The following is a 72089-nucleotide window of genomic DNA, read 5'->3' as shown; positions in this document are numbered from 1 at the left end:
AAAAAAAAGACTTCATACATGAATTCAGAAAATAAGGATCAAACTCTTAGAGATAGTTAATTCATGATGTGGATCTTCCTGCTTAGAGCAGGACACCAGATCATGTTTTTCTCATGCCTCCGGGTAAAATAATTTTTTTAGGATATTTTAAGATATGATACAATTTTACCTAGATTTCTACAGTGACCTATAAAATAGACTCCTAAAACCCTAGAAAAAAAATTGACTACTAAACACTTTTGATTGATTATAGAAGGAGACGACTAAAACTAGGGTTTCCGGATAATATGTTGTATCTCTTCTCTATTTATCAATTAAACATTATATTTGATCTATTCTTCTTGATTTACTATACTACTTATTGTTTCCGTAATATCACGAATAATCTTGCTTTATTTTACCCTAAAAATCATTAATTTTACCTTTTAAATTTTCTAGTCTTGGTATATGTTTTCTTTTTAATAACATGCAGTACACATCTTGTTGACAAAATAAACATGCAGTTGTAAGATAACTTTGCTTTATTTGACCCCAAATCATTTATCACACCTTTTAAATTTTCTAGTCTTGGTATCTAGCTATTTTCTTTTTTAATAACTTGCGGTAAACATCTTTAAATTGTAAGATAACATAACAGAAACACAACCATAGGCCACTACGTCGTGTGCCTTGGTCTTTACTTCGGTTTTATGTGTGAAAATTATAGATTAATTTCTTTTATCAAAAAAAAAAAATTTATAGATTAATCTCTAAAGAAAATTGTCAGTTTCGTAGTTGCTAATTAATATATTATTAATAGTAGTCGACATGGGTATCAGGACAAATGTCATCGGACAAATGTTCTTTGCGGAAAGGCGGAGGAAGAAAAGGAGGGCGAGTACACATGAGCAAAGCCCAATTAACTCCTTGGAAAAACGGGTGGCGTTTCACGGCAGATGCACCCAGAGACGACCCCAAACGTCGGATCGGGTCCTTAGCCAGTAGCTGAGAGATCAGATCCTTGGCCGCGCTTGGAATGGTTGGCTCTTTTGGAAATTCGAGGGCTCTAGCGACGATGTTTGCAAGGGTTAACTCGTGGTCGATCCCTTTGAAAGGCGTCGTACCGTAGAACAGCTCGAACATGAATATCCCCAATGTCCACCAATCCACCGCGCTCCCATGCCCTTCTCCTGCCATTCACATTTTGGATGAGTTAATATGATCTAAACTAACAAAATAATAGATCATAGTGAAGTAAATTTGAAGTATACCTGAAACAATTTCAGGAGCCAAGTACTCATGCGTCCCAACAAAGGACATGGAGCGGACGTCCAGAGGCTCAGCCACAAGCTCAGGACCGTTGTTACGGTGATCAGCTTTCTTCTTACGTCTTCTGATTCTCGGGTGGAAGCAGGAGACAGCTGGGACAATACAGTTTGTGATCATGCAAGAAGACGATGTGGTCTGACGATGGTCCATTGTTTGGTTCTCGTTCTGGTCAGACGAGCCGTTTGGTAGTGCGTTTCGGTTCAGTACAATCTGTGGTGTGGAGGTGGATTCATCACATCTTAAGGAGAGATCGAAATCGGTTAGCATGATGTGACCATCTGATCGAACCAACACATTCTCAGGCTTCAAGTCTCGGTAAACAATCCCCATCATGTGAAGATATTCCATGGCTACGATCACTTCCGATACATAGAATCTAGAAATTACAAGAGATGTGGTTAATTAGTGATGTGAACGCAAAATTGATACAAGGGACAGGAAGAAGAAAACAGGGTAGTGAGAACAAAACGAATAATTGAGCTTTGTAATAATAATTTGGAATCTTTTGTTACATATTTAGCTATTGTGACAAAACATATGTTGGATTTTGGGGACAAGAAGATAATGTTGGGTTTGGTTTACACTATGCATAAGGAACAATAATGGACCTACAAGGTTTGCTAGCTTAACGAACTATTTTGTCTAAGAGAGTTTCTGGTGCAAATACATTACCCAAGATTCCTCTTTTGTCTTCACGGGTCCACAATCAACAAACATACTCCACACAAAACAGTGTATAAAAGTCTGTTTTGGGGTCTTAAGAACAAGTTACAAAAGATAAACCAGAAACTTCGTGATATTTTTTTTTGGGTGGGACAACCTCAAATAACGTAAGGTGCCACTACAATCATGATAAAAAAGATAGGTAGATTTAGTCAGGATACCTATGGTTCTCAATCATTTTAATTTAACAGTAAAGAAGAAACCTAGTAGAACTCAGTTACATGGCCAGAAACAAAAAAAAGAAGAAGGTAAAGCAAATACTCTATATACTCATATACATTAGAATTTAGTTGTAAGTAGTAACTAAAACACAATCAAGTCACAGTAGTTATAAGAAAATGCCTAAACCAGTCATGACCTTTCTTTAATGTGTCAACTACTACTTGTGATCTGACATTAACTCAAGAAAAGAAAACAGTTCTATCATCATGACATCATCTACCAAGAAGAAGTAGATCCGGTTTTCTAGTATATTACGTGGTAAAAGTTGGTCCATAAATGGCAATAAGTGGCTAACTCAACTAATAATAATCACTTCATCTACTATCAACCAAAGGCGGTAAAAGTAAATCTATCAACACCAACTAACCCCGGCAATAAAACTTTTCGACCAACCCAAAACAAAAAGCCTATTATAATAAACAAAAAGCGTACTATAATTTGCATCATCGACTATTTGTTTTTTTTTTTGTGTGGTGTCCATCATCCACTCTGTTCTGTTTGGATCGTCACTTTTTTTTTGATCATACGATCGTCACTTTTATAATTCGTACTACTACCAGATACTGAGTGTCATAAAATTTTAACTAACAAGAAAGGAATTAAAATGCATAGAAAACCCCTAAAATGATTAAAAAAAAATGTACGAAAAATATATTGTTCCCCGTCTCTAAAATTCGGTTAATTTTTTTCTTTTGTAATTTTGAATATTCTTACTAGAGTGGGGCAACCCCAAAATAATAAGATTATTTGAAAAGAAAATTAAAAAATTCATAGTAGCCACCGGTTTCAAGGAAATGGTAAAGTTGTAATGGTTACAAATAACCTGTGTTTGCTGGTATGTGCTTGTACTGAAGCCACATGCGCGCAATTAGAAAAATATTCATTTCCATGACATGCTACGTGATTCAATTAAATCGCACGGTCCCACTACAAATATACACGTGTCCTTAAACGATTTGTTAGAATTCAAAGTCAAACCCCACTCGGTTTGACTTTTTAGGCGGTCCGCACCGATTGCTACTACTTATATTGCGCCCTACGATATACTGCCCACACATGTTACAGAAGCACACACTTTGTTTGTTAATCGTGCGTACTTCTGCCTTTATACAATAAATATATATACATAATATAAATGGCCACAATAAAGTCTTTTTAATTAAACAAGCCGACAAAAATATATTATATTATATTAGAATTAGACTTTCTACACCTTTTTGTGTGGCGAAAACAGACTTGAATATTTATTTTAAAATATCAAGCACATCAATCAATAGAACAAATCTGGAAACAATGCTAAGTTTTGGAACACATCGGACGAGATTACGGAAACCATATGTGCAAACCTTAATGCGGTTTCACTTAACGGGCCTATGAGTTAATGATAATTACCCGTAAAACCGGCAATAATCGTGTTAGATAAACGGTGCAGGAGAAGCACAAAGCCATAAACTCAGTTATGTTTAAAGTGTTAACTACCAGACAAATGACCAGCTGGTGGTCCCACTTCCCTGATTTCATCAACCTTCCTAATATTTTTTAAAATGTTTTTGGAAACTGAATACAAGGAGATAAAAGGAAATTGTTAACGGCGGTTACCTGACGGCGGATTCGTGGAAGCGTTTGTAAGGCTGTTTCTGACGGAGAACGTGGAGATCACCGCCGGGACAAAACTCCGTCAGTAAGCAGAGCCATTTCGAAGAATCTATGGCGGCGTAAAGCGTCGGGAGGAAAGGATGGTCAAGCGTTTCGAGAATCTCTCTCTCCGTCTTCGCTCTACCTTCTTTGCTTCGGCTCGCGAGCTCTTTCTTATCCATAACCTTAGCGGCTAAGAGCGGTAATTCGACGGCCGTTGCGGATTTGAATTCAGCTAAGAAAACCGAACCGATGTCTCCGGCCCCGAGACGGAGACGGAATCGGAGATCGGAGAGGGAGAGAGACGATCTGAGTGAGGGAGGAAGTTTGGCGGAGGAGAAAGATGTCGCCGGAGTGAGAGCTGCGGCGGAGGAGGATGAGCGAGAGCCGGAGCTAGTGCTCCGATTCATGGTGGTTCCGGCGGAGGTAAAGCTCACACTTTGTAAATCGTCAGCCAGATCGTCAACCCATGGCTCCATTTCGGATCCAATCAATGGAGAGAGAGAGGAAGAGAGAACAGAGAAGAGAGAGATGTGGCAATGGAGAAGGAAGAAGTTAGTTGTGAGATTTTGCCGAGAAATAGAATCATTAGAAGATACAAAAACGATGTGTATGGCAATGGCAAAGGCTGTAATTTAGGGGTTAGATATGCCTTGTTGTGTAATTAAATCGTATTTTGGCTTATATTTTAAGCAACTATCGATAGTTAGGATTTAATAAAATTTAAATATTGTAACTAGACAATTATTACGAAATTATTTGGGACGATTTGGCTCTCCATCAGATCTTTCTTCTGTATGTTTCGAAAGAGAGAAGCAAAGAGACATATAACCTAGGCCCCTACAAAAAAAAAAGAAAATAACACACATATTTTGTGTTTTTTTTTTTAATTCTGTTGTACCTATAGTATTTTATTCATATAACAAAAAGGCTAATTACTATCATCACAATATACATGGTCTGAATGATACCTGCGATTTTGGTAAATACAAGCGCTATGAAATTAAAATGCAATACAATTCAACTGCAGTCTATGCGTATCGAATCCAATAATTTTATCTGTAAGAAAAGCCCAATGGGCCGAATTCATTAGAAGAGGAATGATTTACTACGAATTCGAAGAGAAGTGGAGTCGAGATTAACGGAGGAGGTTGAGATTATCTCGGAGGATCACTATAAAGGAAGGAGAAGAAGAGGAAGAATGGATGTTCGAAACCCTAGAGCTTACGCATATTACACACGACCTCGATATCTCATTCTATCTCATTGTCGATACTATGTTCCTAGTTCTTAGTTATTGTAACCCGATCTTTTTGTTATCGTTGTATTAATTGAATCCTTTCAATAAAGTCTATTTTTGTCAACCGAAATATGATAACATCGTTGCGTTCTGAAGATATCGTTGTCCAAGTTATTTTTCCCTAATCTTTTACAAACAATCACTACCAAATACCTAATGTAGGTTTTATGATCCACATTTTGGCACCGTCTGTGGGGAAGAGAAATGAAAAACACCCTTGCTAAGAACCCGATATAAGGTTCATAAGCACGATCATGGATCTGAACCAACCATTCAAAAGAGGAAGCGATAAACAAATCGATACGGACCGACCGCCTAAGAAACGACCTAAGGTCACTGATTTCAAACGATCCGTCATCTCGCAGGAAAACTTAACTCGAGACAAACCCGACAAAGGATCGCGCCTGATACGCCCTAAATTGAAGGATTACTTTAGCTGGATGTTGGACTAATCACCTAAGAAAGAATGTAGTGCATTGGCTAACCACCAAACAACACACAAAGATGAATTGGCTGACAACCAAATCAACAAGCCGGTTCACACCAATGAACTAGCTAAAGAACTCTCTCTCACACTCAGAGAAGAAACAAAAATAAACTCAAAAACTTAGACTGATTTTATTCATTGAATAAGACTACATATTATAGTGTTTGTAGTCAAAGACTAATAAGAAAATACACGGAAAATAATGCATAGAAAATACAAATTTGACCAGATCTGAATTAATGAGTCAAAGACTCAGTCTTCCATGCAGATTGGTCAAAGATGGCCCTTCAGATAATGTCCAGGTTCGTCCGAACCAGATGGATGCACGGGGTAAAGATAAGGACGATTGCGGGACTGTCCGGATGGTCCGTCGGATAAGAATTAATGTCTGTCTTCATTTCTTCACGGCCCAAGCTAAGTTTGGCTCGACCGGGGGTCTTAGAATGTCGAGTTGGTCGGGGAAGACGGGCTATGGTTCAGTCGGTTCGGTCGTCTGGACGTGGTTCCAACCGAAGCTCCAATCGGGACGCACGCAGGACGGCTCGGTCAGTCTGATCGGTACAGTCGGATGAACGAACCTCAGTCAAATTGTTCAGAACGTCCTGATCTCCATGCTGGTTGGCTCCAATGGACTGATCCACGAACCGGGGCACATCAGCGCCAGTCCAAAGGAGTAATCCTGATTAGCGACGAAATCATCTTCTACGAGCACGAAACGCTGAAACTCGACAAACCGCACAACAACGCTCTTATCATTGAGCTAGAGATAGGCAGACCACATTTTCCAAAGAGACTGGTCGACACTAGAAGTTCCAGTAATGTCCTTTCACACAAAGCCTTGACGTCAATGAATGGTCACAATCCCCCGGTGACACACGGAATATCGCCCTTGTCAGCCTCGACGGAGTTATAGTAAAACCATTAGGAGCTGTTTCGCTAACCGTCAAAGCATGTGACCTCCAATATGAAGTTGATTTTGCAATAACAAAACATTATATCCCCTTTGACGCCATCCTCGGGTGACCCTGGCTATGAAAGATGAAAGCTGTATCCTCGATCTACCATCAATGTGTAAAGTTCGTCTCTCCTAATGGAGAAAAGACCATTCGAGGGAGCCAGAAATCTTCGCGAGCTTGTTATATGAATGGTTCCTTAAAAACCCGACCTCTAGAATCAAAGAAACCAGGAACACGCAACCTCTCGATTCGAGATACCGGAAATAATATAGCCAGGTCCATCACACTATACGATAGCACCCCAAGAAATCTGTAAGCATTGATATCCCTCGAGAAGTAAGAGACAGCCTCATGTCCTTCTTGAAACAAAATATCCAGACGTTCTCATGTTCGGCATAAGACATGCCAGGGATAGATATCAAGAGTACCTCACACAATCTAAACGTGACCCGACATTTAAACTAGTAAAACAGAAACAGAGGAAGTGATGTCCCAAGCGAGCTAAAGCAGTCAACGACGAGGTCGATAAACTCCTAAAGATCGGATTTATCAGGGAAGTACAGTACCCCGATCGGCTTGCCAATCCCGTAATAGAAAAGAAGAAAAATGAAAAGTGGAGAGTTTGCATCGACTTCACCGATTGGATTGTGTTACTAACTCCACATGAATGTCATAAAATCATTTTTTGTTTTAATAGAATTCTTCATCTCGATAGGATTCTTCATATGAAATGTGGGATTAAAATCAGTTGAACAAATAAAATTTTAGTTACTAATAGGCTATGATATTAGTTTTAAATTTACATTTATGCAAGCAAAATCATGACATCAAAACCTTCAAGATGTCTGAAGAAGATTTTGATAAGAAGGTAAAGTGATCCAGAATAAATCTTTGAATAATTAAACTCAGCTGGAGTAGAATACATTGATAGTTCAACGGAGATTTAATTATTCTAAATCTCATATTTACATGTTTTGAATATATTGATAGTTGAATTAAAATTTCAAATTTGTTAGTTTTTAATAAGTTCATGGATTATGTGTTGATCCCAAATCTGGAATTTCTGCTAAATTAAGCTTTAATTTTTTTTTGATATATTTTCATTAATATAAATATTAAAATATATTGATTTGCAAATTTTCTCCTCATTTCTGTGGAACTGTATATTTGTGAGTAATTATATGAATGAATATTCTATCAAACCAAATAATCTCAATATATATATATATATTTTTTTATATTTTATGCAATAAAGGTTAACTAGACTGAGATATGCGTTTAGTTCGGTGTAATTTCATTAGTGGGCAAAACTTATGAGTTTTTTACCGACGGGTCTGCCAAAATAATAAAAAAAATAGGTAATAAGCCGCTCCGTGCCTTGTGCATGATGAAAAATCTAAATAATCTATATAATATAAATTTAGAAAGTTTGAACCATTACATAAAAGATGTGAAAATTATAGTAAATAGCTTATCCCCTACTCGAATAAGATATGGAAATTTATATACAGTTTACACACAAGCAAAAAATTCATGTAATTATGAAACAAAATATTTTCTATATTGATTAACATACCCGAGGAAAGGCTATTATGAATACTAGATCAGTATCGCGTCTACATCGGTTGGAGTCTGGTTTGTAGTAGTACCGGTTGATTTCTCCTCGGAAGCTGTTGAGTCCTTCGGACCTGTCTTCGTCGGCTTGGATCGCTCGTGGCTCCTCCGGTGTTTGATCACGAATACTTCTTTCCTCGGGTTGTTATTCTCTTGTATGGTCTCTGCTTCGTTCTTGGGTTTTGATTCTTCTGCTTCGAGTTTCTTCGCATATGATAAAATATCTAACATCATTATTTATTGAGAATAAAACAGAATTTGGAGAAGATGAAGTGCAAGCGTCTGAAAAGAGTCGCGGAAGAGGGAAGTCACGAAGATTGAAGGCGTGGAATCTGATAGGCCAAAAGATAATTTTAAAAGAGCCCATATGAATTTTAAAAGAGCCAATAGAGAAGTCCACTTTGTTTAATTAATGGTGACTTGTCAAAATAAAATGTTCTGATTGGTCTAAATTTCCCATCATACGTGGACAATCTTAGAGCTCTAGAATAAAAGCTTTTAATATAGTATAGATTTGACTTTGGTTTAGACTAAATCAATTTGACTTTGGTTTATGGCTTAGATTATGTAGTTAATGCGTTACAACACAACCCGTTTTGAAAGGATAGATGAAAATTTTAGATGACTTTTTTTAGTAAAACGTAGATGGCTTTTTCTATTGTTTGTAACATGTACAATGAATTTTTCAAAATGATTAATATGGAAAAAAAATTCCTTCATTTGTTATGAACTTTTCAATTATGAAAATTATAAATAAAATGCAATATATGTTCAAAGTATATATATAGTAATGAATGATTCTATAAATATTAAAAGGTCAATATAGTTATCATAAACTATAAATATTGCAGAACATTCAGGTTGATCAGGGATATGATCATTTGTTCACTGTTTGAGTCATTTGGCCAAAGTAGAGGTTTAGCTCTGTTTTTATGTTACATAAAAACAGAAGCTGGTACGTGGAAGCAGAAGCGTATGAAAGCGAAGAAGCGAGATTTAAAAAAAAATAGGAAGCATATACGTGTTGGAAGCGTATCCATATATATAAAAGAATCTTTTTAAAAAATCTAGAACTAAAAAATTTATATGATTTAAATTTAAAATAAAGCATTTATTCATTTATAATAATTTTGAAATGATTTATATTAAAATTGTGAAAATACACATAAATTAAATTTAAAATAAATTATTATATTAATTATTTTTAATACTTTATAATTAATTGACGTAATATATTTGAATATATGATTTATCTTTAATAAAAACCTCAATGCATAAAGATAATTTATAGGATTAGTTTTAATATTTGTATATTTCTATTCTCTCTATTCAATACTATTAAAATTTGGATTTTATATAAATTAAAAACTATACTTTTATATTTTTATTGATATAAGACATTGTTTTTCTTTAAGAATAAAAGCGTGATTCTAAAACGGAATCATAAGCTTCCAACGTGTTTTTAAAGAGAATATTTTAGAAGTGTTTTGGAAGCGAGAATCCGTAAATTTCCACAAGATTCCGATTCCGATTCCGGTTTCGAAGCAGGAAGCGTACGTCCGATGAAGCTTCCGTGCATATTTTGTTCTCAAATAATTGAATGATTGATGTCAATGCAGTCATCGGTAGACTAAAGGTCTTTTTGACATTTGTCTATGGGGACCTTGTTTTGGAACGAAGAGAAAAAATATGGGAATGTCTTACGCGTTTTGTCAATGTGCGATATGGCCTATGGTTGATGGTCGGTGATTTTAATGAGATAACAGGGCACAATGAAAAGGAAGGTGGCAGGGGACGCTTTGATAGCTCGTTCTTGTCGTTTAAACAGATGTTAAGTGACTGTGGGATGTGATATACCTTAGATTTGACTCGTTTTCATCCATGGTATATAAGTGTTTTACTACATATATATCTATGTTTTCTACTCTTCTAGGTAAGTTTTCAGGTTCAGGTGCATTTCGGAGTAAAGCTATGACTTTGGAGCATTTTGGAGCTTAAAGGACGTTTCATCCGAGCTGACCATGTAGAGGTCGACGAGAGGAAGAACAATTGATCGATGCGCATCCAGTGCTGACGATCGATACCAGGAGATGCCTCGACAGATGAAGATTAATATCGATCGATGTACCCAAGTACCATCGATCGATGTCGAGACATCAGACACGCGACATTTTAGATCCAGCGGACTTAAAACCCAAGGCCAAGTCAAATTACGAAAATGCCCTGACGAGTTTTTAACCTAGTAGATTATATATTGCCTAAGTGTTTTGACGACAGAGGAGAGCTTTTTAGTTACAGTTTTATTTTGAGAGAGAAAAGAGAGTTTTGGAGAGAAGATCACTTGTGATTGGAACTCCTTGTTTCCATTTTTTTCATATATTCTATGAATTCCCATTTTTTCATTGTTATGAATTGCTTTGCTATGTCTGAGTAGTTCAATTATTAGATCGAGGGTTCAGATAGGTTTGTGGGATTAGCCCCAAACTATAGATCTGTCTTGTTGTGATATTCATGATAGATTTGTATTCATTGCTTGTTTTAGCCTAGCTAACTAGAACTTGATCATAGGATTGCATACTCAAGCACCCTTGTTATCCCATCCTGACATCTATCTATCATATTAGGACTGCTAGAGAGGGCTTACCGCCAATTTAGTATCTTAATAGGGCATATCATACTCGCGCATAGGCCTGGCTAGAACCCGTAGATCGATGTCCTCAACTGACTGTCGGTCGACGTAGGCAAAGGTGTACCGGTCGATGTCCCAATAGGACCATCGATCGACACTCTTTCGTTGTCAACATACTAACCGTTGAGACACGAGATCTAGCATGTTAACCAGTGAAACATGCGACAGCTGATCACTGAGTTAAGCAATTGAGCTCTAACATATCATGCATGCAACAATTAGGCATCTATAGATATTATAATCTCCAACACCTGAATAGTGGCAATGCATCTAATATCATTTCCAACCAAGTTACATTTACTATTTACTTCGCTTGTTACTATTGCTATTTCATTTAAACATTTACAACTCTTAGAATTAATAAACACTAGATTTAATTGTTTCTTAGCTCCTTGTGGATTCGATCCCTAAGTACTACATCTGAACCTCTTTTGATGAGAGTAACACTCCTTAGGGTAATTTGAGTGGTATCAGGATGCTAGAATTTCCATTTACAAGAAATATGCTCTCTTGGGTATGAAAAAGAGGACGATCGACGGTCCGCTGCTGGTTAGATCGAGCAGTAGGGAACGAAGGCTGGCATGAGAAATTCTCTCATTCATCTGTTCAGTATTTGTGCTTGTTGGGATTGGATCATCATCCGATTCTAACTAACATTTTAGCCAAACCAATCAATGCTAAGAAAAATTCAAATTTGAAAAATGAAAGAGGTATAGAGATACTAGGTTTAAAATAGTAATGGCATATATATTATTAAAACTGGAGTACTTTTTAGATTTAACTCTCTTTTATCCTGATAATTACTACTTATGCCACTAATCGTAACTATTACTTAATCACAAATCAATTACCACTTTTATACCAAAATTCTTGGATTATCAACTTACCAAACTTAACTTCCCCTCCTATGGGTCAAATAATTAATTCGCTAAAATTCAATATGTTTTTTTTTGTTAGGAAACAGATAAAATATAATTTGAATCCTTATCTCCTCTATCGCGCTTTTGCTCTAAGTCATACTTCTTCTTTAATTCCAATCGCAATACTCGCTCCTATCTTTCTGCCCATGTGGCACCCTTTTAGAAGCTCTTAAAATAGTATCTTTTATATAGTAGTGATGAATTGTCTAAAATATTTTATTTTGACCCACATGTCATGGGTTCTAACCTTGTATATGCATCTTTAATCTATAACTAGAGATTGACCCGTGCGGGTATTGGATCATACATTTTTATATATTGATATTTGTTTTTCATAATTAGTGTTATATATTTTAGATGGGTCAAAATAATATAGTGTTATATATTTTTAGATGGGTCAAAATAATATGTATTCAAATGACATGGACCGAATAATATAGTTATTTTTGGTATAAATATTCAAATTTGTTTCAGATACATTTGTTATTTAGATATTTTTAGGTTCCTACACATCAGAACCGAACTCAACTAGATCTAGAAGAACCCAACTCAAAAGCCACAAATAAATTTATAATTAATATTCAAGTGGGGCCTAATTTCAAAACAAAAAGAAACTATACCCAAAAAGAACAACCAATGCCTATATGGATTGCCAATGTTCATGCATAGCTGATTTTATAAACTAATAAAATGACACTTTCTGTGTGTTTGGATAAATTAAGTGAAATAGAAAGAAAATTTTTATTTAGTAAAATAATTATATGGAGTAAAAAATAAAGTGACAATAAATATAATATATTTTTATTATTTTGATTTAAGTTATTATTTTATTCACGAAACATGTCTTTGAATTATGTTTTTGGCTACGTAAATTTCTACCGTTTGAAACTAAAATTAAACAAAATAATTAGTAAAATAAATTATATCGAACATTTAACTATATGCAAAACCCAGTTATTTTACATTTTTGATTTTATAATTGACACAAAGTTAATGTTGATTAACTAATCAATTAAAATCTACACTATTATTATTATGGTAATATAAGTAATGATGTGATGTATTGTTAAGGTAATATAATTAATAAAATTGTTAAACTGATGAAATATAGAAAAATAATTAATATAATTATATTAATGAAATTACAAAAAAAGATACTATACTTCTTTTTTTATACTGCTATATATTTTCCCAAACAATTCTCATTTAAACTTCTATAGATGTTCTCAAACATTACCAAAATGTACTCTAGTTTTAATAATATACACTAGAAATTGATCCGCACACCCGAGCGGATACTTGTTCTAACTTTTTATAAGACATGATTAGTGTAATATATTTTAACATTTATATTATAATTAATTGCATATTATTATATTTCTAAAATAATTATATATTATGAATGTGATAGTTTAATTTATTGTTCCAAAATATTATTTTATACTATTTTCTTGTATATTTATTTTATTAGTTTTGAGATCGAATTCTAGATTGGAAAATTAATTGTAAAATAACATTTTTAATATTATTTTGTATCAAAAATTTATATATTAATAAATTTAGCATTTACAGGTATAATTAAACTTTTAAATTATTAGCAATAGATAATTAATTATGTATAAAATTATTATATTTATTTCCCATTATATTTGAAATAATATGTTTTATCATTAATTAGTTAGAAATGATTAAGGTATGTTACATGCTTATTTTCAATAATGGAAAGATAATTAACCCTAAAATCTAGTAATAATTAATATCTTAGTGGTAGAATCTGTAATTTTTAACTTAAAAGAATAGTTATTTTCAAAATATACTTCAGTTTAAGTAATACTAGGTGGACTGTCCGCACGCATGTGCGGGCATTAACATTAATATTAAATTGATAATTACATATTTACAACTATATAATACTTATGTTACATGTATATGGTTAATATGAAAAATTCGATGTTACATATTGATATTTATACTATGTTCATATGAACAAAGAATACATTAGAACATTTACAAAACGATCACATCTAACACTAATTTTAAAACATTAGAAAAATATAATTGAGAAAAAAAATATTTCACGCATAACCGCAATAAAAAAAAATCAGCCATGAAATATAAAAGAGAGATTTGAATTACCTGAGATTTATTATCATTGGTTTCATTGTAACAACATAGATGATTTATTGTTTCCTTCTCTAAGCCTTGAGTAAGAAAAGAGGTAATTCTAACAAAAATATTTAAAGATGTAAACAATCCCCAAAAGATAACAAATTATATAATTGATAGGACAACGTCAATGAGTTTCAAAGTTTTTAAAAAGCTTTGAGATTACCTTTGGCTCTGAGACATACCAAAAAGGATCACACACAATAAATAAATTACACTTGATTAGCATACACATCTTATATTATATTCTTGATAAGTGATTTAACTTTATAAAAAAAGAAAAATTACCTTTTTCGAAATGGATGATCAGTTCCTGGATAAACAAAGTCGTCTCTTTTTGTTAGTTGAATCACTACTGATGCAAAAATATAGATAGAGATACAACATGGAGAGGAAGAGAACAAAAATAAACGGAAAAGAAGAATCTCCCATAAAATTACCAGTAATGGTGTTTCCGTCTATGAGTTACCTATTGATTATCATACACCTGCGCAAGATCACAAAGTAGAATTTAAATTAGGACGATCAAAAACATATGAAAACTTAAAAGATAGATGCGTAAAACTAGCGGGGTGGCGTGATATTTATATAGCAAATTAGTTTAAGTTTCTAAATGACCTAGTTTTCAAGAGAAACTATGAGATAGAATATCTTCTAACAAATTTTAATTCAGCTATGATATAGAATATCTTCTAATAAATTTTTTAAGATATTCTGGTTATAATATATACATAATTTTAGTAACTCAAATCTTGCTATATATATATATATTTAAATATTAAATGCATGATATTAGGAAAGAAGATATCTCGTCAGTTGATTGCAACTGGTTTTTGATAAAACAAATCCCACTATAAGGATTTAAATAATAAATAATAAGGAAAGAATAATAAAATTTAACGTTAAAACCCCTCAACTAAGTTTGTTTTGGGTAAAAATCACCAAACTAAGTATTTAACGAAAAACCCCCTAAACTAATTTTATTTAATGAATTAAACTCTAACAGTTCATAATTACTATTACTACCAGTAAATCTTTAGTTTAGGGGTTTCTACACTAAGTAAACATAGTTGAAGGATTTTACATTTAAAAATGAAAAAAATCAAAATATTGTAATAGGAAGATAAATTTTCAAAATACATTTTATAAATTAATGTATAAGCTTCTATAAATGACTTAGAACCTCTTATAATAATTTAAAATGTCTGATTTTAATAAATGTATTTCTAATTTTATAAATGATTTTTAAAGAATGCATTGAATTATTAGACACTAATAGTTATTATGATACTTTATATACAAATATAATTCTTTCTATACGAATATAAAATCATTATAACAATTCAAATAAACACTTTTGTTTATTATTTTATGTAATTTATAAATATATAACAACATTGATCGCATTATTACTCTTTTATAGTTTCAACAATTAATTACCATAAATAATTATTTCTAATATTATGTAGATTATTTGGAAAGTGGTAATTGCCATGTGTCGTGATCATGTTAATTAGCAACTTTGAAGAACTAAACTTTATATAATAAGATTACTAAATTTTGATATGTGCTTCAAAAACGTAAATTTTTTTTGGTTATAGAATAAAATTTGATATGCGATAGTGTTTTAATTTTCTTAATATATTATTATATTACATAGTGACATGTGTTAATCTATCTCATAATTAAAAATACATATACTAAGATATTAACAAAAACTAATTTTATTAAAAAGTAATTAAAATATTATTTAATAGTAATTTTTCTTTTTCAGAATCCTAATCAAAAGATAATTGCAAACGATTATTTGATACTAATTTTCTTTCTAATATTGTGACATGTGATTAAATATATAATGATTAAAAATATATATAATAAGATTATAAAAACGAATTTTGAAAATGGCAACTTTAAAATTAAAAAAACTGTAAAAGAATATTTGATAGTTGTTTTCCTTTTTATAAAAAAAAATCCTAAACAAAAAAAATTTGTATCATATTTTTAAGTCCTAACCAAAAGAGAATTGTACAAATTTATTTGATAATATTTTTAAGAGATTATTTAATGCTGAACATGATACTAAAAAGTATTTAATAAACAAAAGAAGTGTAAATTAGTTTTGATACGAATTGTCAAAATAGTAATTTTAAAATTATTTATTAATAACTAAAAATAATTATTTGATAGCAGTTTTATTTTTTATGAAATTTTAAAGAGAAGATAATTGTAATAGGTTATATGACAATAATTTTCCTTTTCTAAAATCTTAAACAAAATTGTAAAAGAGTATTTAATATTATTTTTTATATTTTCCATTTTAAATAAAAAGGAAATTTATAAAATAGAATGTTTTCTTTTTTAACAAAATCCTAGCAAAATAAAAACTTTAAAACTTATTTAATAAAACATTAATTTAGTTCATAAGAACATGTATAATGTTGTCATTGCGATTGGTGTATTTGAATTTCATTTCTTTCTAATTTTCATTCAATTTCTTATTTCGGATTGTGTTCAATTTAAATGTTTAGGTATAGTATTTTCTAATCCGAAGTACAAAGGTTATAACAATTCATCTATGCACCATGATTATAAAATACAAATATTAACTTTAACTTATGTGTGAAAACGAGTTTTAATTATAAAATAAATCTCAAACAACATATGAAAAAAACAAAAATCATAAAACTGTAATAAATGATTTATTATTTTGTGTTTTTTATTAAATTAAAACATAAAAAAAAAACGTTGCAACGCAACGGGCTCATATCTTGTCCTTAATAATAAATAGATCCGTGTAAGTTTTGTTGGGTTTTTACTTGAGTTTTGAATTAGAAATAAATAAAAATAAAATACATTTTAGAGGAGAGTTATATGGGAAGTTTTGTTTGGAAATAGAAGTGTTGTTCATAAAAAAAAAAAGTAGTTGTTCAGAAAAAAAAGAAGTATATGAGAAATGATTCCACTTAATTGCAAAACTGACCCCAGATTCCTTTGGGTATTACGGAGAAAGACTTGAACGCAGAAAACTAGTTTATCCAGAAAACGCAGAAAGACTTGAGCAATGATGACTCCGTCACAGTACAAGCTCACAACTTCTCCAACAATCCCTTCCTATTTACCATTTTGCCACCCATCTCGATTTCTTATTCTGCCTTGCCACAAGAAGCCGAATCTCGTTTCGAGTTTCCGAGAAAAACCCAGATTCGGGTGCTTTGCATCATCTTCTCCAATGGCTACTCCGACACAGAGCAGCGAAACCAAACCTTTCTCTGTCCTTTTCGTCTGTCTGGGTAACATTTGTCGGAGCCCAGCAGCTGAAGGCGTCTTCAGAGATATCGTCAAAAAGAGAGGCCTCGACTCCAAATTCATCATTGATTCCGCCGGAACCATCGATTATCACGAGGTGTGATCAATCACTCTCTCTTCCAGAGAAAAGAACCAAACATGATTTTGATTGTGCTTTTTTTGAAGGGGAATATGGCAGATCCAAGGATGAGAAGTGCTGCGAAACGGCGTGGAGTTGAGATAACATCATTATCTAGACCAATAAAGGCATCTGATTTCAAGGAGTTTGATCTCATTCTCGCCATGGATGAGCAGAACAAAGGTAGACTGATGATTGCTGTTATTTTTCTAGTTGACATTTCATTGATGAAGTTGCTTGTTTGCAGAGGACATATTGAAGGCTTACAATGTGTGGAAAGCCAGAGGCAATTTCCCACCTGATGCTGCTGATAAAAAGGTAAACTTTGCTGTTTGTTGGTTTGCTCACCATTTTCAGGACACACTTTCCTTGGATTTTGCAGGTGAAGCTCATGTGTTCGTATTGCAAGAAACACAATGACAAGGTAGTGCCGGACCCGTATTATGGTGGAGCTCAGGGTTTTGAGAAGGTAACAATAACCCACTTGTACGCTTACTAGTTGCACCTTTAGCAAACTACCGCTCTCTTATTGCTGGGAATACTAACTGTTGGTGCCAGACCTAAATCATCTTCAAAATGGTTCGATTGGTTTATAACATTCCCAAACTAGAAAACTTCAATCTTCTTTCTTTGTTCCACCTATTTCTATGTTAGGTATTGGACTTGCTTGAAGATGCATGTGAGTCGTTGCTGGACAGTATCACGGCGGAAATTTGACATTGCAATGAGTCCACACACAAACTCTATGTGTCTGATTGAAACTGATGTTATTGCATTTATAAGACATCTTCAGTGATGTCAAACAGCATTAGAAATGGTGTGAAGCTCGAATCTTGTTGATGTTTTCTTTAAGAATACCTTGTTAAGCTTACAGGTGATAATCACACTCATTTTTCTAGCATCTCATACCCGACTGAATTGCAAAGTTCTGTACATTAGCAAAATGTTTAACGGGCATTATCTGCAACTAGTGAAATTGACAACAACAAAATATTATAGTTTTATGAATCTATGATACTTCTGTGTAAATTCTTTCACTCTTTTTGTAACATCCGCCTCTCCCAACTCACGACCAAGGATTAACGAGAGTGGAGTTAAATAAACCCCTGTCTACACAACCTGATATTCCAACTTGTCCTGTTGCTAGTCCCAAAATTTACACAAGTATTTTTTTATAACACACTAACCCATCATATTCAATATTTCTACTTACAGACATACAAGGGAATGAAAGAAACACACTCAGTGAAAATACTAGTTGCTCTGTATGAACTTTTATTCTATTAAATCCAGAATGAGAACTAACTAGCCACTGACAATTAAGAATTCAATAACACTTTAATAGCAAACAACGAAAATAACTTAGTCATTATCACATATATTATAATTGGTGTAGTACGATATTCTCAATTTTAGGTATAAAAGGTTGGACTGCATAAATTCTTTTGGCTTTTTTCTCAAAAAACTTACGTATTAATCAGAGTTAAACTTTGTTTTATTCATTAGATATTATTTGTCTAAACTTTTGATGTGAGACTTAGATTGGCATCTCTCGTTTTCCCCATCAAATCAAGGACCACACACCTTGTGTCATTCCTATAGTAAATCATTTCGGCACCTATCTTGTCGCACCACACACCATTAGTCGCAAGGTTACTTTGAGGTGATTTAAGGATGCTCTTCCCACAACTGAACTTCCAAAATCTTCTGAATAGTTTCTGCTATGTATTTTCCATTTCTACTCGAAAGGTATTTTGATCTTCTTACAAATTTTCGTCATCCCACTCTAATATCAATTGTGTGAAATTTGTTGAGCCCATATCCAACTCTTTATTGTTCGTTTTGTATGATATTATCCATTATGAACTTAAAAAACTGTCTTACATGAATTTACTTTTGAGCTTCTTTCCAAAAGCTTCGTACTAATCAGAGTTGAACTTTTTATTATATATAAGACATTATTTATCTAAACTTTCAATGTTAGACTTGGATTGACATCTCTTTAATGGTTTTCCAGCACTGTTAAATCATACCGCAAATCCACAGCTTCCCCCACATTGTTCTATCGTTCTACATTGACGGCTCACATCGCCCTATCTAAATTTTCCAATGTCATAGCGCCTGATATCATAGCACCTCGGTATCATAGTACCTAACGGCCGATGTCATAGCGTCTTGGTGTCTTTTTTTTTTTTCTGTTTAACCATAGCATCTTGGTGTCTAAAGACCTTGGCATTTGGATTAAGGTTGGTATGATGTAGTTATTATTTGATTTTGTTTGGTTATTTTTGTTAATAAAAGAATAACTTAAAATAGAAACATATAATGATTTAGTTTAAGATGATCATAATCCATTTTTAATACATACTAGATTATGACCCCCCCCCCCTTTAAATTTTAATTTTTAAATTTGTGTATATTTTTTGTTTTATAATTTTTTAGAAATGTAATTTTCATATTTGTGTTTTTTAGTCGTATTTGTATTTTTCTTTGTATAAATTTCTCTTAAATGATTAATAAATTTTCTTAATAATTTTATTAAAATAGTTGGACCACACCTACATCAATATGTCATGTTGTTGTTTTAATAGAATATACAAGATATTTTGATCCGCCCTTAAAAGGGCGGGTATATTTTTTGTTTTAATTTTTTTTTAAAAATTTAAATTTGATTTTTTTTTTATTTTTTAATCATATTTATGTTTTTTTATATAATATTTTTTTTTAAATGATTAATAAGAGGTTTTAATAATTGTATTAAAATAGTTAGATCACGTCTATATCAATAGGTCAAAGGGCGGGTATATATTATTTTTGACAAACTTGTTAATCATTATGGATGTTCTCGATCATATTTTTAGATATGGACGTTTGGTATTTGGATCAGTTACAATTTGTATTTATTTAGTTTCTGTTTTAGTTCTGGTTTGATGTCCGCGCGAATATTGTTTATTATTGCTAAGAGCATGATTTTTTGGATAATGTAATTTTGTTGTCGTTTTTATTTGTTAAGAGCATTAAATAGTATGTTATGTAGTAGTAGTAGGTGATATATTAATATATTTTGCGTTTGTTTTTTTAAATAATTTGTTGATGTGTATAGTACTTGTTAGTAGTGAAGTGAACCTATAACGTAAAAGAATATTGAATTTCAATAACTTTGCGTCTACGCATTTGTTGATTCTAAGATTAACGATTTCAGCGTCGAAATTGTATTATTTTTTTTTGAAAATTATAACTATGTTTTTTGCACTCTTCCCATATTTTGATCTTGAGCTGTCACCGTCTATGTATTTCGTTATCTTTCTGGTGTGCGATACTTCTCACCATCACCGGAAAAAGATTCACCTATTTCTCTTGTTTTTCCTTGCCTTCTTCACATGTGAGATTATATGGTATTTGTTGTAGATCATGTTTATGAGTTTACATATTACCCATCAAATAAAAGATAAACAAACACATCCACAACAGGAGATACAAAAGTCAATCCCGACAAACACAAAGGCGCAATAACATCTCCACTTGCGCACTCTTCTTGTTTTATAAAAATAGCTTACATGCCTAATGTCAACAAGCCAATGCTATTGTCTTCTTATGAGAAATACATAAATTCGTTTAAAACTCACTAAAGCCCAAATACTCAGAACTGTCACTCATTTTATAGTTATTTCTACAAGTCTTCATATATTTGTTTTAAAGGTCTGGTAAGAGCACCAAGTTTAAAAATAAAATAAAAACATATAACAAACATAATAAATATAATAAAAATTATTATTTAATACACACAACTTACACAACTAAACTAGAGAAAAAATATCCAGAAACAAAAGGTACTCTCAACAACTTTAATATAATTTATGTACTCTCAACAGTACAAGAAAAAGACAAAAAAAAATAATAAGTCTCAGTGACACAACAAACAACAACACGAACTATACCAATCACATTACTAACACAGTTTAGTCTTTCATAAATGGAGAACAATGCATACACAATTTATCATCACAACTCTAACTATATAACAATAAAAAAACTTGAAAAACAACTCAAAACAACGCAAAATTCACAACTACAATAACTCTAGCAAATATTGAGATGAAACAAGAACTCTGTCCACAACTCCGCGCTTGCGCGGATGCAATGCCCCTAGTCTTAAATAAATAGTAAAGATCTAATTGGCTTTAACTTAGTTATCGATACAAATATAATTAAATGACGAGATTTGTGGTATAGTAGCCAAGCCTGGGACGGATCGGGTATCCGGGCAATTTTAAGGTAACCGGATCCAGATCCTTATCCGGCGGATCCATAATTTTACTATCCTTATCCGGATCTGGGGTTCTCGGATATCCGGGTGTCGGATATCCTTCTAAAAATTATAATATCCGCGGATATCCAGATCCGGATTTGGATCCTTAAAATAAATAAAAATAATAATATTAATATATATAAAAATATTAAACATAATTTAAAAATAAAAAAATATATAATTTTTTTTAATTATTTCTATGTATAATATTACAAAATTTACTTAAAATTTATATATACTATTATAAAAATAAAAATATATTAAATAAAGTTAGTTTTTATATATAGATATTACTATTTCTGAAATAATTATTAATAAAACTTACAGATCCGGATATTCCGATTAAAAAATCAAGATATCCGGATCCGACTTTGACGGATCCAATATTTTACTATCCGGATCCGGATTCGGTCCCTCCGGATATCCAAATTTTTGGATTGGATCCGGATCGAATCTCGGATCAAATCCGGATCTCGGATAAAAATCCCATGCCTAAGAGTAGGTCGTCGTTTTTTTTGTTTTCCTAAACTACCATTAATGAGATTTATGGTCCGACTGGTGACCATTCTGAAAACAAGAGGAACGAATAGGAAATGAATGTAGAGGAATAGAATTGCAGGAACGAAAGGGAATGGTTGTTCTATCTCATATTTGACAAGGAATTAATTTGTTCTTTGTTTCTCTACAAAAAAGGAATGGTAGGGAATGATAAGGAAAAATTATTTCTTATGAATGATGATTTTTTTAAGGAATGTTAGGGAATGCATTTGTTCCTCGTCGTTTCTTGGTCACCATTCAATCCCTTTTTTAAAGCTAATCTGATGGCACAAAAAGTAATATGCCAAAGGAAGAGTAGGGGTAATTTTATAAAAGAGTTCCTCAATTAATAGTGTTGATAATAAAGATATTACAATTTCGATTTGTTCAATTAGATAAGGTTCGGTTACAGAAAAACCAGTTTTGATTTGGTTCTTATGATTTAAAAATAAAAATGCCGCAAATATTCCTTTTCGTTTTGACTATTTCTGTTTAGTTCAATCTCTCCGTTAGGATTGTGCTATTGTCTTGTTATTGGTCCACGTTGGTATGAAAATGAAGAGAATGATATCGCCAACTTAACCATAGTTAGCACTGTCTTAACCGTGATTAGTTTAAAACCTAGGTTTTAGCACCACCTTCCGTGTATAATATAAATATATGAGCCCTACTTGGCAGACCCCGATAATTCACCCTCGCACCAGGAAACCATTTCTTTATCTCGTTGTCTGTTTTATTTGTTTATTTATACAGCATGTTTTTCAGTTTTTAATTCTTTTTTTTTTCTCTAATCGGCAGCACTGATTTTGGCGTTGATGGATTTAACTGATTTCGTATTATATCTAGGACTACTTTTGCTGCAAATGATGAGTTAATCCCATTTGATAAAAAGAAGCTCAAAATCCTTGAGCGGTGTTGGAAATCATAAACTTCCATGACTCTGATGCATATTGATTAGATTCCGTTGCCATCTTTCTATTTCTATTTTATTTTTCTTATATGAATTCAACAGATGAACAGATGAGCTAATTTAAGCGATTCCTGTTCTTAAATCTAAAAGTTTCATTGTTAGGCACAGTGTTCCTTACAAGTCGGATGCGTTTCAGATCAATCTTTTTGGTTAACCCTAGCATCTATAGGCGAATTTGTTCCTTATCAAACATGTAAAAAGTAGATTTATACTTGAAAAAGTTTATTTTCTGCAGATTTATGCGCTTTCACGCCTAAAATTTTAGTTATAGAAATTATTACAGGAGTTAGTGTACACACTGATCAAATTAAATATACTCCCTTCATAAACAAAAAGACCATAGATGAAGAAGCTGGACGAATAATCATCACAATTCCCTCAAACTAAAACTGTTACATATGCTGTCTTTGATTAAATCTTAATTTAGAAATAAATAAACACATATTTTTAGAGAATATGACGTTAATGTTTTAAAAAACCATTTAGAAGTTAATCACACAGTTATCGAGACGAAATAGTACGAGGCATAAGAGCACCCGCAATGGTATTATTTTAAGGGGAGTCCTTAGAAAAAATGTATTTTGATTTTTTAAGTATTATTATTTATTTTTTATTTTTGAGATTAAAAAATAAATATCAACCAATCGCGGGTCACCACATATCGTCGGGACCCGCAAATAGTGCAAGAATTCACTAAAAAAGAGTTTTTATTTAAGAATTTTAAGGATTGAATCCTTAGCTTTTGGTAGAGTCTACCAATTATTTAATTATTTTTTCTCTAAGGACTCCCCCTTAAAGATTCCCAATGCGGGTGCTCTAAGAAAGGAAAGGACTCTTAAAGAAAAGACGAATGATTTAAGAATCATGAGTGGGTTTTGGTGCCCAGACAAATAGAATTTTCAAATAGAATTTTCTACAAGCCGTTAAAATGTTATCATTATAAGTTTATAACAAATCTCCCAAACACAACTTTGGTTTTGTCTAGTCTTCTGCGCTAATAATAATCTTAGGCTACGACGCATCGTTATCCTTGTCACCATCGAAATATTCATCGTCCCTCTGAATCTGCTTATCCCGCGAACGCTCTGAAACAGATCACATTACGTTTCCAATATTCACATCAATTGCTAACTAAAATGATGAAACATATGTGGAGATTTGATTTAATAGTTTGTTTGATGATACTTACGGTCCACACGCACATCTGGATTTCGTTCGTCTTCATCAAAATCCGGTATGTAGAAATCCGGTGGAACCTGCCAGGTTTCATTTTTAAAAAGACAGTGAATCAGTTCAGTTTTTGAACCTGCCAGGTATTCTTTTTTGCTAATGATGATCCGAGTTTACCTCCTGCATCTGCACGCTTGGAGCGTGCTGGATGTATCTCAAATTATCCAAAATCTGTGCTTTTATCGTACTGATATACGATTTCGTATTTAGATTCTCCTATTTTTATAAAAAAAAATATATATTTATTTTGTAAGCAACACACACAAACCATTCTCAATAGATTTTGTATATAACTAAAATAAAGCATACTATAAGAGAGACACTTACAATGTGACCACCAGGAATCTTCAATGAGTAATCCGGCCCAAAATACTTTATATAATCATTATCAGGAATCTCTGTAATAAAAAAAACAAAAAAACTAAACCCTCAGCCAAAAAGATTACTAACATTTCTCCAGATTAAAAAAAAAAAAGAAGAATGAAAGAACTTCACTAACCATTAGGAAGTTCTGTGTCCAAAAGAATGCCAGTCTCAACGGTCCAACACCGAGCTACGTTCTCCTTTGTGTACCCTCCACCTCCAGTCACCTAAATGAACGAAAACTCTAGCTTCATCATAAAGGAACTTAAGATTCTCTCTCTATATATAAGCCAAGCCAAGAAAGGTAAATACCAGCAAAGGAATATTGAATTTCTTGACGAATTTAACACACTCAGCATGTCCTGCATATATATAGAAACCCAAACCCTAGTCGTTTAGAACCAAGTGAAAGAGTCAATGAGATAGAAAAAACAAAAGAGAGGTTTTTGATTACAAGAAGAAAGAGCACCATCAATAGAAAGATTAAAGCATCCTAGTCGATCCCTTGCTAGTGAATCTGCTCCACACTGAAGTACTATTGCACCTGGCTGATATATCTCAACCACCTTCGAAATTATCTTAAAAAAAAAGAAAAAGATCAAAACACACAAAAACATAAGAAGCATTCGAGAACTTCGATTGTTTCCGGCTTAAAGAACTTACAGCCCTGAACAGACGGTTGAAACTGCTGTCATCAATACCATCCCTGAGCGGAACATTTATGGCGTAAAACTTCCCTTCCCTTTCTCCTATTTCCTTTATTAAAAGAAAGATACACAAATGACAATTCATCAAAACATTCCTCAAAAAATTCAAAAATTACCTTAACATCGCCGGTCCCTGGAAAAAACTTATCCCCAAACTTGTGAAAGCTAACAGTCATCACTCTGCCGTAACAAAATCTCGATATCAGTGTAAATGATAAAACAAAATTTCAAAAAAAAGTTGTGGTTATGAGCGAGCGTACCTGTCAGTAAAGTAAAAAGCCTCTTCAACTCCATCACCGTGATGAACATCTATATCAATGTAGAGCACTCGAGGATGGTGTTTCAACAGCTCGAGGATTCCTAGCACGAGATCGTTGATGTAACAAAAACCAGATGCATCGCATTTTTTAGCATGGTGCAACCCGCCCGCCCAGTTGATCGCAATGTCACAGAGTTTGTTGTTTAATCTGCGTGCAGCATCTGTAGCACAAAAGTAGTTGTCAGTAACTCTAAATCTCTCAAGTGACAAGCAATAACACTTTTACCTATGGTGGCACCCGCATAAATTTGACAAAACTCAAACATATCCTCAAAGACAGGACAATCCTCTCCTAAATTATCTGCAACAAAAGTGAGACTCCAATTTCAGCTAAACATATGAATGAATCTGCAATAGGAGACGCAAAACTTACATCTAGCCATTTCGTTGGGAAACAAATCCTTATTTTCTGGGTTGATTCGTTGCAGGAACTCAACATAGTCTGGAGAATGGAACTGGGCCATCTCGATAGGGTACGCCTTGTGTGGACGCTGAGTCATATAAACAGTGAGACTCTAAACCAAAAGGATGAAGAAACAAGAAAGATGAGAGAGACTAACATAAACTTCCATCTTGCTATGGAGGCCATAGGCAAGGATAAGATGATGGGTCATACAAAGCCTGTGAGGTTTCATTGGGTGATTCGGACCAAAATAGACGCTCCCTACATCTCCTGCAACTCAGAAAAAAAAAAAAAACAAATCACAAATCTTTAAAACATATTCATATGCACATGGAACATAGCTACAGCTCATAGAAAGTTACAGTGTTCCATATTTGAGCTAAATATATATAATATACACTTAAAAGAAGACAAGTTCACAGGTACTAGAGTCAATCAAGAACCAAGAAATCAAAAATCAGAAAATCCACATAACACCCTTCTTCTTTACATCAAAATAATAATAATAATTACAAGAAAACTAAACCAGTCCGAGAATTTTCGACCTAATTGTAGAAATTCAACCTTTCGAATGTGTGGTGATACTGTTGATGAACTAAAAGGGAGGGAGAGGGAGAGAGAAAACGAACCATCGTAAAAGTAGGAGATTTTGTCCTTGGACCGCATCTCTTCTAAGAAGAAAAACTACAACCGAGATCGATCTGTTAACAACAATTATGGCTTCAACAGATGTGAGAGGAGACGGGTGAATCGAAGCGCAGCTAGGGAGGAGGGTCCAATATTAAACGGCAGCGCTTAAGGGTTGTAATGACATGGCTCATGACGTCATTTATATGTATATATGATTAACCGGATGACTCTTCTGTTTTTAAACCAAGGTCAGTACCGTTTCATCGGTTGAATCCAAATCAAAACCTTATCAATATCAAAATTGTTGTATAAAAAAAAATCAATATCACAATTAATCTAAAAACTAGAGTTGCCCCGCAAGTTTGTGCAGCTATTTTCTTATTTTATAAATTTATAATTTTGATACTATCGTAAATATTTTAAATATATGATTTACATTTTAGTGTTATATATTGTATAACTATATTTTAAGTTTTTTATTCGACATTTATATAATGATTTGTTGTATATATTAATTTTTTATTAATAATTATTATATACCAATATGTTTTTGAGTTTGGTACAATAAATTCATAATATGAAATAATCAAATAGAGAATTACGTATAAAATCTGTTTTTTTTTATTTTCTACAATTTGCATACAATACATTTTAATAATTTTTTTAGTTATACTATAGAAATGATATTTGTTTAGGATAATTTATGTTCTCATATTGTATAAAATATATATACCTTAGCATCTAATTTTATAAGTAAATACATTATTCTGTTTAAGTTGTTCAGCTCTATTATATTAAATTTTATGCATAGTATTAGTAGCATCTATAAACTATTTTAGTAACTTTTATAGATATATGATGCTTTTTGATGTTATAGTATTAAGTTTTCTGATTTTTGTTATTAAATCAAGATTCAAAATATTATACTATTGTAATTTTTACAATATAGTTTGTTTTTCGTGTTGCATTTCAAAAATTATACTTTAGCATATATTATATTATGTTTTTGTAAAATTTGTAATATTATCATTATGAGTTTGGAATATTTTTCAAAATTTTATACTAGTCAAGAAAAGTTTGGAAATTTATACAGCTATTTTTGAGTTTGAAAGATTATAAGACTTTTGAATCTTTTTGTTACTAAATTAATGCATTATTTGATAAAGAATATTTGAATTTTTTTGGTAAATTGCTTTATACATTTCAAAAAAAAAATTTGTTATAACTGTAAATAAACAATATTTTTTTTATTAAAATTAATTTTTACTAATATTTTAATATGCATCGATATCTTATTTGCTTTTTGCAGACGATAGTCTCTTCTTTTGTAAAGCTTAAAAAAAAGAGTATCAAACCATTCTGAGAATTTTAAAAGAATAAGAGGTAGTAACATGTCAACTCATAAATTTTGATAAGTTTTCGATTCAATTTGGACACAAGATTGAGGAATCTGCGAGACAGAAGTTGCGAGATATTTTGGACATCCCGAATTTTGGAGGAATGAGATCTTACCTAGGTTTACTAGAGAATCTTGTGGACTCTAAAATACAAGTTTTTAGCTTTGTGCAGGATCGGCTAAATAATAGGGTCAACGGTTGGACTTTTAAGTTTTTCACAAAAGGAGGAAAGAAAGTGATCACTAAATTAGTGGTTACGACATTACCAAATCATGTGATGTTTTGCTATCGTTTACCTAAGGCTACCGCAAAAAAAAATGACGACCGCAGTAGCACAATTCTGGTGGAGTCCAGGGGGAAGCACATGACGCATGCACTGGAAATCATAGGACAAAATATGTGTAAATAAGAATGAAGGAGAGTTGGATTTCAAAGACATCACTGATTTCAATACAACGATGCTTGGTAAACAGTTATGGCGTCTAATAGAGAAGCCAAACACTTTATTTTCTCGAGTTTTCAAAGGTCGGTATTACAGGAACACCTCACCCCTGGAACCGATTCGTTCGTATTCTCCGTCATATAGCTTGCAGAGTATCATATTTGCTAGATCTCTGGTAAGCAAAGGACTAATCAAAAGGGTGGAATCAGGATCATCTATATGTATGGAACGATCCATGGCTTCCAACCACTCCCCCGAGACCAGCTAATAAAAACCAACACAATTATTACCCAGACCTTACAGTGGATTCTCTCATTGATTCTACTTCGCGAACTTGGAATTCGCAGGTACTCCGGGCTTTGGTGGACCCACATGATGTGAAAATTATAGAAAGCATACCACTGAGCAGAACTCAGATGGTAGATAAGGATGGATGGCATTTCACAAACAATGGAAAATAAACGGTTAAATCAGGATATCAGGTAGAACGGGTTTACCCAGACAGGAAAAAACCACCATTAATGTTTGGACCCACAATTGATGTATTAAAGGCGTTTTGTTGAAAAATACGGTGCCCACCAAAGATAAAACATTTTCTATGGCAATTGGTGACGGGGTGTATAGTAGCCAAGACGAATCTGCAAGCGCGGGGGATATATGTTGTGCAAGATGCGGAGCCGGTGAGGAATCAATAAACCATGTTTTTTTAATGTCCTCCAGCACTTCAGGTTTGGGCTCTCTCAAAGATACCATCAAATCCAACTATTTTCCCAACAAGCTCTCTCTTCACAAACTTGGATCATCTCTTCTGGAGAGTTTTCCGTAGATGGATGATCATCAGTTTGCATGGATACTATGGTATATTTGGAAAGGAATGAATAATAAAGTTTTTAATAATGTAGACATTGATCCTAGAGACACACTTAATTTGGCAGAAACAAAATCAACACTTTGGGCTGAGGCACATATATTGAACAACAAAGATACATACCACACATAGAGGTTACGACTCCACTGTCAATTCCAGGAAAAGTGTTTCACAGATGGTTTTTGGAAATAGAACGATATTTTCTTCAGACAGAGTTGTCTCAGTACTTTAGAAGAATTTGATGGGCTGATGGGAGCAATGAATGTTTAGGCTAGTCTCTCTCTTCTTCATGCAGAGATGGAAGCACTATTCTAGGCAATTGAATGCATGAGAAATTTACGTCAATTTCAAGTTTACGTATGCAACAGATTGTTTTCAATTGGTGAAGATGGTTTCGAAACCAGAAGAATGGCCAGCTTTTGCAAATTATTTGGAAGATATTAAGGTCCGGAAATAAATTTTTCTCCAATCAGAGATTATCTATGTACTAAGGACGCAAAATACAAAGGCTGATAGCCTAGCACGTAGTGTCAGGAAGAAACCGTCTTTTGTCGTTCACATAAGAAACCGTCTTTCGTCGTTCACATGGATCAAGATCTCACGGTTTGGTTCACATATTCAGTATGAGTCTGTATAAATTTATGACAAAAAAACTAATATTTTTGGTGAATTTTAAAATTTCGAAGTTTTCTAATAGAATATTTTGTAAATAATACATGAATTAAAGTTAGTTATATAATTTATATTTTGTATATAATTATTTTTAGATAATATATTTTATGAGATTGAAATTTACAGGATTAAAGAAAATGGTATCATTGACGATATTTTGACATGTTTACCTTTTTGGCAGCAAAATATATTTCGAGATTTTCACCAAAGTTTGCGTTGAATTACTTCCAGGTGTGGATCTTTTTCACTTGAATGTACCTGTTGGTTCTGTAAGGTTTGATTTCTAAAAGGTATGAAAGTTTTTTTGTTGCTTTCATTTTTGCTGAGAAAGTTGTCAAATGTGGTGCAGTTTGTGTCGTTAGACTACAGTAGTATATATATATATATATGGAAGAATAATCAGGTGTACTAAGTGGATATGTTTCAAAAAAGACTGAAAAGATAATATTTTGTCAAAGGTATAATCGTAACCTAGATGATTTCACGATTTTGTAAACAACTGGATTAAGAAACTTTTTAAATTGTTTACACTAAAAATAAAAGAATACTAGGTGGAACTCGTGTCCTGCGCAGAGTGAATAGACTAAAAGAGATTATAACTTTTAATTTATAGATATTAAAAAAGTAAAAGTCATAGTCACAAATAATACATGTTATATAATGAAAGATGTCACGAAATTATGCATGTTTATATATGGTACGCTTCAAATTTTTTTTTTAACTTGTGTTATTGGTTAGGTGTAATTGAAGTATAGTTTGTGTAAACAAATCTATAAACGTAAGCAAAAACTTATAAAATTAGTTATGAATTTATGATAAAACGAAACATAGGCAATACAATTATTGCTTTCATAATATAAATTCTGAATATAAGATAAAACTGAACATAAGCAATGGAATAATAAAATATGAAAGGAACAAATTCGAAGGAAACAATTCAAAAAACAAAAACCCGGAAAACCACAACTTCACCAATTAGTGTCTTCAGAACTCTTCGCTGGAACCCAGAGATGATCCGAGAGATCTTCACATATTCGAACACGGGTGGTAGGAAGAAATCCAATCTTATAAGGATGGTTGGTTCCCCGGTTGAACCACAAGAGGGTGTCAAGGAAAAGTTAAACATAAGCATAGAAGTTCCTTGTCTCAGTAAAGTATCAAACTCTGAAATCAAATCATTTTTAATCGATGCATAGATTTTATCTCCCTTAGAAAAGAAAACAAACGAAAGCATCAGCTGAAAAACATAATATGTCTAAGCTTTAAACAATATATAAACTATCAACAACTTACTTTTGCATCTACCAAAACCATTTCAATGGTCTCTCCGCCAGCATCCTAGTACTGCTTCCAAAGTCTTACGACTTTCATCTTAATTTTCTACATTAACTTCTCTGGTTTCAAGTCAGAAATGAAATTCATGGCACTCATTTTCTTTGCTAGTGTTGAAACCTGTAGGTTGTGCAACCGTAGATTAAAGTGTAGTATGATATATATAGTCATAACTGATGGGTTTAGGCCACAAGAATTGAGTCAATCAAATATATTTCATCGTGAGATTCATGGCAAAAGAAAATCACTAAATTTTGTGTATAACTTTTAATTGGTCATCAAAATTTTGTATAAATTAGTAGTAACTTTCATATATTAACCGGATTGCGTTATGTCGATGCGCGTATCTTAGTTTCCTATATTTTCTCTATTGCATAAATTACGGTCAAATGTAAACTTAGCAAAAGAAATCAAGTAAATATAGGAAACCAATATTATTGGCTGACGATATTCAATTTCAAAGACGACATAATATCCCCCATTTATTTAGATTCTAGGGTTGATTCCCCATTTATTTACTTGCATCATATAAGTTTTGTCATAGTTAATAAGATTATATATATATATATGTTTATTATATATATATATATATATGTGTGTGTGTGTGTTATGTCTAGGATATTAAAGGTAGCTACGTCTAGGATATTAAAAAATGTTATAATGCTTTTCCTATATGAATATGCATACAAAGAAAAAAAAACCGATTTATGTTTGCGGATACACATATTGAGAAAATGAGAATAAGTCGAGGCTTTGATAACATTATCTTCGTGTACATCTGAGAAATGTAGCTACGTCTAGGATATTAAAAAAATGTTATAATGCTATTCTTATATGAATATGCATACAAAGGAAAAAAAAACTGCGAACGCATATAAGAAAAAAAACATATAGTATAATCACTATCTAGTTTTAATGTGTAATGACATTACATGTAATTTATCTAGGCAATGGATGTCTTTTTAAAAACGAAGTGTGAGAAAGACTCTCATGATGACACCTAAGAAATAACAATTGTGTTAATCACACATCCCCTATATATTACAAGAGAAAGATTTATCATTAATGCATTCACACTATATTCACCATGTGGCAGTCTCACATCGATTTCAATTTGAGTATGTTTACAGGTTGGCTTCACAGTAAACTAAAGATTAATGCGTTCACATACTAATTCTTTTAAATCTGCCGCAGATAATTTAATGTGTTCACAGTAAATTTTTTTAATCATGTCATTTTCAGCTCCTGCATTTTTAACCTTTGTATTGGTGAATTGAAATTCTCTTCGTACAACTATTGAATAATATAATTTTGAAAGAAAAAAATTACAAAATCATTAAGATTTGCATCAACTAAAATGCTCGAACGAAAATGTTTTAGAAATTGAAAGTTTTGTATCTTGCCGAACTTAGCCATGATTGACGCTTATGCAAACGAATGCAATAAATACTTGTGATTGGTTATGAATTAAGTAAAATAAGGTAAAAAAAACCACACACAAAGTTGCATATTTAGTTTAGCCAAATATTACTTTTCTTTGCAGATTTTTCATATCAGACAAAAAGTTAGAAACATAATCAGATTGTTAAAAATATCAGAAATCAGAAAAGCTTTTAAAAAAGAAATTTCATGAATTGATTGAAAATAGAATTAAGCTGCCGAGTGAAGGGATCAAATTATTTTCCACGCAACTCTAACACTTATCACTATCGTGTTTTTATTATATGTACCAATAATCTTTTATAAGAAAATACACATTATTGGTTATAGACTACGTCAATTTTGCAACATTCCCAACAATATTGACACGACACCCATCCATTTTTATGGGTTTTCTTAAAGTATGTTCAATAATTATGTATGTTAAATAAGCCTAGAATATTTGTTTTACATTTATTGTATTTTGCTTAATATTAGTAGAAGAAAGTAAGTTTGGGTAAAATATATGGATCCGAAGAACCGAACTAGACTAGATTTGAAAGTAATACTAAACACAAAATAAAACTAATTAATTACTCAAATAGATCTAAAAGTTTAATATCCAGATAACCATACCCGAATCTGATCCAGACTAAAATATTTTGGATACCAAAAATATCTAAATGACAATTATATACTTAAATATGTTAATTATATTAAATTGTAATCTATTAGATATTCAAAAATACGAAACTATCTAAAAGTTATCAACATAGTCACAAGTAAATATCAAAAGTAACAGAAAATAGTCAAAATACTGAAAATATTTATTTATTCTCCATCCAAATATTTAAATTGAAATAATTATTATGTAAATTTAAATATTTAGTCTAACATTATTCAAATTTTTATTTATATATTATTTTATTTTTGGATTTTGAGGATTTTTGTATATTTTTTTTTAAAAAAATACATAGTTAAAATGGGTACCTAAACTCGAATCCGAATCGAACCCGCAATGATTCGAACAAAATTCAAACTAAAATTTGTAAATATCTGAATATGAATATTAATAGGTAAAATCGAGTTACTACTAGTGAAGGTAATCCCCTATATATTAATAGTGAAACATTTTAAAAGTTAAAACATATATTTTATACTAATTAAAAAGTGTCTTGCTGAGTTGTCACGTAACTGAAATGCTAATTTTTCTTACGTGGCGGCTTAAGAATCAATTGAGAATTTTGTTACTCTAAAATTAAATTGCTAGAGAATGTTATATTATATAGTATGTCCATATGGACCATTCATTTATAAAATTATTATAAATTCTTTCCTTAAATAAAACCTACGAAATTACTTAGTGTGATTAAGATATATATGATAATTAATGATTTTAAGTAAGAAAGATTTGCTAATAATCTGTATACTTTCTATCATTTTATTTAATTATTTATTATTAAAATAAATTAAACAATTACATTAATTATATAATAAAATTTTAGATTTTTATTTGTATATGTTGTATTTTGAATTTTTTAAAACGAATATAAATTACTAAAATTGTTAAAAGTCTCACATAAACTTTTGTGATAAGATACAATGATTATAAAATCATATGAATAAATAATGTTTTTAATAGGTGTTTATGTTAATATATATAGATAGATATGTCATATCGTTTAAATTAAACTATGCATCATATGAAAATGCATACTTATATTTTTGATATTTGCATTGAACATATATTGAAAAATTACCACTAAACATTCCACATTAAAATAAAATCGTTGGTATAAAATTTTGTTACACAAATATGCAAATAATCATAAAATTATATGAATAGAAACTTCATTTAATAAATATCCATATTAAGAGTATATTATATATATATATATATGTTACTGTCATTTAAATTTAATTATATATCATATACGATAGATAAGATTGATTGTTTTGATTTATTTACCCTAAAATGATTACGAATAAACAAGAGATATCGTTTGATTTATATGCGCATGCCAATTTATTACATAATAGTAACTGATTTATTAGTTATTTAATATATAATAATTATTTTATTATTTCATAATATGTAAAAACATAAAATAAGTAATAAATATAAAATATTTATTTTGCACAAGGCGCAGATCTTAACCTAAGTATGTATCTCTTTAATAATTTTAAATCTTAAACACCTTCTAAATCTAAGGCCAAAAGAAAATAACAAAATGAGAATAAACTCAAAAAATTATATTTATATCGAGCAATAACTAAAATGAAAAAAACGACACAAAAACGAGAAAAATATTGAAGATAGATAGGATTGACACGTGAACGTAAACTTCTCATAACCATAATTAACTTTTAAATTGCTAAATCATGATATAAAACCGAGCTCACATGGTTTCGTTGTAACCAAATAGTAGGACTGAGATTCTTTGGCCTAAATGTTAGGTTCTTATGCGATAAGTGACTTTTTGACCTAAAATATTTTTAAAAATGAGATCAGCTCATCTTGTTACAAATTATTTAAGTTAACAAAAAAAATTTAAATAATTGTTTAATGGGCAAAAATATTAATTTGATCAAGAATATAAATTTTATTTTTCATACAATATTTTTTTAATAATTTTTATATAAATCAACTCTTCGCAAGACACAAGTTTTGTCCTAGTTCTTATTAAGAAGAGTGATACCCAAATAATAAAAGGGATATCTTCACTATACATGATTTCAAAGCACTCTATTCGCTTACAGCGGTGATTTGAAAATGAACTATAGTAAACAGTATAACCTATTTAAATTAATACTCTATAAATTAATATATACTAAAAATTTCTATAAAATAATATAATTTTATAGTCTCAAATTGAGTTTTTTTGTTCAATTAGTATATCGATAAATTAATAAAAAATTACAGTTTTGGTGTATTCTCAACATTATTAACTTATAGAGGTTTTACTGTTTTTTCTTTGTATTTGAGTTTAGTAAATATGAGAATATACCGATACTTTTTATCTTATTGTTTATAGTTGTTATAAACTTGGTTTAAGCTTGGAGTCAATATAGGGATACCAAAGTTCGGTTAAACTATAAAAGATAACTATATATTTTAGGGGTGGGCGTTCGGGTACCCGTTCGGGTTCGGATCGGGTATTTCGGATTTTCGAGTATTTCGGTATAGAGGTGTAGAACCCGTTCGGGTATTTCTGTACTTCGGGTCGGGTTCGGATATTTTAAGTTCGGTTTCGGTTATTTTGGATCGGGTTCGGATATTTAGATTTTGAAGAAAAAAAAATGAAAATTTTCATTTCTCAAATTTCTTGTATTTAAATATATAACTTTTCACATAACTATTTTTTATTTTTAATAGATTGCATGGTTAATAGATTTGGACATAACATTTTCAAACTAAAAAAACATTAATTTGGTTATTGTTTTTAAATTTTGGATGTAACTTTTTGTTAATTGCTGAAATAAAAAGTTTGACATGCATTTTAAGCGAATAACAAATCATCTTCTATGTAATTGTATGTATATCATATGAATTTAAAGTATGTGTAGTATCAATATAAATATTTTATATAAAATGAAAGATGTAAACTATAAATATAAGGTTAATTATCATATGTTCGGTTATTTTTGGATATCCATTCGGGTTCGGATATTACCCGTTCGGGTTCGGATATCCAATCTCTCTTAATTCAATACCCGTTCGGATATTTTGCTACTTCGGTTCGGATTTCGGTTCGGGTTTTTCGGATCGGGTTCGGGTGCCACTTCGGATTTCGGGTAAAATGCCCACCCCTAATATATTTGTTTGCTATATATGCCCATGAATCGCAAGCTTGATTTTGTGTTTGGGAAGGAAATATATAATATTTCATTGTATTTAGATGTTTAGTTAAATTTGGAGTGAATATAGGGCTTACATATTTAAAATTTTGGCAGGATCTGACTTTATAAGTAAAGGTGAATCAATACTATTAAAAGAAAAAGCACAATTTTGGACCCAACTTGCTTCTAAAGGTATTTTCAACCTCAGTTCATATTTTACTTCAAAATTGAGAAAAAAATAGAGTGAGCAATAGAGTAATGAACAAAAAAAATAAAAAGATTACTTAATGCTTTTATTTTTTGTTCATCACTTTATTTTCCACTCTATTTTTTTTCATTTTGGAGTAAAATATGGAGTGAGATTAGAAATGCTCTATGTAAAATATTTTTAAAACTAGATCCTGCATAATTTTCGAGTAATTCTTGATTTTTCGGTAACTCGCTAGGCCCGGAATTGCTATCCGACTACCGTCTAGCGTAGTTCCAATCATTTGAAAAAACAATATTATAAAAAAAAATTGAGATATAACATTTGTTTCAGGTGTTTTTCTCTTACATAGTGATTGATGAAAGTGACATGTCATACAAAAGCACACAGGTACTATATATGAATTTTAATGATATGTATATGTTATACTAGAGCCGGCCCGCCCTACGGGCGGGATATAATTTACTTATCATCTAAGTTATTATTTTTTGTATAGTTTTGTGGTTTGTGTTTTAGGTTTGAATTTGCAAGAGACGTATATGATGTACTACGAAAAAAAAGATCATATTATATTACGTAAATAGCATCAGAAAAACAAATCAATTTGAGATACTTATTAATAAATGATACAAAATAGTTGTTTTGTGGGTTTAAAGATTTGGTTAATTTATAAGTACAAAATAATATGTTGAAAAATATTTTATCATATATGATTGTCGGGGATGAGATATTATGGTGGCTAAGATATTATGGTACTTGAGTGTGACTAAACTGTGTTTTACAATTGTACATTCCCATTTTTTTTTTATTCTGGGTAATCATTAGAATTATGTTGATTTTTGAAATATTGTGTCAGTTGTGTGTATTAAGTTTTATCATTGTTCGGTTTTCGAAAAGAAGAAACTTTTAAAATTCACGATTGTTGACTTTAAGTTTCACCTGGAGACTAAATTTATGTATATTATTATTGTTTCACGATTGGTTATAATTTAAAAAAGTTCTATCTATTTCTTAAAGTAAAACTCGAATTCTCTTGCTTAAAGTATGAACACAAATTTTTAGTTTGTTTGTTGTAAATACATTTGACGTTGATTTTCGATATTGTTGCGGTAACATGTAATCGTAGTTTTTATATTCTTATATATTTTATGTTAAATGGTAGCCTCTTAAATCTAACCCAATAAAAATGTTGTCAAGTTATTTTTTTATATTCGTTTTTATATATAACCAACACCAAAAATCAAGCATGCAAAAATGGATTAGTGAATGATATGACCTATTTGATTCCTGGACGGAAATAGTTCGCTAGAGAGAGTTTTCTATTACTAAATATAATTTATATCTTAAATATAAAAATAAGAGACGAAATTATTGCATTAATAATATATTATGGTATGAAAACTTAAAAGCAAGAAAAACTAATATAATAGATGCCCTAGCAATCACAATTCAAAATATTATAAAAAGAACAAAGGGACAGAGTGTGAGGTTGTGACACTTCTTCATTTTTGTTCTTTTTTTGCTAAAACACTTCTTCATTTCTTTATATAAAGCACAAAAGTGCAAAGAATGAGAAATTGACGTTACCATGAAAGAACAATGCGAGGAACACCAGAACTAAATTTGATCTTGCTTCCTCAGTTCCTTGAAAGTAAATGAAAATATTTCGACTTGTTTTGATTGAGAAATTGTGGTGTGGTTTGTGTGATGTCTTAAATTGTTGACTCTCCTGTGCGTTTTGTTTTTTTGTTTCTTTGAATTTCATATACTCGTTTTTGATGTATCGATTAGTCTTTTCGATTGAATTTTGATTGAACTTGAATACCGAATAAAGTTGTAAGATGATATTTTAAAAAAATAAATAACATATATGTCTAACCGGAGTTATATAGATGACGATAGTTTGAGATTTTGTGATTTTTTAGACGTATTGTGTTGTTTTTTAAGATGACGATAGTTGTTTGAGATTTACAAAGGTTGAGAATTTCGTACTTCTAATTTTTATAAAATTTAATAACTTATTAGTACAAAAGTTGTGATATTTGTTTAACATATTCTATTGGTGGTGGCAAATCTTTTATTATTATAGCTTAGGAAACATTCTAATGAATCTTTTTATATGTTAGAGATTATTTTTTTGTTACTGTCTTTTACATATTTTATAACTTTAAGTGTTTTGAGATGTTTTTTTATTATTTATTTGTCTTTTTCAAAGAGTTGATTTTTATTCTAAAAATTAATTTTTGAAAAAAAAGCAAAGAAAACTAAATAAGTGAATACACCGTTTTTATGTTCTCTTTCATTCAAACACCCTTTTACATCATTGCGATGCTCTTTCCAAAATTCTCAAATTCATTAGTTTGTGACGAAATACAACAATGCAAAAATATACATCACCCCATTATATAAAATAGAAAGCTGAAATTAGAGAAATTGTGTAATTTATCCTAAGTATAAAGAATTTTAAAAAGTTTTAGGTAATGTTACTTGTTTTGGATCCTGAATTGTTAGATGGATACAGACGTACACATTTTTTTCTCTTTACGAACCGAAAGAACTCTTAATAATGTATTAACCTTACGCAGACAGAGGCCAAAAAGAGTAGAAATTGGCAATATGAATTGTTAACAAAACCACAAATACTATTAGAAAGGGTTCAAACCAGTTCATGATTAGACACACGTTACAAATGAAAAATCAGACGCAAACCAGACCAAACCAAATAACCAAATTTTTTTAGCAAACCACTCGACAAAACTTGATATTTCGTATCAAACGGACAACGATTCTACAACTTCAGAAATAGAAAGACCCAACTCTTCACAAATAAGCCACTTTCTATACTGCAGAAGAATTTTACTCACTGTTGCTTACTCTCCAATGGCCTCTCACCTTGTTGACCTTCCGCAAGTTGTATGCTTCCAGACCTTTGTTCACAAAGAAAAGAGCCTCAGGTTATATCAGCCCTTAAATAATTATAAGAAATAGAACCAAAGGTCGATATTGAGTAATTGTTAAAACCTTCCGTCCAGCTGATGACTGCAACAAAACAAAGAGAAGCCACCAATATCAGTTTCCAAGGTTTGAGTTATATGTAAAACCATTTTAACCACTTAGTACCTTTTTATGCTCTTCTTTCCCTGCTCATCCTCTTCATTGTCGTCCTCATCCTCCTACTTATCTTCCTCCCTTCACATCCTCATCATCATCTTCAGTAATCTCATAATCATCGTAAACCTTGACACAGCATGCAAGAACTTCGCCAGTAAACTTTGACACAACACGCAAGATGATTTTCTCTTTAATGGTTTGATCTACAGATTAAACAGCTGACATGTTTAGATCCTAGAATTGAGCTAAAAAGCAAAGAGAACTGAATATGAGATCAGAAGTCAGACCTGTTGTCATAGTCGTGCTCCATTTGGGCTTGGAGTTCTTCAGCCTGTGCAATAAAAAAATTATTAAGTTAACACTTAACGCATTCTGATTCTGAAGTACTAAATTAAGTATCAAGTTTTCTATTGGGGATGGCCATACCTATCCATCATCAGGATCATTGGTGTTCTCAGGAACTTGAAGTGGACCAAAGAATTTACAGAAACTCTTCCAGATAATATTTGGAAGTCCACCAAAATCCATGATCCCAAATGAAATAGAAGTTTCTTTTCATCTAGGTGGAAGATGATGCCTGAATCTCTCTGAGAACCTCGCTTCCCGACAGTGAAACTCGCTTCTAATATATAAACCTAATCAAAAATATAACAAAACATAAAGAAGTTAGCCAGATTCTTGTATAAACAAAGAACTTTAAACTTCTGGAGAAAATAAAATTAAACACGAACAAACATGTAGAACTTCGCAGGAATCTCGCAAATTCCACAACCAGTAAGAGGTTCTGATCAAAAAGAGGTTCTCTCTAATAAAAAAAAATCAAATGTAACAAAACACAAAAAGCTCACCAGGATTAAAGACGATTAATATAGCCGATGAACGGCTCAAGAGGTTGATTTGAGTGGGGTAGGAATTAAAGACGATTAAAGACGATTAAAAGCATAACCGTTACAGATTCTGGACGATCGCTGCGCCGATAGAAGACGAACGAAGATCAGGAAGGGAGCACCTGATTAGGGTTTTCCGTAGAAGATCTGTGCAGATGGGCCTCGTGAAGAAGAATCCTCTGGTTAGCGCGTGAAGCCCGTTCAGACAGAAACTTTAGTGAAACGGTGCGGATCCGACATGGCAGCGCGAGGGAGCTTCTATTTCCGACGTGGCATCCGAGCTGGCAGCCTCAGGAGGGATACAATGCTTCTTTTATATATAAAGATATGCTGATCGGACACATTTTATACATATAAATTGTTATATGGAATTTCAGGTGTGTTTCTAGTGCTTAGGCTCCGAATGGAAAAAGCGGATCAAGCGTTGCGGATCTAGCGGATCAAGCAGATTGAGCGGAACAAAAGTGGATCAAGCGGATCGAGCGGTACAAGTGTGGATCTAGCGGATCTAGCGGTTCAAAACATATGTTTGAATGGTGAAAGTTGATAAAAACTGGTCCAAATTACTGTACAAATTTAAATTAATTAATATAAAATTTTAATACTATATATTGTTATAAATTAAAGGAGTTTAAAAAAAAAAATTATAAGTGAAATGATAAAAGTGTATTCAAAAATATAATAGGAAATTATTTAAACATATATACTATTATTTTTAGTTTTAGAATTAAATATGTATATGAATTGGATAAACTAAAAATAATTATATTTTGATAAAAAGAGGTGTAAATTAAATATATATCAAATTTTGATGATTTTAAAGTAGGTATAATTTTTTTGGTAAAATAGTATAATAATTTTTGAGTTTTAATATTAACTAACACATCCGTTTTAAAAAAAATAAAAAATTGAAAGAAAATAAAATATTATAAAAAAATAAAGTATGATGTCTAATAGTAAAATATATGTAGTCAAAATAATTTTTATTCTTTTGTTTAAGACTAAACTTTTGTAAGCATTATAAGATTAAAGCTATTTTAGCTTAGCATGTGCTACATATTATACAAGTAAAAGAATATATATTGTTTTTTTTAAAAGAAGAAGAATAAGAACTGCTAAAAACACTAAGTATTGTTGTGTATGTACTGTAGCAGTGGTTCATAATTTTTCACTCACAAATTTGAACCACAAGCAGTTCATTACTATATACAGTGAATTGAACCACAATTAAAAAACAAATAATGAATGGGAACTTTAAGTACAGTACGCACACCTAAGTGTGTCCTACATCTTTTTCCCACCCTCCATTCGAACTCTTAGTGAATGATGAAAGAGTTAGGTAAAAGAATTTGTATATAAAGGCCGAAAAAAGAGTTTCGACGGTAAGATATCAAATAGAATGTATTGTTGTTGTATTCTGTTAGTTTAATAAAAAAATAAGATACACATGATAGATTTGTTGGCTAATTTGTTGTACAGTTGGTCACATTTTCACTACCAGATTTACCATTAATGAATTTTTAATTAGTAAGCAAAATCATAATAGCACAAAAGGTAATATACCAAATATGGGTATGGATAAATCTAAAAAATTATATTGTTTTAATAGTATTGATTTTTTTTCGAGATATTTTGTTGAATAACAAGCTTGGCTTTGAAAAAGAACAAGAATAATTCATGGGAGAAGTACAATTGGGTTAAGAGCATCTTCAATCCATCTCTATAATAGAGGAAAAGATAGAAATTGTGTTTTTATTCCAATGTGTTCCTCTGCTATATTTACTTCTATAAGTAGAAGAATGCTATTTTCTCTTTCTAAATATAAGGAAAAAATTAGCATTCCTCTATTTATAGAAACAAATATAGTATTTTTCTATTATAGAGAAAGATACTGGATCAAAAATACCATCTCTATTTTTGTTTCTATTTTAGAAATCTCTATTATAAAAATGGGTTAGAAATAATCTAAGAAAGGATTGAGTTTTTCATGGTCTTCAACTTAAACCAGATATGAAAAGGTAATGATTGGGAAAGTGCTTTTGAAATTCAAAATTAAGATAGGAGAGAGAATAAATCGATCTGTGCATTTTCTTTTTATTTGTTTGGTTGCTAGTAGGCAGGGGCAAAATAACCGGAACCGAAGAACCGAACCGGAACCGAAATACCCAAAACCGGAACCGGACTAATACCTTCAAATATCCGAACGGTTCCTATATTTTTATATCAGAAATAATCGAACCGAACCGGAACTGAACCGAGAACCGAACGGGTACCCGAATATATAAAAATATAATTATATATACATATAACATAACTAAATATATATTTTTAATTTAAAATTCTATTAAAAATATCTGAAAATAGTTGAAAATAACTAAATTATTATAAAGTATCCGAACTATCCAGATAGTTTTATCCGAAATATCCAAAGTAGTCCAAAATATCCGAAATTTTTATCTAAATCATTCTAATTATTTGATATTTTACCCTAAATAACCGATATTTTATCCAAATTATCCGAACTATCCGAACCCGAACCGAATCCAAATGAGAACCGAACTTTTTTCGGATATTTTCTGGATCCTACATTTACTATCCGAACCGAACCGAACCGAACCGAACCCGAAACTATCCGAACCGAACCAAAAATATGTCAAGTACTAAATGGATACTCTAGCTCTTATCCGAACTACCCGAAACCCGAAATACCCGAACCGAACCAAACCGATATCCGAAATGCCCAGGCCTAGTTGCTAGGATAGTTTTGTTTAGTTAGGAACATGGGAAAGTGCAGTGGTAGCTGACTTGGAGATATAAGAGCATAATTAATGGGAGAAACCTATTTGGAATTCTTAGAACATGATTTGACATTTTTTTTCCGAAAAAACATCTCTTATATTTTTTATTTAGAAGATGTGTCTTAGTGTTTCTTTAAAAATTAAAAAACTTATCTTATATTACACAAAAAACTTCATCTTAAAAACTTCCAATTAATCATGCTTTGATCTAAAGGACAAACCACACAGAAATAGTGTATCAGATATTAGATGTGTCAAGATGTAAATACAAAGTGAGAATATGTCCCCAAGCATAAAATTTTCATATTTTATTCTAACATGATTTACCCATCAAAGGGTTAAAGTGTGAGCACAAAGTAAAGAAAAACAAATAATCTAATAAGATATATTTTTTTATAAAAGCTATGTCTAATAATTAGTATAAACTACAAACATTGTGAAGTGAAACTGTTAAACATATAGCACAAACAAGACAAAAAATGGTGGAAACTCCAAGTAAAATCCATCAACTTCTTCTCCTTCACTCTCTCATTTTCTTCCTAACTCTCTCTCCTTCCACACAACAAGAACAAGAAACCCACCACTGCAGCAAAATCAATACCACAAACCTTTTCCTCTCCCCATTCTCAAACCAATCAATCGTCGCCGCAAATCTCATCACCTGCAGATCTGGAAGACTCTATTTCAAAACCTCAGTCGGTCTCTTCCATGTCTCTTCCATAGACTACACAACCAAAACCCTAATCCTTTCTCATTCCTCGGGAAGAGAGAAGAAAGTGAAGAAACTGGGAGCAAGGGTTTCTTTGGAAGTGGAGGGTCACTTGCCGGATTTATGCATCGCCTGCGAGAGACCAGACGGTAACTGTGGAGTTGCTCTCAGATGTCTCTGCCATCCTAAAGAATGCAGTTATGTCCTCAACTTATTCTTTCTCACTTTATCAATGGAGATTATATTATCTGTTTGTGCTACAAAAAAAAAAAAATTATCTATTTACTTGATGGCTTATCTGTCTCTTCTTTATGGGTGATTTTGCAGAAAACAAAGTTGTCAACTATGCAACGAAGTCGCGAGCTTTATTATCTAGTAACTCGCAGCTTGTTCTAGTTTTCTCCATTGCTCTGTTTCTTATCTCTTGAATTGGCTTTCAGTATTGTAATTTGTATATCACACTTATCTAGCTTCAGACTTTATGTATATTGATCGGTATGACTAGTCTATGCTTGTTTCATCGTCTAGCGCTTAGAGACTGATGATATGATATGAGTTCATGGTTTCATCCACTGCTAAATAGTCTTTTATTCCCTGTGGTGGATTATGATTTTTCCACTAATTAGTTAGTTTCCTCAGTCGCATTTTATTTTCATAAGACTAAAACCTCGAAAATGCGGTAACTACAGGTGTCTATTTTTGTTGAACACTTCATGGCACCACACCACCATCAATTTATCACATACCTGTCCCTCCCAGGAGTAAGTTGAATAGAAGAAACTCTTATTGGGTATTTATTTATAATTTTTTTCTATATCTTATTAAATCGAATATGTTGACATGAAAGCTCAACATACATATATGATAAACAATCAAGCCAAATACAACAACACCAACGTAATATAAAGATTTCAAATCCAACTCAAGCTAATACATGTTACTAAAACCTAGTAGTGAGTGGGCACATGTTTGTAGAAACAACAGAAGGTGTAGGGTGAGCTACTAGAAAACTTTCAAGACATCCATCAAGTGACAAATGAGTGTTTCAGTTTATTCAAAACATATATCGGGTCTTCACGCATATAGCTTAAGTTACACAAACACAAGTCACACAAGCACAAACTAAGGAACCTGGTAGAAGGAAAAACGCGAATAGTAATGTTTATGGTCTCCGCAAGAGCTCTCTTTATTAGTTTCTGTTTCCGCCAACCTCCTTATCTTCAGTGTACGAATGATTCTTCCCATGTAAATTCCTACTCATTTAGAATATTTAAATTTTTTTAAGAAATAAACAAACAATTATACTATGTGTGTATGAGACTGAATACATATATGTGACAGTATCACAATAATACAAAGAACTAGGTAATAACCTGTGGAATGGAATGTGATTATTAGTTTCGTTATTTTTTAATAAGGAGACATTAATCTGTTTAATCTGGATATCAGTTCGATTTTAGGTTGGTTTTTGGTTTTTAATCTTCTAAAATATAACTATCATTTTAAATTAATATTTATTTGGTTTGTTCGGCTAAAATGTTTGATGTTTTTGGTTTTTTTTTTTCTTTGATAATCAAAAATTACTATTTTTTGTTTGTTTTCATGTTATGAATCTTAGATAGTCGTGATGTCGAACCAATGGTTTCATATTATAGTTTCTAAACGGATAATAGTTAAAAACAAAAAAATTATTAAGACAAATCATTTTACTACAATTTGGTCGATAGTGAAAGAAGCATTAAGAAAAAAAGAATACTTTAACTTCCAAAAAAATTAGATATTTATGTTGTGGTATATAGTTAGTTATAAGGTACCCACGTCAATGTGTACATGTATGTAAAAGTATATAAAGATGGTTGATAAATTTATAAAGATACTGTTAATTAATATTAAATGATATTTTCAAAATAATACATGAAAAATAAAATTCTTAAAATGAAATTATTTAAAAACAAAAATATTGTAAAATTTATATAAACTATAATATATAACTTATATATAATTCTTTAAATATATGTATATATATACATATAACGGATCAAATTGAATATCCGTTCCTATAAATATGATATTTGTGATTTGCTTTTTTTAATGAACATTGTATTTTAGTATTTGATTTACTTCGTAGAGTAACGGATATCCGGATTTTTCGATTCAAATCAAAACAGATAACGAATCGAATCAAAATTTATGAATAATTTGTCCAGCTCTATTCATAAACAGTAAAAATAACGTAAAGAAAAACCATGCATGTGAGTTTTATATTTAAAAAACTTAAAGTACATAGTGTAAATATATTTATATAGAATTTGGGTGAAAAACTCTCTACATGTGACATGTGTCCATTTTTGTGTGAACGCATTTATTACAAGGCTTCTACACGTGACATATGTCCAGTTTAGTTTGAACGCATTTATTACAATGCTTCTCATTTAATATATAAGAGATTAATGAAAAAAAAGAGGTGTTCAGTTTAGATTATATGTAAATTGGGTTAAAGCCGGTCCAGACAAAAAAAAATTGATTTAAAAACGTAACCATGTCGATGATATGGTAAAATAGATATAGTTTCTTACACTGAAAACCTGAACTCTAGTCCAGTATCATAACCGAGCTTAAAAAACTTCCAACTTAAAACTAAAATATATTAGAAAATTAGTGATAAATTTTACTACCATCCAAACCAGAAACGACGTAGAAATTGTTTCAAATCATCTATAAAAAACTACTAAACTAGGTATGATTTCATACACTTATTCATGTAGAACGATTTAGAAGATCAAGTAAGACATTAAGAATAGGTAGATGAAGTACAAGGATCTCACTATAATTGCAATACTTAGGAAATTATGCTAGCTGTAAAATGTTTCTCATGCATAAATGTATCTGATATTACTCCTTCCTAATATAAAGTCCTCAGTCCTCAATCAGTAACTAAAAAGTCAAAAATCCAAAATCCACAAGAACAAAAAATTCGGAAAAAGAAAGCTCTACCTTGAATTTGTTTCTGTAGGAGTTGGACCACCACATCTGATCTTACAACCTTCATAGCAATTTCCGTCGGTATCGCTGCAATTGCGAGAACAATATCGAAAGCAACCTATCCAAGTCCTTTGGCGTATTTGCTTTGCTTCTCCTCCCATTGCAGCAACCATCACAATCATTACCACCATGACCACATTCCATTTCGTCATTCTGTGTTGTGTGTACCTCTGAAGCATAGCCATGCCCTATTTATAAGCTGTTTAATACATCTATATTTTTCGTGTCTAGTCAAATTGATTTAGTCTTCTGCCAAATCTGGATCTGAATAAGTCCTAACATGCTTAAATATTTTCTAACTCATTTAATTTATCATAGGATTCTGTCCTTTGTAAGAGAGATCTAACAATTATGTATAGGATCCGAATTCCACGCAAAGAATCGATCATGAATCCTAAAAAAGGATAAGGTTAATTCTTACATTTTATTTTGCGATTTTATCATCGCCATGTGAGTAGAACCAACCTGATCACTTAAGGAAACAAGTTTAAGTCTATTTATGTAAAGGACTTTATAGTCAACGGCATTGTACAAAACCCAACCTTCCTACTCACCATGTATGAATAAGAAATATTTCATAATATTTCATTCTCTATACATATCCGACCGGAATTTCCACCGACAATCGACATTATTGCTGTAATAGTTGTAGCTTTAAAAATTTAACTGTAGAAAAAAATCTGTAGATTTTTTGCTGTGGCTTTAGATTTTATTGCTGTAGAATTTTATATAAAACACTAAAAAATTGCTTTGAATATTTGACTCTGCAGAGCACTTGTACAGCTGTAGGTTATTTCAAGAGCTGTGGTTTCAAAAAAAAATTTAAAGCTTGATTGCTCTGAATTTGGTGCTGTAAAAATAAATAGGACTGTGGACAGCACCTACAGCAACTACCAATCACCCCCATGACTTGGCATTGTCTTCCCCAACACAACTCTTCTCTTTGTTTTAGAAATCACCATTGTAAACCGTCATCCAATTCTCATACGAAACTCTGTTTGATACCAACTGAAAATAGAAATTACAAACTAATATTAGATATCAACAAAGAAAAAAAAGTTTTCAGTTTTGGGTATTAGAGTATCTCTAAAAACACTCTCTATTATAGAGTTTTGCAAACTCTATATTTGAAGTTTTAAAGTGTTTTTCTCCAAAAACAAAGCTTCAAATTTAAATTTAAATTATTTGTAATTTACACTATAATCCATATATATGTCATAATTATTATAAATCCATAAAACTTTTATAGATAACTAGCACATATATAAAAATATTATAGTAATATTAATTAATATAATTTTATATTAAAATAAAAAATTATAAATAGAAATACATAATTAAATATTAAACTACAAGCAAAATAACATATTATTACATAAAATTATTTTCCTAATGCTTCATTTTTTGTTACACAAAATTTTTTTGGAAAATATTTTAAAGGAGAGAAAATTTACTAGACTACTAGTGTTGTTGTAATATTTAAATTTGTGTAATAATTATGTCTTCATGTATCTACTTAAAAAAATTTCTATTAAGTTTATTTTGTAATATTCTTGTTGTCTAATTTTACTTTTAAAATATTATAATTTTTTAAAAAAAATTATGTGTAAAAATTAAAATTTTTAAAAATAAATCTAAAATATTTAAAATATACAATACTAGAGTTTGACCCGCGCGCCGGTGTTGATTCATTTTTATATATGTCAATAATTGAGTTTTATATAATAGAACCATTAAATATATTATCAAAATTTTGATGTCATTTACTATATAGTTGTATAATTTTGTTGTTTATGTGTCTTGTTCGATAATACTATTGCAAAATATTTTAACAGTTTTCGATATATAATATACTTTGTCATTCTTTAACATTCAACCTATTTTTCCAACATTTTTGTGTAAAAACTTTTTTATTTGAAGTAATAAGAGTAATATCTTTAAGAAAAAAGGAAAACTAAACATATCATTTTTATAATTGTATTTAACACTTATAAATTTCATCAGTTTTTTAGTAGAAAACAAAAACTGTAGATTACCAAAAAGTCGACATATATACATTCAAAAATGAAAAATTTCCAAAATGGAAAATTCATAGTCCTTTGCGGTCAAATAGAGCTGAAGATAACCGGTGGCTGGCTGGCTAGCTATGAAAAGAGGCATTAACTAAAATGATTGTCATGAAACAAATATTAGTAACGTACAGTGACATGTTTTAGTGGTGAATTTAAGGATCAAAGTACATATTCGTATTATATGCATATGTATATATGTCAAGCAATCTGAAGATTGTACTACCCCATCGTCAATATGTTTTAATTTTTATGGTGTATGCAGTCATCAGAGCATCTGCAAAAAAAAAAAAAAAAACCATGAGCAAAACGATGGACAAACATTAGACGTTACATTACCAGTGAACGCTTGTTTGGTTTGCTACAAATGACCAAAATCCCAGCGGATAGCAGCAATGCTGCATCATTTGATCCTACGAGAAAAAAAAAACAGAAATCTAGCTGCACATGTATAGTTTGTGCATTTGTCGGTTAATAAACAAATCTTGTGTTTATAAAAATAGAGCATGATGTTTACCAATCCCATTATTAGATCTTCTACTCGCATCTCCAACTCTCCTATTAACATAAAGACCTAACGATTCCAACTTCCTTAGCTGAGGAATTCCAGAACTCTGAGCTTGTTGGCTAATACAATCTCCAGAGCTCACTGGGTAAGCATATGTTCATCCATGGACATTTTCTCTCTATGTAACCGTGACATTATAAGTTTCATCTATCAACGTTTTCTCCAAAGAAACGCTATGTTCTCAAAAGTCTGAACAGATCTCCTCACTACCTGAAACTACTTCCACTCTCAGTTGGTGCAAATCTCAGCTTTATGCATTTGGTTTCTTGTCTCTTACCAATATGCTAACCAACACTCTGTGAGATTCTGGCTTCACATTAGTCAATTCCAATTAAGAAGACTGGGAAGAGTTTTATTTACCTTTAGATTTTTTTTCTTTTGCAAATTTTTAGTAATATATCCTCTAGCAGCAGTATCTGCGATTATTAATAGATCTGTCTCTTCTTTCTTCACCAGTCATGAAAATACTTGGATATCCTCCAATCCAGCTCGATAAACATTAGATTCGTTGAAAATTAAACGCACTCGAGGCTACAGAATCAAAGAATCAGGCTTTCATACAGAGATAGAGCTATAGTAAACCTAAAATCTACACACACGTTGAATATCAGAGAACCATCCCAAAATCAATAGATGTGAATATTCGAGTCAAGCTTGATATTGAAAGCTTCAAACCCAAATAGCTGCAAATGGGTCTGGTTTATATTGATAAAAACACCCCACATCGGAAATATAAGAATTAATCTAGTACTATATAAAGGGTTAGGGTCAATCCACTCATAACCAATTGATTTTAAGTTGGAAACCCATAATAAACCCGAATCTAACATGGTATCAGAGCAATAAGATCCTTTGACCTAATTTACTACAACTACTACTACTATACCGATGTTGGACCCTCTGTGGATGTTATTCCCACATTGTCCACGCTTCAGACCTAGATGTCTGAGCGTGAGGGAGAGTATTGATGAGAAACATCCCACATCGGAAATATAAGAATTAATCTACTACTATATAAAGGGTTAGGGTCAATCCACTCATTACCAATTGGTTTTAAGTTGGAAGCCCATAATAAACCCGAATCTAACAGTTTAACGTGACATCTTGAGGGCAATGGCGATGGAAACCCTAATTTTCCACTCCTCAAATAAAACCTAATGAAGAAACCCAGAAAAATAAAACTCAAATTCCAACTAAAAATACGTTGATGAGCAATAATCAAAGAAGCAAAAGAAAAAAAAAACGATTTTGGAGCTTTACAAATACAAAAAGGATTGGAATCAAAGCAGATAATCCAATGCAAAAAAAACTACCCAGTGGAGATGGAGGATACATATGCAGAAGGCTAAGCATATATTAATTTAGATAATAAATTAATTTACTTTAATTGTGAGTAAAAGTTTATTTTAGTGGCATAAGCTTGTAAATATTTAAAAAAAGTCAGGTTCAATTTATATTTGTACTTAAGTTTTAATTATTTAGATTCTTTTTTTTTCTTTTGACATCGAACGGCCATTCTATTACTCAAGCTTGAGGTGGTCTGGGTAACCAGACCGGAATAGAACAACCAATGAAAAGTGACTCTCTATGGAAGGATCTAGCATTCATAGCTAAAAAGTCTGAAAATTGATTTCTCTCTCGTGGAACATGAGTGATGCTGAAATCCGGGAAGCATATCCGTAGCGTCTCTATCTTCTCCAATTTTGTCGCAAAGCTAGGCCACGCATGAGGGTCATCTAACATTGCGATCAGCTCCTTACAGTCCGTCCCAAAGCGCTGGCATGTTGAGTGCTGTAGCATATTCTCCATTACCCACCATAGCACTTCTACTTCCGAATGCAAGGCTGATTCACGTCGAGAAAGATTCTTCATCCCCATGAGCTGAGTATTTCCCCTATTGTCCATCCAAACCCATCCAAGTCCACTGAAGTTGGCAGATGATGTCCAAGATCCATCCAACAAGCATATATTACCCAAGCTTATGACTTGGGGGTTCGCCATATTGTTCGCTTGTACCACAGGTTGTGCCACATCGTTCGCATCAAACCAGACCTGGCATTCACTCTCTGCATAACAGACCAACTCCAAAGGGTCTCTATCTATCCCCTGAATAGTTTATAATTCCTAGCCTTCCAGATATACCAAATTATCTAGGGAAAAGGATCCCTGTCTTGTTCCGGCTCAATAATAGAGTTTTTCCTCCAGAATAGGTAGTCCATATTCGCGTAGACACTTGGTACTGGAAATATCTCTGGGCTTGTTGGAGTTGCCGATAAGGTCCAAGCTTGTAGCGCTGGCCGGCATTCAAAGATAGCATGTGTGACAGATTCTTCCAATTCTCCACATCTTGGGCAGTAGTTATCACATCTCATATTGCGACTTGCTAAATTCCTTGTTACTGCAACATGCCCAGTTAATAACTGCCAAATAAGATAACATATCTTCGTAGACGCTTTTAACTTCCAAGCAAAGGCTTGAAGCTTATATAAGATATATAATATCATAGATATTATTATTAAATATTATATAGTTATTATATAAGATATTTATGTATATTTGTATCTATCTAAATTAGGAAATATCACTAGTTTTTATATGTATGTAGTCCTAACTATTATTCTTATAAGAGTCAATACAAATATTATTTCCATCTTTTGCTTTCTATTATTTTCTACAGATATGGTAAATATCATAATGTATAGAGAACCCTAATTGATTGTATCCTATATATTGAGAGCTAATGAGTATCATCTTCGTCAAAGAGCTTTACCAAAAACATGGTGTCAGAGCTAAACAAGTTTTAGTAAAACTATATTCAATCTATTATCTTCTCACAATTTTTCTTCCTCCTCGATCTATCATCTCTTCTCACACTTGCCCGACCCTCCTCTCCAACTCGTAAAGAAAGACATCTGCTGCCGTTTCTAACACAGACATACCCTATGGATCATACAGATCCGGGCTTACATTCCAGTTAAGCTGGATCTGAACCAGCTGAACTACGACAATGGGGTGAGTTATTTTAAACTCACTGCACCAGTTTCGGTGTCAAGGGACACCTAGATGTATCATCGGTACCAACATTTTTTGAAGATACACAATGGAAAGAACATAACGGGCTAGTGAAGATGTGGATCTATGGAAACGTGCCAGAGCAACTCTTCGACACCATTCTCAAAGCCAAGCCCACCGCTCGTGATCTCTGGTTAACCCTGGAAAACCTTTTAGAGACAATAAAGAAGCTCAGTCAATTCAATATGACAATGAAATTCGAACCCTTACGATTGGTAATATGGATATCACGGCCTACACTCATAAACTCAAGACCCTCTCCGATCTATTGACAAATCTTGACTCACATGACAATGAACGCGCCTTGGTAATATACATGCTCAACGGTTTGTCTGAAAAGTTTGACAACATTACTAATGTCATTCAACTTCATAAATATTTCCTTCTTTCACAAAGGCCCATTCCATGTTGCTGATGGAAGAAAACACCTGGATAAATAAGTCAAGGCAACTCCTCAACAAGGCAGCACTCCATCAACTCCCAACATCATGTATGCCAACAACAATCCCCGACAGAATCGCTCTTCTCAATAGTACAACATAAAAAACTTGAGACGCAACTATAACTCCAAGAATCATGGATGTCACAACCGTGGTCGCGGACGTCATAAAAATAATAAGTGGAACAACTATCACTCTTTGTATCCACCCTGGTCATATAATCAACCTCCATGGATATACCAAACCTCTTTTGGAGCTCCGCCACCATATCAGCCACCACAGTATCACCAGCCGCATCCAACATATCACCTAGCGCCACCATCATCGTATGGAGGATCATCTATCCACTCCAACAATGTTCTTGGTTCTCATCGATAACGTCAACAAGGAGAAGCAAACTACGTTCAAAACATGTCACATGCACGGACATAGAGCACATGTGCCTATCTCCAAAGTGCACTCCCTGCCGCGTCCCAGACGATGAGCTTACAATATCCAATGAACAACGCTTGGTACATGGATTCCGGAGCATCAAACCACATTGCAGGTACACTACGTTTCCTTTTTAATAATAACTATGTTCCGTCTGTTCAGGTTGGTAACGGATGCTTTGCCCTTGCTACCATAACCGGCCACACAACCATACCCACAAACTCCCGATCACTTCACCTCTGTAATATCCTTGTCTGTCTAGACATTATAAACAATTTCTTCTTGGTCCGTCGATTTGTCACTGATAATTTATGTTTCATTGAGTTTGACCCGTTTGGTTTTGTTTTAAGGATTTTAGAACTCAGAGCCCAATTATCTGATGTAACAGCACGGGCCACTCTACTCCATCACACCACCAGCTAAATGTCCAAAAGCTCTCACGGTTTCTGCATCTTGGGGAAAATTATGGCATCACTTTCTTGGTCAGCCAAAATTTCAACTATTTCTTCACTTAGAACTTCTGGTTTTATCTTTATTATATTGACATGACAAAATTGTATCATGCATGTCAACTTGGAAAACATTTTCATCTTCAATTTCAAAACTCAATTACAGTTGCCTTAAATCCTTTTGACTTGATACATTCTGATTTACGGAAAAGTCTGTTTTCTAGCATTTGGGGCAACAATTATTATCTAATTTTTCTTGACGAAAACAGTCACTTTTTGGGTTTATCTATTACAGAAAAAGAGTGAAGTCTTTAGTCGCTATCTCTATTTCTCAGCTCTTATCTGAACTCACTTTCACCGAGAGATAGAATCACGACAATGCGAAAATGGTCGAGAGTATGACAACAAGCAGTTCATGGACTACTTCACCACCACATGGACAAATTTTCCCTTTTTTTGTCCATACACATCACAACAAAACGGCAAGGCAGAATGGATGCTACAGACATTCAACAATCTCGTCAGGACGCTCTTCTTTCAAACTAAAATGCCTCTTGGTTATTAGGTAGAAGAGCTACATACTTCAGCTCATATCATCAACATCCTTTCTTCCACGGCAGTTAACAAAGAGATACCATTCACAAGACTTTTCAAATAACTCTCTCGGTATGATCATCTTCAGGTCTTTTGTCTCTATGTTATCTGAATCTCCTTCCAACTTCACAACACAAGTTGTTGCCATGATTGACTCTTTACGTGTTCCTAGGATACTCGACATACCATATAGGATATCAATGTCTTGATCTCAACTCAAAGAATATCATTCTCTCACGTCATTTTATGTTTGACGAGAGCACATTCCCTTTCAGTGTTCAGACAAAATGAACCAAGCCACAACCCAAACCAACTCTGATACATCTGTTGCCTCCGCCTTTATCAAAGACTGCTGCACCAAACAAAGAACAACAACCACCTCCACAGCCAGCCAAACCAAAACCAGAAACTTAACCGAATATGATAACATGACGAGAAATTTTGTAGAATCTATTAGCAGCGTGCTAAAGAAAGAAAGAAATAAAGAGTGTTTCCTATTGCCTATTTTGTGGATTATACTAGAAAGATGATCTCAAGATGATTTGCAGAAAGGCGAAAAAAGCTGCCTAATTAAAAACAAATCTTACATAAAAGTTGAACTAATGATGCATGTGAGACACACGAAAATGAGTATATTAACTGGCCAACAATTCGATTCAAACCGTAGTTATGTTGCTGGTAGAGCAATTAATTGTATGGATGATCTAGAAAAAGTAAGACACATCCACAACGCATTCACTCACTTATGACATGTTCATTTTCTCAGTTTTGATTCATAGCCTTCCTTTTTTTGCAGAGAGGTTGTATTGTGAACAATATAATGTCGATAAGATACTATGTGAGCACACAATTAAAGCAGCTCAATTTCAAAAAAAAAATGATGAAGCTACGCTGGTTGATCCTTGTTTCACAAAGGGCTACTTATTTGCAGCATACATAACCTATTAACCATAAGAGTGAAGATTTGATCCACACCAGCCAAACTATATATACTTAGTTAACTGTACTGTATATGTCACCTAATTACCAAACAAAGTGGTAGAGTGAAGATGAAGAGATACTTATCAGCTATTGAAAAGGCCAAGCGTTTCAAGCATAATCTATTAAAACGAAGAAAATTATCGTAATCAAGTTTTGAATACTTCGTTAAAAAAGAAAAATCGAATATCCCACTATGTACTCCATCAACTTATCCATCATCAAGAAAAGAAAAAAACCAAAACACTCAGCAAAGATTACTGCACCGACTACTCCATCCCCAAAGGTGAGAAAATAGCTTTCCAAAGTAGCCACCAGCCAAAGAATCCAATTCAGCGTGGTTAAATACAAAATAAATCACCAGTGCATTCCCAGCATAGTCAATCACCAATGAAGAAAAAAATATTGTACATATGTATCAAATTCTACGAAGGCATACATACACAAGCGATGCGCACACCTGAGACGGCGCTATTGAGCGGGACTTTCTCTTCGTCTCCCCCTTTTACATATTTTTACAGACCAGTCAGTTGGTCTTCTTCTAGTTTGAGCATCGAAAAAAATATTTAACAAACCATCTATTGTCCCATGATTATCTTGGTAGTGATAGTGGTGTGTGTTACATTTTCTTCCCAGAGGCAGTACCAGTTTTTCGACATAACAGTTTACACATTCAATATATTCTAATGATACTTAACAAAGTTTGAATATCAAACTCTAAATTATTACAATATCATAAATACCAGTATATATTACTCATCACGTAATATGGGTATCATAAAAGTTCTTAATTATTATACCATTTTTCTTTTAAAATAGATAAAAAAATGTATATATTGGTTTTTTTTTGCACTCATGATCAACTACTTACTACAACACATGCAATAATTATGAACAACTTCTTAAACAACTTTTTCAAGATGCATCTCTCACTGTAGCATTCTGATCGACATGCGGTTATATGCATGTATGATATCTTTGATGGATATGCTTTCTCCACAACACACGACCACAACAAAAGGGTCTGCATGCAGCACTTTGGAATGTCCAATACCTGGTGTAAAAGCCGTTAAACCCTTACAACTAGACCGCAATGCTTACACCAAATATATATTTGTGTTCGTAAAGAAAAAAATTGTATTAAACTTAAGGCTTCGTTTTAATTAACTATTATTATTTTCTGTGGAAGTGTTAGTTGTTAGAGATATTATAAATATATACTCGGGATACTAATTCCTTATGTTAAAGAAACATTGTTAATACCGTAACCTAGAGACTCTTCTCTATTCTTGTATAAATAGGCAATTGCCTTGTACTGTCAATATATCAAAACATATCTCTTCTACATGGTATCAAGAGGAAATCGGTTACTCTAAAATGTTTTTACCCCGCCATCCTATTTCTCTCTAATCTATCTCTTTATCACACAAACAACTTGATCTCAATGGCTAGAGATTGTCGATGACACAAATCAAAGTCTCCTAAACGTTAACATGATTAACGTCACCAAACTCACCTCAACCAATTTCATGACTTGGAACCTTGAAGTTCATGCCCTTCTCGATGGCTATGATCTAGCCGGCTATCTCGATGGCTCCACTGCTGCACCGGAACTGACAGTCACAGAGGACGATCAATCGGTGGTTAACCCCGCCTACACCAAGTGGAGATGGCAGGATCGCCTCATCTTTAGCGGTCTCATTGGCACTCTCTCACCCTTGATCCAGACTCTCGTCACCTAACACAAAAACATCTCACGATGTATGGAAATATCTCAGTGCCACCTATGCCACCCGAGCCATGGTCACATTCAACAGCTTCGCTTGCAGATCAAACAATACACCAAAGGCGACAAGACAATTAACGAATACATGTGCGGCTTGACAAGTAGGTTTGATCAACTAGCGCTTCTTGGAAAATCACTTGACCATGAAGACAAGATCGAATACATTATCGATGGCCTTCCGGAAGAATACAAGTCCGTCACAGATCAAGTGGAAGGTCACGACACAACTCCATCCATCATTGAGATCCACGAGAAACTGATCAACAAAGAGGCTAAACATCTCAGTCTCTCGACAGTTGCAGTTGTAACTGCACCTGTCTCAGCTCAAGTCACGACCACTCGTCCAAAGAATCAACAGACCAGAACCTACAACTGTAACTGGAACAACAAAGGTGCTCAACAGTCCTATCAGCTGTAGCAGCAACAACAAGACACTCGTCAATCCAGAGGCTATCAAGGACGCTGTCAACTGGGCCATACGTTTGGTCACAGTGCAAAGAGAGGTCTTCAGTTCTCTCCACAGAACACAAAAGCCTACAACGTGTCAGCTTTCACTCCTTGGCAACCACGCGCCAACATGGCTATCGCATCACCAAACCCGACTAACGCCTGGCTGATGGATTCCGGTGCCACACATCAACTTACAAGTGATCTGTGCAACTTGTCCATGCATCATCCTTACAATGGAGATGACTCGGTTCTGATAGGAGATGGTTCGGGACTCTCCATCTCTCACACGGGTTCCCTCTCTTTACCTTCCATCACTCGACATTTACATTTAAACAATGTCTTATGTGTTCCAAATATTAGCAAGAATCTTATCTCTGTATATTGATTATGCAATGCTAATAAAGTTTCTGTGGAATTTTTCCCTGCTCACTTTCAGGTCGTTAATCCAAGGCAAGACCAAGGATGAGCTCTATGAGTAGCCTTCCCATCCCTCTACCCTTAAAGCTTTCTTCGCAAACACCTCACCACAAATAACCATGGCCGATTGGTATCATCATCTAGGCCATCCAGCCTTTCCTATTCTTCATTCAATTGTTTCTGATTTTTCTTTACCTTTTGCAAAATCTGTAACACAAACTTCTTTATGTTCGGATTGTGCCATCAATAAAACTCATAAACTACCTTTCTCTCTAAACACCATTACCTCAACCCGACCTTTTGAATACATTTATACTGACCTATAGAGCTCTCTTATTGTGTCCATCGACAACTACAAGTATTACTTGGTGCTTGTTGATCATTATCTGCGCTATACATGGCTCTATCCGCTGAAGCTAAAATCGCAAGTACTCGAAACATTCAAGGCGTTCAGAGCACAACTAGAAAACTATTTCTCTGCGAAGATTTCAACTCTTTACTCAGACAACGGCGGCGAGTTGGTTGCAATCAGAAAGTTTTTGTCTGAAGCAGGCATTTTTCATCTCACATCTCCCCCACATACCCCGGAGCACAAAGGAATCTCCAAAAGGAAGCACATACATGTTGTTGAAACCGGTCTCACCCTCCTCACACACGCATCCATGCCAAAGAAATATTGGACCTATGCCTTCTCACCAGCCGTCTATCTTATCAATCGACTGCCTTCCTCGGTGCTGCAAATGGTGTCTCCTTATCATAAACTCTTTGGGATTCAACCCAATTACATGAAGCTGCGGGTCTATGGCAGTCTCTGTTTCCCATTTCTTCGTCCTTACACATCCCACAAGCTTGAAGAACGCTCCACACCCTGTGTATTCCTAGGATACTCTCAAACCCAAAGTGCTTACTTATGCCTTCAACCTAGCTCTGGAAGGATTTACATATCACGTCATGTACGTTTTGATGAGAATGTGTTTCCTTTCTCTCAAACCAATGCACCTAAAAGACCCACCCAAACCACACCACAACCCGAGACTCTTAACCTTTTCACCAGTTACAAAAATAAACCTTAACCCTCAACTACCACTCGTAGTGCCACCGTAGGGATCCTCGAGCTCTGATTCTAACCTGATGGTACATCAGAAATCTACCACCACAACTTCGTCTACTCAAGACACCAACTCTACATCGCCATCTGCTATTCTACCGTCAACAACTCACACCACGCCAACAACAACTCCACCGTCTTCACCACAAGTTGCACAGCCAGTGCAGTCTCCTCTGCAACCTCTGGTTCAACATCCCTTGTTCACTCGCAGAAGAAACCAGATAGTGAAGCCAAATCCTAAGTACAACTACTCCGCGACTCTGTCTAGTAGGTTTCCAGTTGAACCGAGTACACTGCTTCAAGCGTTGAAAGACAAAAGATGGAGAGGTGCTATGTCGACTGAGATGGACGCCTTTGCGCGAAATCACACGTACGATCTTGTTCCAAGGCACCCTGATCAAAATGTTGTTGGATGTATATGGATCTACAAGTACAAATACAACCCTAATGGTACACACAAATCGTGTAAAGGAAGGCTCTTTGCGAAGGGTTACAATCATCAGCAGGGTTATGATTATACAGATACCTTTTCACCGGTTATTAAATCAACCACACTTCGTCTTGTTTTGGACATTGCAGTGAGCAATTGTTGGCCTATACAACAGATTGACGTCAACAATGCATTCCTCCAAGGAACACTCACAGAAGAGGTCTATATGGAGCAACCACCCAGCTTCGTTGATACGGACAAGCCTGATCATGTTTGCCGCCTCCGGAAAGCTATATACGGTCTCAAACAAGCACCTAGAGCGTAGTACACTGAGTTTCAATCATTTCTACTCAGTCTCGGCTTTTCTAACTCTCTTGTAGACACCTCTTTTTTCGTTCTCAAACGTGGCAATGAACTCGTGTATCTTCTCGTCTATGTTGATGATATATTGGTCGCTGGGAACTCGAAACCGGCGATTGCTACCATCCTTCGCCTCCTTGCTGAACGGTTCTCAGTGAAAGACCCAGAAGATCTCAATTATTTACTCGGACTAGAAGCTCATCGAACAAACAAGGACTGCATCTTTCTCAGCGTAAATACATACTTGACTTGCTCCACAAATATGACATGGTGAATGTGAAACCAGTTTCAACACCGATGGCGTCTTCTCCAAAGCTCACATTATAATCTGGTACACCACTATCTAATCCATCTAAGTACAGACAACTCATTGGAAGTTTGCAATATCTTCAGTTCACGAGATTGGACCTTGCCTTTGCTGTGACTCACTTGTCTCAATTCATGCATAGACCAACCGAAGATCACTGGCAGGTTGCAAAACGAATTCTACGATATCTGGCTGGTACTCCAACACATGGGATCTTCTTCAGCAGCAACAACAAACTCATTCTCCAATCTTACTCTGATGCAGATTGGGCCCGCAATGCTGATGACTATATCTCCACCAACGGCTATATCGTCTATCTCGGAAATCATCCTATCTCTTGGACTGCTAAGAAACAAAAAGGTGTAGCTCGCTCTTCGACGGAAGCTGAATATAGAGCAGTAGCTAACACATCGGCTGAACTGAGCTGGATATGAAGTATCCTCACTGAATTAGGGGTTGCCATCACTTCCTCACTAGTTGTGTACTGCGACAACGTTGGAGCAACGCTCCTCTGTGCTAATCATGTTTTTCACTCGCGTATGAAAAACATATCCCTAGATTATCACTTTGTTTGTGGTTAGGTTCAGAGAGGCGCTCTGCAAGTCTCTCATGTCAACACTCGGGACCAGTATGATGATGCCCTCTTAAAACCTCTCTCTCGAGCTCGCTTCTTAGAACTTTGTGAAAAGATTGGAGTGAGCTCTCTCCCTTCATCTTAAGAGGGCGTGTTAGAAATATTATAGAGATATACTCGGGATACTAATTCCTTCTGTTAAGGAAACCTTGTTAATACCGTAACGTAGAGACTCTTCTCTATTCTTGTATAAATAGGCATTTTTCTTGTACTGTCAATATATCAAAACATATCTCTTCTACATTAGTTCTTTAGACCACCTCCATCGGTGGTCCTTAAGTGGAGTTTCTAAAGAAAAGGGGAAAAAAATAAATGAAAAAGGGGGAAAAAGAAAGAACCGGTCCTTATTTTGGGCGTTTAAGAAATGGTAAGGAACCTTGCGTGGCAGTGTTTCATTGGACCGCTTCCTCTTGTGTCTCTCTCCTTCGGTCGGGGTTTCGCGAAAAAACCAAAGCTCATCTCTCTCGTACACTCCGTCTTCTCTCTCACAAGATCTTCTCTCTCGACGACTCCATCTGCTCTCTCACTCCGTCGTCTCGGTTGCTCCATCTTCTCTGTCTGGCCGTCGTCTCTCTCGGTCCGTCGGCTCTCTCGATGACTTCGTCGTCTGTCTCACTTCGTGTTCTATCTCGATCAGTGTTCTCTGTCGATCGGGCCGTGATATACCCTGGATTTGACACATTTTTATCCATGGTATATTACTATTTTACTATATATATATCTATGTTTTCTACTCTTCTAGGTATGTTTTCAGGTTCAGGTGCATTTTGGAGTAAAGCTATGACTTTGGAGCATTTTGGAGCATAAAGGACATTTCACCCGAGCTAACCACTTAGAGGTCGACGAGAGGAATAATAATCGATCGATACGCATCAGTGCTGACGATCGATATCAGGAAATGCCTCGACAGATGAAGATTAATATCGATCGATGTACACATGTACTGTCGATCGATGTCGAGACACCAGACGCGACATTTTGGATTCAGCAGACTTAAAAACCAAGGCCAATCCAAATTACCAAAATGCCCTGACGAGTTTTTAACCTAGTAGAATATATACTGCCTAAGTGTTTGACGGCAGGAGAGCTTTTCTTTTCTAGACCTAGTTTTGTTACAAGTTTCATTTGGGAGAGAAGATCACTTGTGATTGGAACTCCTTGTTTTCATCTTCCTTATCATCTATTCTATGAGTTTCTATTTATCCATTGATATGAATTGCTTTGCTATGTCTGAGTAGTTCAACTGTTAGATCCAGGGTTCAGATAGGTTTGTGGGATTAGCCCCAAACTATAGATCTGCCTTGTTGTGATATTCATGATAGATTTGTACTCATTGCTTGTTTTAGCCTAGCTAACTAGAACATGATCATAGGATTGCATATTCAAGCACCCTTGTTATCCCATCATGACATCTATCTATCATATTAGGATTGCTAGAGAGGACTAACCGCCAATTTAGAATCTTAGTAGAGCATTTTCATACTCGCGCATAGGCCTGGCTAGAACCCATCGATCGATGTCCTCAACTGACAATCGATCGATGTTGGCAAAAGTGTATCGGTCGACGTCTTAATTGACTATCGATCGACACTCTCTTGTGTCTGCATCTAACCGGTGAGACACAAGATCTAGTCTGTTAACCAGTGGTACATGCGACAGCTGATCACTGAGTTAAGCGAATGAGCTCTAATATATCATGCATGCAACAGTTAGGCATCTATAGGAATTATAATCTCCAACACCTGAATAGTGGCCCTGCATCTAATATCATTTTCAATCTAAGTTACATTTATCATTTACTCGCTAGTTACTATTGCTATTTTAATTAAAACATTACAACCTTTAGAATTAATAAACACTAGATTTAATTGTTCCCTAGCTCCTTGTGGATTCGATCCCTAAGTACTACATCTGAACCTCTTTTGATGAGAGTAACATTCCTTAGGGTAATTTGAGTGGTATCAAATTTGGCGCCGTTGCCGGGGACGCTTTGATCGCCATTAGATTTAGTTTTATTAGTTCTTATTCTTTTCTTTACCCCCTTTTCTAATAATCTTTCTTTTTCTTGTCTTTTCAGGTGCATGCCCAGCGGTACCAGAAGCAACAAGGAGAAAGACTTGCTATTCTCAGATGATCCTGCTCATTTGGAACACACCATCCGTAGAGGTCAACGTTCCACATCGCTCGACGCAACCACTTCGTCGTTGATCGATACGCACAACCAACCGTCGACCGACACAAGACCGTCATCGTCGATCGATCCCAGTCGTCCGACAACGATCGATACTACACCGTGTACGTCGATCGATAACGTGTCGTCAAAAATGGTAAACATTATTATTCTAACTCAGGATGAGAACGGAAACCTGTATGACCAGGCCGGTCATCTGCGTAATGCAACAGGTCAGAAAATAGATGCTCAGGGAACTGTAATCCCTGATGTTGATGCTACAGGAGCTGCTCAACCTGTAGATGAGGAGGCTCGATCGAAACCACTGGCCGACTACAATCGCCCGGATGAGTACTATTCCAACAGATCAGCGATTCGACTTCCGGAGATCCAGAAGCAGAATTTCGAGCTGAAGCCTCAATACTACACTCTCGTGTCGCAGATACCCTACTCTGGGTTACCGCACGAGCATCCTATGGACCATTTGGAACGGTTCGAGGATCTAATCGCTGCCATTCGAATGGAAGGAGTCCCCGAAGATTACCTGCTGTGCAAGCTCTTCAGATACACGCTGAATGGAGAAGCGATGCACTGGCTTAGGCAGCAACCCACATGATCTTTAACATCCTGGAGCGACATCAAGAATGCTTTCTTACGAAACTTCTTCGATGAGGCGCGCGCTGAAGAACTTCGGAACAAAATTTCCACATTCTCGCAGAAGGCTGGAGAGTCTTTCAAAGATGCGTGGATTAGATTTAGGTTTTTCCAGCGAGACTGTCCACACCACGGATTTAATGAAGTGCAGCTGCTAAGCACTTTCTTCCGAGGTCTCGCCTTACAGTATCAAATGGCTCTTGATACGGCGAGTGAAGGAAACTTCACTACTCGGAATCCGTTGGAAGCTGTGAGACTTATCGAAAACCTTGCTAACAGCAGCAGCACCAAAAACACTGACTCTGAACGGAAGAAGTCTGTAGCCTCTATCGGGAAGGAACAGATGGACGAAGTAAGAGCTAAGTTAGATGTGGTGCACGAACTTCTTAGGAAGCAAGTATGTTCAGCTGAAGGAGAAGTAGCAGATACCGAAGGAGAAGAAGATGTGAACTACATCGGAGGTACCGGATTCCAAAAATTTGGAAACCAGGGCGGAAACAGAAACTTCTTTGGAAATGGCCAAAGAAGTAACCAAAGTTCACAATTTCAAAAACCCTTCAACAACAGCAAGAGCTACTCGAACTCTTACTATCAAAATCCACCACCCCAAACTCAGGAAAGCAAGATCGAAGAAATGCTTGATCGAGTACTGTTGGGACAACAACAAATCACCGTGGATTTCAACGGTAAGATAGACTCTGCCTACAACAATCTGAACACCAAAATCGAGACCTTAGGGACTCAGGTGAGAAAACTTGAAACCCAAGTAATTCAGACGGGCGAGACTATTAAGAGGCAAGAAGCTTTTGCTAGAGAAGCAGGAGCCGACAAAGGGAAACACCACGTAAATGCCATCATAGATGATGAATTCTGGCAAGTGGTGAGAAATGAAAACCTTGAGGAAGGAGATTTCGAAATCGAAAGCTCCATGAGTCTCGGCGGATCCCAATGGTGTCGACCGATGTCGATGAACTCGCATCGATCGACAGACCATGATGAAGATCGATGGACGGATAGCTCCAGACATCGATCGACGTCGTCTGCCGATTCGACTGAATGCAATGCGGTTCGAATTCTAACTCATGAAGAATTCGCAGCTAAGCATCCTCACCCACCCTCCCCTTTCTATGAAAAAATCGATCGATCGGTTAACTCAACCATCGATCGACAGAGTGAGTCCGACGTCGATCGTCACAACACACCTCCCATCGATCGACAGGCACCTCTGACATACCGAGTGCGGTTACCCTCAATCGATAATGATTACATCAATGCACTCAGACACCACCTAAACCATTAGCAAACCCACCCGAACCAACACCCAGCCCTTTAAATAGTTCAACAGAACCTGTTAGAGAAGAACAAGAATCTGAAGGGAGAAGATTAAGGAAAAGGAAGGAGAAGATTCCTAAAAACCTTAAGAGGGAAGCTAACGATAAGGAGATGGATGGTTTCACTAAACGAGTCCTCAGAATCCCAATCGAAAAACCTTTTGATGAAGCTTACTTCACACACCGGTTGTGGATGTTCTTCAGAGAAACAAAGGTAACTGAGGAGGACATTAGGAGAATGTTTCATCAAGTCAGAGGAAAGATGAAACACAGGATCACATTGACGAAGAAGAGTGATCCTGGGAAGTTTGCAATACCATGCATAGTCAAGGGTGTTGAATTTCCCCATTCAATGTGTGACACAGGAGCATCGGTTAGTATCCTCCCTAGGATCATGGCGGACCAGCTTGGTTTGACCATCGAACCCTCAACAGAATCCTTCACCTTCGTGGATCTTTCAGAGAAACGATCTGGAGGCATCATAAGAGATCTGGAGGTACTGATTGGTAATGCCCTTGTCCCTGTAGATTTTCATGTCTTAGACATCGAGCTTAACTGGAACTCTCCACTTCTGCTTGGAAGATCCTTCCTAGCTACAGTAGGAGCTGTATGTGACATGAACAAAAACAAATTGTGTCTAACGCTCATAGACCCAAACATCCACTACGATCCCATCCGACCTAAGAGAAAGGTAATTAATTCTGTGGATTATGGGAAAGAACTCGGCTTCATTGGCGCATGCCATTGTGGAGCAGAGTATGAATTGGAGTACGAAACAGAGTACTCGGAATCGATCGACACCCCAACCTTTCCATCGATCGATTCCAATGTGTCAATGGTGACCGATGACCACAACAACACGTCACTCGACGTAATGCACACACTTGACCATTTCGCTTCACCTAATCATTGCTACCAACATTTTGCCTTCCAACCTCCAACCAAGAGAGGACATGATGATTATTCCATAGGCAGTTGGGCAGACATTGGTTTCCATGAAAGTTTTGCAGTTGACACTGTAATTACTTCACCTCATGAGGAACATACCGAGGAATACGATGAGGATTACTGGAAAGAACGTGCAATAGAAATGTCTTTGCAGGATGAAAGACTTGAAACACACAACTTCACCAACACGTTTCCAACATCGTTCGACGCTGTGCACTCCACATCGGTCGATACCCACCCTCGTCCAGCAAAACAACCGCTCACATCGATCGACACCCGTAAAGGAACATCGATCGATATTCGCGCCGCAGCGAAAATTCAGGAGCAGGAGAATATTCCCTCCCTAACTAGGTTTACAGATACCTATATAAATCGTGTTGCACCTCCGAAACCACCTACACACATCAGAGCAAACACACAAGCAAATAAGATGAACACTCTTCCTTCTACATCAACAGAAAAATCCATGAAGAGCAATCATCTCAAGAACACAAGTTCTGCAGAAATTACTCTGCCATCGATCGATGTAACTGTATCTACATCGATCGATACTACTCTAAACCCTAATCTCTCTATTTCTAAAAAGAATAATTATGCAAACATTGATTACGGTTTTCTAACACCTGATGAATTTGGTATTTTCATGGATCCAGATGGCAACGCACGTGCAATGGATGGAAGGATTTTACAAGTGTCCAGAGAGGACATAGCAGACATCCTTCAAGTAACCAATGGACCCGACAACCTGTTCTCACAGCAACGTGGCACTCCAGACGTCATTCTAACAGATCCCAACAACCACGCAGGATTCACCACAACAGAGACCAACCCAGATCTATCACGCCAACCAAAAGGGCAAGCATCGATCGACGGTATCATGGAGACAACAATCGACAGGGTAACACCAACGTCGATCGATATGGATAATCCGACGTCGATCGACAGACGCTATGAATGTGGGAGCCGCGCTTTCGACATGTATGGAGCCAGAAAGTTCACTTGGGAACAAAGGGACGAATATGGAGTCTACAGAGATGAGCGTGGACACGCACGAAGCGCAGCTGGTGAGATGATACCTGTCACAAAGGACAACATCAGGAAAATACTGGAAAGAGCATCTCTTTTTGAAGAGAGCCACATCTGTCTTCCAGAACATGCCACTTCCTTCACACTCACAAGACTGGCACCAGAACTCTACACCAAAGAAGAAATCGATGAAATGGTGTTTGTGGAGCTCAGGAGAAACTGGGAGAGGAGCTCAAAACACTGGTAGATGAAACACATCAGCCTTTGGATAGAGGCTACAATGAGCTTTCCAGATGTATGGCAGAAATGAGGACAGAAATTGATAGTTTACGTCAGCAACTTGAGAAGGAAGCTACGACCTCAGCATCGATCGACGCACCATGTGCAAAATCGATCGACGTCAGTGTTCCTACAGCTCAGACCCTTGCAGAACCGCGATGCTCAACACAACACAGGGATGAATGGGAAGTCTCATACATCGACACAAGGATAAACGACGTTTACTGCCCTCTCAACAACAAAGTGGACTGGCTAAGCACCAAAATCGAGCTACTACAGCAAGACATGGACACCATTCGCAAGAAGGACCAACATCCAGCCACATCGATCGACATGTGCACCTTCACATCGCTCGACGCCAAAGTCTCAGCAATGAATGAGAGGCTGAGGACTTACGAGGATATGCATGACCGTTTTATATCACCAGTCATGATAGATTTAAACAAATTGTCTATTCAATTACTTGATGCCCAAAAGGATATTGAGAACATTACTAATCAAAGTTTTTTGCAGAAAAAATCAATATCGATCGACAGGCTAAGAGGACCCTGGATCGATGGCAGGAAACCTGTGGAGTTACTCCCTTACACAGCAGCAGAAGTTGACAAGATCACATCCAAGATCTACACTGCTCTAGACAACATGGAGGAACGACTTGACAAACGCTGCGATGACATCTACTTTCCATTCGACAACAAAATCAGTGGACTAGACAACCACGCAGAATGGCTACAGGACAAAGGAAAAATCGATCGACGGCAACTCACCGAGATGGACCAACGAACACATAATCGCATCGATCGACGCCGAGTCTACAACAATCGGCGAGCAGCTGATACACAAGACAGTGGAGTCAATGAAAAAGGAACTGACAGATCTTTCAGCATACGCCTATGACAACATAGGCTGGCACCAGGTCAGCATTGACAACATTCAAGAAAGGCTACAGAACATCTCCAATGTACTTGGGAAGATGGATGACAAATGGACAAGAAATGATGAGGCCACAAGAAGTTTCATTGCATCTTGGTCCAGAATGCGCAGAGATGACGTGGATGCTTGCTTTCCAACAAGCAGCTGCTTCTCCACCCAATAGCCAATCACTACCACAGTCAAGCTAAATGACTATAACCAAGGGCTGAGTGGGAGGCAACCCACTATTAGGTATTTTACTTTGGTTTCATTAGCTAGCATTTAATTTCTTTCGTTTTATTTCTTTCAGATTTAAGAGACCCAAGTAGGAAGACCTGTATATCGACCGACGACGAGACGTCGACATCGTTCGACATAGGCAACCACACGACAATCGATGTAACACTTACCCATCGATCGATATCTAACACGGTCAGATGTATCTTAACTACTTTTTATATTTCGTACATCATACACTTTTCATCATAACTCCGGCTGAGTTACACTGGGACAGTGTAATTTAAGTCTGGGGGGAGATTTACTGATATAATTTATTTTATTCTTACGTAAAAAGGAATTTCAAATAAATTATGCTTAGCTATCGAAAATAGGGACTATAATCTTATACTGGTTTAAACATGAATATCTAACCGATCTTTAGCACCATTTTAGATTTACTGATTGCATATAGCACTAAAGATGCTAAAGCAGATCAACCTATCAACTACACACTTGCCTTGAACCGTATGACGTAACCAAAGCTGATTTCCAACACTAAACCTGACATAACCGCTTGTCTTGGGGCTTGGTATACATGGGATCGGATTCTTCAGATAGGTCTGGAAGGTAACGTCTGGTTTAGATTATTTATCACATTTTCTCTCTCTAGATTTCGACCCTAGATTACTTATCATTGAAAAAAAAATATAAGAAATATCTATTGTTTAATTAGGATGAGTCTGAATAGGACTTGGTGGCTAAAACCATTAAGGCTTGATTCATAAAGACTCAAATAAAAGAGTTCGAAACGGGACTTGGAGGCGTCAATCTTCAAGGCTCGCTTTCGCAAAGAACTCTTGGATATAGGTCAAAAAGAAGTGAACAGAACTTGGTGGCAACCACCATTGAGTTTTGATTCATGGAAGCCTGTCCAATCTTGGTCACTGATCCTGCAATGGAAGCAAACTTTGACTCAATAGAAAAATTTAGAGAGAGAGAAACTAGGAACTAACTTTTACCTGCAGCTCCAGATACCTGTCTGAAATCCTTGCATCATGTGATCGATACTCCCAAGGTAAATCATTCACTTTATATTTATGCTAAGAAATGAAATCAGTAGAGGGGATGTCAGACGTGATTGGTGAGTTGTGTTATGTTAGAAATGGTTGCTAAGCTAGGATATTGCATAGTGTGCTTTTGTGATTAGGACTGTTTAAATGTGGTTGCAAAATTGTTGAGGAAAGATTTCTATGTTTTTAAAATCTTAAGTTCCCAAATATTTTCAAACCTCTTTCAGAGAGACTGCCTGTATGTTTTGCTTGAGAACAAGCAAAAGGGTAAGTCTGGGGGAGTTGATATATCCTGGATTTGACCCATTTTTATCCATGGTATATTACTATTTTACTATATATATATCTATGTTTTCTACTCTTCTAGGTATGTTTTCAGGTTCAGGTGCATTTCGGAGTAAAGCTATGACTTTGGAGCATTTTGGAGCATAAATGACATTTCACCCGAGCTGACCACTTAGAGGTCGACGAGAGGAAGAATAATCGATCGATACGCATCGGTGCTGACGATCGATATCAGGAAATGCCTCGACAGATGAAGATTAATATCGATCGATGTACACATGTACGGTCGATCGATGTCGAGACACCAGACGCGACATTTTGGATTCAGCAGACTTAAAAACCAAGGCCAAGCCAAATTACCAAAATGCCCTGACGAGTTTTTAACCTAGTAGAATATATACTGCCTAAGTGTTTGACGGCAGGAGAGCTTTTCTTTTCTAGACCTAGTTTTGTTACAAGTTTCATTTGGGAGAGAAGATCACTTTGTGGGAACCGAAATTCGCACTGTCGATTTCCGTTTAAATAAGGAAACTAGGAAAACCCTAATTTCCCAGAGGTCCTGGATCTCTGCGAGAGCCAACGACAAGTGATCGAATATATGCGGAAATCATGAAAAGATAACAAACGAGTTTAGAGAAAACAGTAGATCTTATTTCGAGTCCGCGTAAGAGCGTTGCGATCATTACAAGAGAATACAAAGGCTTTGGCCGCAGGGGCCGTCAGCGAGTTACCTAGTTCTAGCAACATAAAACCCTAATCCTAGTTGAGTCGCAGCTCGATAACAAAGGACGAAAAAGATATCTAAAAGGCTTAGATTGATTTCGGACTGAACCTTGTTAAAGGCTGCCTACGTACCCCTTTCGAGGATCAAGCCGAACGTAGTTCAATTGATAGAGCTGGACAAGAGATCGAACTGCCTGGGCGAGTTCGTCTAGTAATTGAGTGCCAGTCATAGAAACCGAACTTGTCGAGAATAAGCCTAAAGTTTCTAAGTGCAGAGAATTCCGAATCTAAAAAGTTCTCCTCCTTGCTCCTCGCCTAGGACTCCTTATATACTAGCTCCAAGGTCGGTTTACGCTTTTACTCTTCTGCCCTTAAGCCGTCATAGCATAAAAATGGAGATATTCCATTTTTCCCGATCTTCACAATTATCTTCAAAACTTCCGTATTTATCCGCGGAAACTTGACATTTATCCTTCCTTGTGGACCAAGCGTAAACCAGGCTGTGGTTTACGGGCTTTTGATTAGGAAAATCGTAGGATGGGCCTCGAGTCGTGTTTTAGGTCCCTTTGGGCCGTCTTCCGACTCGACACGTTTACTACGAGTTTTCCGCGGTTTCTAATCCGCGAAGTTTGATCGATGAATTAGAATGGCGGGAAACATGGACTGAGCTTGCTACGGTCTTCGGGAGATAGCATTCGAAGGTTTTGACGAGAATGCAAGAACTGGTGTCGTATTGACGTT

The 72089-nt window shown here is 34.4% G+C and overlaps 5 protein-coding genes, 1 long non-coding RNA gene and 2 other non-coding genes across 8 annotated transcripts; 3 read left to right on the top strand and 5 right to left on the bottom strand.

Moving 5' to 3' along the window:
• Positions 1–766: 766 nt before the first annotated feature.
• On the bottom strand, positions 767–4500 carry LOC106347667 (serine/threonine-protein kinase D6PK). Its single transcript, XM_013787255.3, has 3 exons — positions 3853–4500; positions 1251–1684; positions 767–1169 (listed from the first exon to the last, which is right to left on the bottom strand). The coding sequence occupies exons 1-3, from the start codon at positions 4365–4367 to the stop codon at positions 793–795; spliced, it is 1326 nt and encodes a 441-aa protein (XP_013642709.1). The 5' UTR covers positions 4368–4500; the 3' UTR covers positions 767–792.
• Positions 4501–16985: 12485 nt separating this feature from the next.
• LOC106347666 (putative low molecular weight protein-tyrosine-phosphatase slr0328) lies at positions 16986–18345 on the top strand. The gene is made up of 5 exons (XM_013787254.3): positions 16986–17423; positions 17492–17627; positions 17692–17762; positions 17827–17913; positions 18099–18345. The coding sequence occupies exons 1-5, from the start codon at positions 17082–17084 to the stop codon at positions 18159–18161; spliced, it is 699 nt and encodes a 232-aa protein (XP_013642708.1). The 5' UTR covers positions 16986–17081; the 3' UTR covers positions 18162–18345.
• A 4802-nt stretch (positions 18346–23147) lies between these two features.
• On the top strand, positions 23148–23239 carry LOC125575987. The gene has a single exon (XR_007314527.1). It is a non-coding gene; the product is annotated as a small nucleolar RNA R72 (small nucleolar RNA).
• Positions 23240–24095: 856 nt separating this feature from the next.
• Positions 24096–27112, bottom strand: LOC106347665 (histone deacetylase 9). The gene is made up of 14 exons (XM_013787253.3): positions 26912–27112; positions 26440–26552; positions 26253–26370; positions 26106–26180; positions 25821–26040; positions 25677–25740; positions 25517–25609; positions 25323–25431; positions 25166–25215; positions 24990–25080; positions 24818–24888; positions 24608–24706; positions 24450–24516; positions 24096–24345 (listed from the first exon to the last, which is right to left on the bottom strand). Exons 1-14 carry the CDS (start codon positions 26946–26948, stop codon positions 24272–24274), a joined length of 1281 nt encoding a protein of 426 aa, XP_013642707.1. The 5' UTR covers positions 26949–27112; the 3' UTR covers positions 24096–24271.
• A 12595-nt stretch (positions 27113–39707) lies between these two features.
• LOC106454591 lies at positions 39708–41208 on the bottom strand. Its single transcript, XR_001289973.3, has 6 exons — positions 41050–41208; positions 40628–40836; positions 40489–40532; positions 40211–40404; positions 40112–40129; positions 39708–40017 (listed from the first exon to the last, which is right to left on the bottom strand). It is a non-coding gene; the product is annotated as an uncharacterized LOC106454591 (long non-coding RNA).
• Positions 41209–44307: 3099 nt separating this feature from the next.
• Positions 44308–45167, top strand: BNAA06G18760D. The gene is made up of 2 exons (XM_013791497.3): positions 44308–44792; positions 44923–45167. Exons 1-2 carry the CDS (start codon positions 44366–44368, stop codon positions 45021–45023), a joined length of 528 nt encoding a protein of 175 aa, XP_013646951.1. The 5' UTR covers positions 44308–44365; the 3' UTR covers positions 45024–45167.
• A 1246-nt stretch (positions 45168–46413) lies between these two features.
• Positions 46414–48726, bottom strand: LOC111198908. Its single transcript, XM_048734798.1, has one exon. It carries the CDS (start codon positions 47820–47822, stop codon positions 47586–47588), a length of 237 nt encoding a protein of 78 aa, XP_048590755.1. The 5' UTR covers positions 47823–48726; the 3' UTR covers positions 46414–47585.
• A 15861-nt stretch (positions 48727–64587) lies between these two features.
• LOC125575979 lies at positions 64588–64693 on the bottom strand. Its single transcript, XR_007314519.1, has one exon. It is a non-coding gene; the product is annotated as a small nucleolar RNA R71 (small nucleolar RNA).
• Positions 64694–72089: the final 7396 nt, after the last annotated feature.

This window comes from Brassica napus, chromosome A6, assembly GCF_020379485.1.
Source record: "Brassica napus cultivar Da-Ae chromosome A6, Da-Ae, whole genome shotgun sequence".
Classification (NCBI taxonomy): domain Eukaryota; kingdom Viridiplantae; phylum Streptophyta; class Magnoliopsida; order Brassicales; family Brassicaceae; genus Brassica; species Brassica napus.
Note: the sequence above shows the minus strand (reverse complement) of the source record. Positions and strands in the feature narration are given on the sequence as shown.

Excerpts from the sequence above, each read along its gene's own strand:
- LOC106347667 (XM_013787255.3), bottom strand. The coding sequence starts at position 4,367 with ATGGAGCCATGGGTTGACGATCTGGCTGACGATTTACAAAGTGTGAGC. Across the intron at positions 1,685-3,852 it reads TTCCACGAATCCGCCGTCAG|ATTCTATGTATCGGAAGTGA; the intron begins GTAACCGCCGTT and ends TGTAATTTCTAG. Across the intron at positions 1,170-1,250 it reads GGCTCCTGAAATTGTTTCAG|GAGAAGGGCATGGGAGCGCG; the intron begins GTATACTTCAAA and ends TGTGAATGGCAG.
- LOC106347666 (XM_013787254.3), top strand. The coding sequence starts at position 17,082 with ATGATGACTCCGTCACAGTACAAGCTCACAACTTCTCCAACAATCCCT. Across the intron at positions 17,628-17,691 it reads CATGGATGAGCAGAACAAAG|AGGACATATTGAAGGCTTAC; the intron begins GTAGACTGATGA and ends GCTTGTTTGCAG. Across the intron at positions 17,763-17,826 it reads CTGATGCTGCTGATAAAAAG|GTGAAGCTCATGTGTTCGTA; the intron begins GTAAACTTTGCT and ends TGGATTTTGCAG.
- LOC106347665 (XM_013787253.3), bottom strand. The coding sequence starts at position 26,948 with ATGCGGTCCAAGGACAAAATCTCCTACTTTTACGATG. Across the intron at positions 25,610-25,676 it reads CAGGGACCGGCGATGTTAAG|GAAATAGGAGAAAGGGAAGG; the intron begins GTAATTTTTGAA and ends CTTTTAATAAAG. Across the intron at positions 25,081-25,165 it reads AATTCAATATTCCTTTGCTG|GTGACTGGAGGTGGAGGGTA; the intron begins GTATTTACCTTT and ends TCGTTCATTTAG.
- BNAA06G18760D (XM_013791497.3), top strand. The coding sequence starts at position 44,366 with ATGGTGGAAACTCCAAGTAAAATCCATCAACTTCTTCTCCTTCACTCT. Across the intron at positions 44,793-44,922 it reads CTGCCATCCTAAAGAATGCA|AAAACAAAGTTGTCAACTAT; the intron begins GTTATGTCCTCA and ends GTGATTTTGCAG.
- LOC111198908 (XM_048734798.1), bottom strand. The coding sequence starts at position 47,822 with ATGGCTATGCTTCAGAGGTACACACAACACAGAATGACGAAATGGAAT.